At 42.3% G+C, this 72,089-nt stretch overlaps 2 protein-coding genes across 2 annotated transcripts; both read left to right on the forward strand.

Moving 5' to 3' along the window:
- The first annotated feature begins 21,256 nt into the window (after window positions 1–21,256).
- LOC142496426 (nicotinamide N-methyltransferase-like) lies at window positions 21,257–28,094 on the forward strand. The gene is made up of 5 exons (XM_075603122.1): window positions 21,257–21,430; window positions 23,274–23,348; window positions 23,515–23,734; window positions 24,619–24,826; window positions 25,863–28,094. The coding sequence occupies exons 3-5, from the start codon at window positions 23,716–23,718 to the stop codon at window positions 26,290–26,292; spliced, it is 657 nt and encodes a 218-aa protein (XP_075459237.1). The 5' UTR covers window positions 21,257–21,430; window positions 23,274–23,348; window positions 23,515–23,715; the 3' UTR covers window positions 26,293–28,094.
- A 4,817-nt stretch (window positions 28,095–32,911) lies between these two features.
- On the forward strand, window positions 32,912–36,794 carry LOC142496427 (indolethylamine N-methyltransferase-like). The gene is made up of 3 exons (XM_075603123.1): window positions 32,912–33,072; window positions 35,294–35,501; window positions 36,096–36,794. The coding sequence occupies exons 1-3, from the start codon at window positions 32,925–32,927 to the stop codon at window positions 36,523–36,525; spliced, it is 786 nt and encodes a 261-aa protein (XP_075459238.1). The 5' UTR covers window positions 32,912–32,924; the 3' UTR covers window positions 36,526–36,794.
- The last annotated feature ends 35,295 nt before the right edge of the window (window positions 36,795–72,089 follow it).

Below are 72,089 nucleotides of genomic sequence, written 5' to 3' on the forward strand. Positions count from 1 at the left end.
GAGTCCCAAGTGTCCCAAGAATTATGCAACCTTAGGCGTGATCAGTGCCTGTGTGGTACCGGTAATGGTGGTGCACTTGGTGACTGTACCTGTTGAGTGTGTCCTCACTCGATATGATGAATCGTCACAAAGGATCCGCTGATCCTGCAATGAATCCTGCCTCCGCGTGGGGTGATGTCCCGCCAGACGCTCCCACCGTGAAGACTGTCTCATTCCTGAAGAGGCAAAAGCAGACAAAAAATGGGGGAGCATAGGTTGAGAGACTATACAGACGTTTGAGTAACCACAATATTGTGAAACTTGGATGTGAAATAAGATGTGAAATAACATAAACACTTACACGGCCTTGTGTAAATGCTTTCACATCAAGGTATCTTTGCTTTAGGTGTTTTCTCTTCTGTCTTCTTTCTTCTTATGTCTTTCTTCTCCTCTGGTGTGCTGTGAAGCGTCTCTTGTCTTTTCCACAGGGATGGGTTGTGATGTTGTCCTCAGAGTTAAAATGAAATAAAAACATATGGATAAGGAACGAGACAGAAGAATGAAAATATACGTCTGGGGTAGATAACCAGGTCTAAATTCAACAAGCAGAGGAATACTGCATCCACTCACACGGGCAAGCGTGAGTTGTCTCTGGAGGGAGGTATCTTTGATGGCACCTCACTGCAGGGATCCCACGTGCCCCACCGGTTCTTTGCACCAAACAATACTGGTTATAGGGCCAAATTGGGTAAAAATGTCACCCCGTAAGGTTATCAATAAACTCACACGGCCAAGTGTGAGTATGAACTCAAATTGGTATCTCTTCTCCCCTCTCTGGAGCATCAAATTCGAACCTTCAATTTGTATTGTGAGAATCACTCAGATAGTTCCTGGTTCACACGATAGTGCACACGGGTACTTGGGTGAAAAACATGATATTTATTAACACTAACAGGACATAGTCCCAACAAAACATTTAAAAAGCACTAGGTCAAAAAAATGACTGAAGAGCTGATGTTTAGGCAGCCAGTCTATCAGAAAATGTTCGTGCAGGATACTCAAGTGCGCAGCTAACTCTCCGCGTCCGGGTGGTAAGCTTTGCTCCTTCTTCCTGCTTCTGACGGTGGCCGGTATGGTAAAAAAGTACTCAGGGATAGTAGCTACTATCCCTGAGTACTTTTTTACCATACCGGCCACCGTCAGAAGAGATACCAATTTGAGTTCATACTCACACTTGGCCGTGTGAGTTTATTGATAACCTTACGGGGTGACATTTTTACCCAATTTGGCCCTATAACCAGTATTGTTTGGTGCAAAGAACCGGTGGGGCACGTGGGATCCCTGCAGTGAGGTGCCATCAAAGATACCTCCCTCCAGAGACAACTCACGCTTGCCCGTGTGAGTGGATGCAGTATTCCTCTGCTTGTTGAATTTAGACCTGGTTATCTACCCCAGACGTATATTTTCATTCTTCTGTCTCGTTCCTTATCCATATGTTTTTATTTCATTTTAACTCTGAGGACAACATCACAACCCATCCCTGTGGAAAAGACAAGAGACGCTTCACAGCACACCAGAGGAGAAGAAAGACATAAGAAGAAAGAAGACAGAAGAGAAAACACCTAAAGCAAAGATACCTTGATGTGAAAGCATTTACACAAGGCCGTGTAAGTGTTTATGTTATTTCACATCTTATTTCACATCCAAGTTTCACAATATTGTGGTTACTCAAACGTCTGTATAGTCTCTCAACCTATGCTCCCCCATTTTTTGTCTGCTTTTTCCTTGTACCAAGGATCCTGGATAGGTCCTTTTTGGGGTTTTGAGCAGCAGGAAGAGTTTCGGAAGTAAAGGGGACCTTTAAGCACTATTTAAGGTTGTATTGTTTAATTACAACGATTACCTTACCCCATTAATATTCACTCTAAGGTAGCGCCCGGGCATTTTTGCATAGCATCATTCCTGAAGAGGTCTGTTCCCAGACCAAACTTGCCAGGCAACGTGCACACAGCTGTGTCCCTGACTATTTTATAACACACCTGACTGCTGAGGGGATCCGTTCCCTATCTAGGACATGTCCCTGTAGCAGCGCCAACCTTTCAATGACTCAGGGGCTAACTGGGCCTGGGGTATTGGGCCTAGTGTAGGGGCTACTTGCCTCCCCTCACGCAGAGCTCCTTCTCCTTCTCTAATGTGACCACCCACCCTCAATAGTGGGGAGTCGAGCCTCCGCTCTAGCCTGGGGATTTCTGGCCTAGGGCAGAAGCTCACAGCTCTCTGCCCCCCTTCTTTCCCCCTCTGTATCCTCAGTCTGACTGACTCATGTGCTTCACAACATTGTATCAAATCCCCTGCTGCAGAGAATCTGCAAGTCTCAGTGGCTGGCTGGCTGGAGGTGACAGGGATCATAGGGCATTCCCCAGAGGCTGCTGGGAGATATAGTCCACTCAGGACCCCTTTCCTATGGGAACCACGTGCGCGATCTCTCCTACGCCTGTGCGAAGCTGTAATGGCCGCCGCTATGCTTAACTGTGCCTGCATAACTTCCCAGAGCTCCTGCACACTTGTATTGGCCACTGATACCCTTGCCAACCTCTGCGCATTGGGCGAACCTTGCGCCACAACCAAGATTACGGCTCCCACCGGGAGAAGTCGCCGTCCCTTTCCCCACTGCCACAGGGGTAGGACAGGGAGCAAAGGGACATCAGGGAAACCAGGAGTGATCTCCTTACACTCTTCCCCTTGTGAAAATACCAACATCCCCACTTGGAGGACAGCGTCACCCAGCACAAAGTTATATAATAAAAATTCAGGGCATGATAAATACAACTTATCACATATGCTTTGTATGAATTGGTACACCACATAACAACCACAGTAATACCCGAGGCCAGCTGAGTGTTAGCGGCTTGCTGAGACCAATTGTGGGGTGCCCCTAACTGATAATGTGGGGGTACCTCACTTTGACTTTTGTGAGCCTCCGCCTGGGTAATCTCTTGGAAATCATGCTCTGGGGTAACAGTCACTGGTTCCGTACTACTTCCTCCCCCTGGTGGAAGGAATAGCACAGTGTCTCTTGGCCAGACCTTTACCTGGCCATCTGCGGCATGGATGCGGTAGGCCAGGAGGTCTTGACCTTTTCCTCTGTCCAACACATGGCGAATGAAACGCTCCATGTCGCACTTAGAGGAGGCAAATTTCAATGGATCACTAACAACACAGTCCTTGTCCCTAAGCACTTGGTAGGCTTCCACTGGGATGCGAGCGCTTAGCAAGGTCTCTGTACTCAAAGTCTCAGTCATATTCTGCAGTGGGTAGGGTTGATAAATTACCACCGCGGTGATTCACGGTGGCCAACAGGTCCTCGGGGACACTGACGGTTACCACCTCTGCTGTCTTGGAACCTGTCCCCGGCACATCTGGGGCAGTCCACTCACTTTCTGGAAACTCGGGAGCGTTGGATCCCAGTCCTGGGACCATTTGGGTTGGAGCGCACGGACTCACACTCAGTTATGGTAATACTTATGGCAGCATTGGACATCATGATGGGGCTGTCTTTCCTCTTCACCTGGACGATAGGCGGTGGGTACTGGTCCACTCGCACCACTGGACAGCAGTCTTCTAAGGGGGACACCTCCACCAGGACGCGATGCCAAGTGGAGCCAATCGCCCTGGTAGCCAGACTTAAGGAGCTACCGTGCTCCGCGGTCACCTGGAAGCTCACACCCGACACCCCTTGGGCAGTCAACTCACCCTTGTCGTCATTAGGTACTGATCCCAAGCCTAGGACCGACGGTTCAATCATCTTAGGCTGGACTGGCCGTAGTAGGGCACATGGGCCCACAGCAGGTGAGGCAAACGGCTTTTTGTCCTCAGCTTCTCTTGTCATCTCTGGTTCCATCTGTGGTTCCGGCACGAATCTGGAACCGCGGATAGGGCGCACGGGCCCTCCGTAGTTGGGATAGGTTGGTTAGCCACATCTTCCTCTGTGGGTTCCGTAGCACACAGCAGCACTGGTTTTAGGAACTGTGCCTCACAGCAGGCACACGGGTCCCCAGCTCAATTCGCCATCTGGAAAATCACACTTGGGGCATTGGAACCTGACGTACCTTTTTCCTTCGACTTTCACTACCTGAACCCCTCGTGGTCACTGATAGGGATCAAAGTTCATACCACGGAGAGTTTAAGGTCTTTCTGTAAGCACGGGCACAAAAGAAATGTAACATACAGTCCCTCTGCTGGCCAAACACCATACAACTGCGGATGTGGCTTGCTGCATCCTGTACTGTCCTTAGTGGAGACAGCAATTACTGATTGAGAATCACTGTGCTGGCTCCCCCTGGTGGACTCCAGAGGGAGAGCACCCTCTTTCAAGGAGTGATTCTGACTCTGCGCTGAGCCACTCACAGCGCAGGGGCGGCTATGTTTTTCGCGCCAGACCCGGACAAAATTCTGCAACAATTTCTTGCACAGTCCTGGTGCTCGCCCCACTTGGTGGGAGCCGCCATCTTAGGTGTGATTCACTGCTTGAGGGAGCCTCCATTTTAATCACAGTCTCATCAATTACACTATGACTCTGCATAGATAGGGGGGTAGCCTTCTGGTGGGGCCTCTGATTTTCCCGGCATTTCAGGGTAGATAACAGGACACCATACTTTAGTGAGGGTTCCATGGAGCAATATTTTGGATGGGCCTCCTTCTCTTATTAAATCTTGTTCAGCCCTCACCAATACTCAGCACCACACTCTGTCTGCATCTACGCAGCGGTCTAAGACTTTTGCACCCCATAAGCCTGGGTACTGACCCAATATTAAGCAAATATCACAGGAGGGAGTGTCAGCAGGAACTCTTCCTACAGCAAGGGTTTGTGATGGCGGGACTTGTCCCTTTAATGCCCATTCGTACACTTCTTGGCAGGATGGCAATGATAATGAGAAAAACATAATTCATACTGAATTCGGGCACCCCAGGTCTGGATCTCAGCAGCGCCTCCAAATGTAGCCCTCCAACCCCCACCATAAGTGAGATTGAGGTGGGTAGGTGTATCTGACTACTTATCAGTGTGGTGCTGTACCTGTCTGGCAACCAGGAGGGCTGAGCTTCTGCCACGGGGAACCTGGGGGGAATTACTCTGACAACTACTATATGGTGCAGCGCCTCCACCTGCGATGGCTCCCAGCAGAGCGGGAGTTGTTCCTCGCAGGACACATGCAAATGAACACATACACTGGATGTGAAATAGCAAAGGGCTTTACTGAACATAACATATCTCTTAACGCTCTAATGTACTGACATAACTCTATGATAATATCTTAGCACTCAACCCACTGAAGACACAACTAGCCACACACCTCGCAGGGCCTTGTACCCCCCACCTTATTCCCTGAGTCCCAAGTGTCCAAAGAGTTATGCAACCTTAGGCGTGATCAGTGCCTGTGTGGTACCGGTAATGGTGGTGCACTTGGTGACTACCTGCCAAGTGTGTCCACACTCGGTATGATGAATCTTCACAAAGGATCCGCTGATCCTGCGATGAAACCTGCCTCCGCGTGGGGTGATGTCCCGCCAGACGCTCCCACCGTGAAAACTGTCTCTTTCTTGAAGATGTCTGTTCCCAGACCAAACTTGCCAGGCCACGTGCACACAGCTGTGTCCCTGACTATTATATAACACACCTGACTGCTGAGGGGATCCGTTCCCTATCTAGGGCATGTCCCTGTAGCAGCTCCAACCTTTCAATGACTATGGGGTTAATTGGGCCTGGGGTATAGGGCCTAGTGTAGGGGCTACTTGCCTCCCCACACGCAGAGCTCTTTCTCTAATGTGACAGGTCCCTATCCTAGGGCCTGTCCCTGTGACAACCCACCCTCACTAGTGGGGAGTCAGAGCCTCAGCTCTAGCCTGGGGATTTCTGGCCTAGGGCAGAAGCTCACAGCTCTCTGCCCCCCTTCTTTCCCCCTCTGTATCCTCAGTCTGACTGACTCATGTGCTTCACATCATTGTATGAAATCCCCTGCTGCAGAGAATCTGCAAGTCTCAGTGGTTGGCTAGCTGCAGGTGACAGGGATCATAGGGCATTCCCCAGAGGCTGCTGGGAGATGTAGTCCACTCAGGACCTCTTTCCTATGGGAACCGCGTGCGCGATCTCTCCTGCACCTGTGCGAAGCGGTAATGGCCGCCGCTATGCTTAACTGCGCCTGCGCAACTTCCCAGAGCTCCTGCACACTTGTAATGGCCACCGCTACCCTTGCCAACTTCTGCGCATTGCTCGAACCTCGCGCCACAACCAAGATGGTGGCGCCCACCAGGAGAAGTTGCCGTCCCCTTTCCCCACTGCCACAGGGGTAAGACAGGGGGCAAAGGGACATCAGAGAAACCGGGAGTGACCCCCTTACAGATATAAGAATCCTTGTGACAAAATGTAGCTCAATATGATCCAATGTTAATATTTGTACATATGATTCGGGAGGCATCATATTTGATTGTTAAATGGACTTAAAACTGTGTACAAGACTTATCCAACATCACATCAGAAAGATTGCACCAAAGACTTGCAATGGATTCCAGTCTCCAGAAGGATTCTCATGATGAAGAATTTGATCCAAAAGGACTTGTAGATTCCTACTTCTGTGATGAAAATTTCCTCTTGATAGATGAAGGTGTGGGATTCCCTTTGAAAAAATTGCATGAAACGTTCTCTTCAGGTTTGTATTTTTATTGTTGTAATAGAATGAATTTGTGGAGACAGACAGATATTTTATATACAGAAAAGGAATGCATATTTATTACACTACAACAACAAAAAATTACTCCCTTTTTTATATGTGCTACACTGTATGGTGGAGGGTTTTTGTCACTTTATTATCCACCATAACTTGTTTGTGTCTGGTTATACCCAGTACCAATATAGCTAGTAACAATATCACACTATTATTAGAAAGACCACACCTTGAATATGGAGAACAATTTCGGGCACCACTCCTTAAAAAAGACATTATGGAACTAGAGAGTGTGCAGAGAAGAGCCACCAAATAAATAAAGGGGATGGACAATCTAATTTATGAGGAGAGGCTAGCTACATTAGATTTATTTACATTAGAAAAGAGGCGTCTAAGAGGGGATATTATAACTATATACAAATATATTTTCGGGTCAGTACAAGGAGCTTTCAAAATAACTATTTATCCCAAGGATCATACAAAGGACTCAGGGTCATCCCTTAAGGTTGGAGGGAAGGAAATTTCACCAGCAACAAAGGAAAGGGTTCTTTACAGTAAGGGCAGTTAAAATGTACAATTCATTACACATGGAGACTGTGATGGCAGATACAATAGATATGTTCCAAAAAAGGTTGGACATCTTTTTAGAAATCAAAGGTATATAGGGATATACCAAATAAGTAAACATTGGAAGGATGTTGATCCAGGGAGTAATCTGATTGCCAATTCTTAGAGTCTTTAAAACAATGCAATGTGCGCTGTCCTTTAACTCCTATCTCTTCATAGTCAATGGACTTCTCCCTGCAGCTCCCAGTCTCCCGTGATCAGCGGGGCAATTTCCAAACACAAAAACATGTGAAGGGGCGCATAGGAGAAAGCACAAAGACAAAATTATTCAAATAAATTACAATTTAGATGTACACTTGGAACATGTACAACTTACATAAAATAGAGGTGGATCACAGTGATCCCAATCGTCTACGATACCATGAGGATCGGGCCTGAAGTCACTGAAGCCCATCGCCAAAGTCACAGTTGTTGAAAAGAAACAGAAGGTTTCCAGCTTCCGTGATTAAATTTAAAAGCCGGATCAGCACTTCTAACAGCGTCCTCGTGGGTATATGCAACTGCATCTTCCATAGGTCGTCGTCATGAACCTTAAGTCACTGCATATGACCTCATCGTGACGCGTTTCATGTCAGAGCGACACTTCTTCAGGGGGTTGGTATTAGGATTCCCAGGCACTGTTTAAGTACCAAAGCTGAATAATCCATCAGCCTATGGGAATCAACCTTGCTTATAGTCGTCCAATCAGTGTTAACACAATTCAATAGCGCAATACGCATGCTTACTAAAAGCATACAGTAAAACATTGACAGTACATTGTACAAACTAACACTAAACAATACAAGTCAAATATTAAGGAACATTAATGACACATTGCACAAACTATCATTGAACAATACACAAAAATAAACCATCTACTGGCTACATAATAACAAATTACTATCAATTTTAATAAAATGTCTTTATAGACTAATACCTATAAAAAAACTGTGGTAAACAGTAGAACCAATTAATAAACTAACTTTATCCCAGGCCTCATAGAACCAACAGAAGATAAAAAAGCATACACGTATGATTCTATATCTAAGTGTCAACTCTTGTCCTACATTTTAACTGTTGAAATATCAACAATATTGTGAATTAATAAGTTGAAATTAGTAAGAATAACAACTACAAATATCTTCATGGATAAGAATATCTTCACTTATAATTAGAGAATATTCTCATTTGCAACAGAGAATGTCTTAATACCATAAAAATCATCTTGGAATCCAAAACCAGAGAATATCTTCATATAAAATCTAATATATCTTATTAACCATCAAAGGTACATGGGAAGAGATATAAATGCACCAATGAAAATGATCATACTACGCATAATGGAGAATGTCTCAACATATATTTTGAATATCTTAATATAGAAAGAGAAATAGTTTGTTACCACAATACATCCATGAATAATCTAAAATTAGAAAAATATGTCTCATTCTACAAAGATCTAAATGGGAAAACGAAATGCTCTAAAGACCCAAATTCAGCACTTGTACTCTTTATATTGCTAAAGACCCAAAATAACAACTAGGACATATCCCAAAGAGGATCCATACAGTAAGGGGTCATATTAAATTGTGAAAAGAAGGAAGGGGGGGGGAATGTATATCAGAGATGAGGGGAAAAGACTGTCAGAAACAGGAGAGGAGGATACTTCATTTTTAAAAGGGAACCAGTTCATTTAGTTTGTTCAAACCACTAGATACTTTTGTTCCAAGGGTATAAATCCAGAAATGTTCCCTTTGGAGAAGAATGTTATCTCTATACCCTCTCCTGGGATCCCTAGGTATCATCTCTATTCCCCTAAAATTGAAGCCATACAATTTACCCCCATGGTGAGTTAAGAAGTGGTATGCCAGGTTATGAATCTTTTTACCTCGATCTAAATTCTGTTGAGCATTGCGAATTCCACTCATGTGCTCACAAATCCTGACCTTTACGGTTCTGATAGTCTTCCCTATATACAAAAGGTTGCACGTGTAATTGATAATGTATATACTGTAACAAATGTGGTAAGACAATTTATAAACTGACCAATCTTGTATTGTTTGTCAGTATTGGCATCATGGATAATTTTATCTCGCTTCATATATTTACATACAATACAGCTACCACTGGTCTTGAAAGAAAATTGCCATTAGTTGTTTTTTTGCTTAGATCCTTTTTCAAAGCACTAGGAGCCAGCCTATTTTTAATATTACTGGCCTACCTAAATGCTATTTTAGGATGGGCTTTTACGGTATCCTTAATTACGCATCCATTTGCAAGATATTCCAATACTTTTTAAGGATCTATCTTATCCTATATTCTTGCTTACAGAATCCTGTAATAAACATTGTAGTTCCATTAGGCTTTTTCTCCTTACTCTTAAATCCACTGTTTTTGAGTATTAAAAGTTGTTCTCTAGGTATATTCTTACTTTTTAAGATAGATTTATCAACAAGTTGTTGATCATAACCCTTGTTTGTAAATCGCTTAGCTAGATTGTCTGTTTGTGCCTCAAAATCTGTCATTTTGGAACAGTTTTGTCAAACGCGTATCATCTGACCATATGGAATATTATCTAACCAGCGCCCCAAATGGTTGCTCTTAAGATCTAAATAAGAGTTGACTACTACCGGCTTGAAAAAAGTTTCTAAGAAACTTTTCTAAGTAATTGATCTCTTTTTGGTTATTTTCACCCTTCAATACGAGATTCCGGTCATTGTTATTAAGATAACCAATAAATCCATCAAGATCTTCCTGCGTTTCTGCCCAAATCATCAGGATATCATCAAAGTAGCGTCGATAGTATTTAAGATATTGACTAAATTTATTGGACTTCCAAATGAAGTCCAACTTCCATTTCCCCATGAAAAACCTTGCATAATTGGGGGCAAAGCATGTAACCATAGCTGTCCCAGTGGTCTGGAGATAGAAGTGATCTTCAAACAAAAAATAATTGTGGTGAAGAATAAAATCAATACTATCAATGACAAAGTGTTGTTGAATAAGGGACAATGAATTATCAACGTGCAAAAAATTTGCAGTGGCTTCTATCCCTTTGTGATGATTCGTCATCCTGATAGCCAGAACTCACCTCTCCAGCCTTCTACAACTGGCACTCAGGAGCTGCGGTCCCGCGGCGTTTCCACTGCGCGTGTGCGGGCAGTGCGCAATTAACCTGCCCATCTGGATCCATTCCCAATCTCCGCCCCGCTCCGAAGACGGACATGTGCGGTGCGCAAATGGAATGTGATCAAGTCGCCACCCCTTGACGTCAGTGATGCGCGGAAGACAGGTTTTCCCTGGACCCGCCTCCAGGCTCCGTTCCCATTCAGATGATGGGCATGCACGGTGCACAGTGGCACGCGATCGGGTCGCCACCTCCTGACGTCGGTGACGCGCGCGGGACGTAGCTCCGCCCCTAGACCTAATCGAGCTGCACAATAGGGCGTACCTGCGCGACCCAGCAGCCCATCCGCCCATTCCCTCTTGGTCCGCCCCTCTTCCCATTGGAGGGAGGTTCCTTATATACCTGCTCTGCCCAGACTCTCATTGCTGAGCATAAACTAGTGTGTGACGCCATGCTTTGCTGCATTCGGACCTTGTTCCTGCCTTGTGCCTGATCTTCCTGCTGCCTGACCCTGCTTCGTTCACTGGGCTCCGCAACTCTCCAACTCTCACCCAGCTTCGTACGACCATCCTTATCTCTACTACCCTAACCTTGGCAAAGTACCCCAACGATCCGCTACTCTCCAATCCTGACCTTGGCAAAGTATTCCAACGATCCGCTACTCTCCAATCCAGACGACTAGTCTACCTTCCGTACTCCTGACCAAGCTTGTAAGACCAATCTACATCGTAGGTGTGCCTGCGTGGCTGTAGGTTGGCGTTTCTCAATTCCCTACCTCAGCACCGCGGTCATGCTTCATTTGTGGTGAGCTGCGTGTAACACCCTTGTGAGTGATTAATACAAGTATAAAGTTATGTGACGTCTAAAGTAACCCAAATAAAGTGCTCTTCCCAAGTGATATCTTTCAGTGAATTGAGTACATCAGTGCTATCTTTAAGAAAAGATGGAAGTGCAGCAGTGAGGAGTGCTAGAAATGTGTTGACGTAAGGTTTGTGACGACAAGCTATTGAGCTGCAGTTGTGCATAACCATGAGGACGCTATTAGAAGTGCTGATCCGGCTTTTACATTTCATCACAGAAGCTGGAAACCTTCTGTTCCTTTTCAACAACTGGGACTTTGGCGAGGGGCTTCAGTGGCTTGAGGCACGATCCTCAGGGGTATCGCAGACGATTGGGATCACTGTGATCCAATTCTTAGAGTCAGAAATGAATTAATTTTTTCTCCTTATGAGATATCATTGGTTGATATGTCACTGGGGTTTTTCTTTGCCTTCCTCTGGATCAATAAGTAAGTATAGATATACAGTAGGATCTAGGGGTTATGCACTAAGAAGTGATACTGCTGCGACACACTTTATTCGAGCAAATGACCAGTTTGTACCTGGCAGATACCTGGAATGCGCCGCTCCTCACCTCTGACAAGCCGCGTTGCATTTGCCTTCCCAGCCACGGTTCATGCCTGGCTGACGGGCGGCTGATCTGTTAAATGATAATGATCAGGATTTAATAGGCTGCAATGCTTCGCGTGTCCACCAGATGGCATAAATTCATGAATTGTAATGCAGTATATATATACAGTACTGTATATACACAGTATATATATATATATATATATATATATATATATATATATATAAAAAAAAAATATATATATATATATATATACTGTATATATATATATATATATATATACTGTATAACAACAACCCCTATAACCCCTAACATACAGTACTGTACACATACAGTACTGTATATGCACATACATAAATGATACTATGGGCCGACGGGGGCGAGATGTGTTTGCAGCAGAGAGAGATCCGCTGCTCTCTCTCTGCGCAAACATCGGCACATTAAAAATTATTTTAAATACATTTTTATTTATAGTGTAAATGTGCAGGGGGTCTCGGGAGCTGAACCGCACTGGTTTCAGGTCCGGGGACCCCCTGCTCCCCGAGATACAGACCCCTTTATGAGGTGCCGGTATCCCTCTGCGTTTAAAGGTCCCGATCACGTGATCGCGGCCTGTAAACCAAGCAGAGCAGAGGGATACCGGCACCCCCTAAAGGGGCCTGTATCTCGGGGAGCAGGGGGTCCCCGGACCTAAAACCACAGCGGTTCTGCTCCGGAGACCCTCTGCACATGTACAGTATAAATAAAACACATATATAAATAAACACTCGTTCTTTACCTTAGCGGCTATGCGCTATGGTAATGAAGCAGCATTTCTGTATTTTTAATAATATTGTACAGTGAGCAGGGGGTTCCCTGAGCCAGAAATCTAAACTCAGGGGGCCCCTGCTCCTGCTCAATACTATTAAAAATACAGAAATGCTGCTTCATTACCATAGCGTATAGCCGCTAAGGCAATGAAGGGGTTAACTTTAGGCCATTAGACATTCTCTGTGGACATATGGTCCTTTTATGGATTGCATTTATTTTCTTTCAGACATTAGTCTTTCAGTGAATATTGAATCCTCTAGCATTTATTTAATTGCATCTGGAACTTTAAGTCCGTACTGAGGATATTTATATCTTTTAGTTATGTCATTTATTTCTGAGGCTGCACCGTAATTTTTCCACGGTTTTTCTCCTTATTTTTTTAAGTCGAGCCGAGCTACAGTATCCAACTCAGGGTCCTTTACTAGGTTAAAGTCCCCTCCTAATATTATGAACCCACGGGCAACCCTGTCCAGTGTATTAAAGAGGGACCTGAAGAATTTGGGATCGTGTTCACAGGGGGCATATACGTTTGCCAAAATCAAATATTGTCCTTGCAGCTTACCCACCAAGATGAGATACCTCCCTTCTCTATCTTTTTTAACTTGTTCCACTGCAAATGGAAAACTATTGCTGAGCAATATTGCTACCCTCTTTTCTTTACACTAGCGGAAGAGAGGAACCACTGCCTATATTTCTTATCTAAGAATTTCGGATGGCTTGTCACACTAAAGTGGGTCTCTTGCAGAAGAATAATGTCTGCCTTTTTCCTCTTATATTCCTCTTGACATTGTGTGAGACAAGCACTAACCCCATGATAGTGTGGTAGTGGGACTGCTTATCCTACCTTTCCTCCTAAGCGAACCGCACAGGAGTCTCATCTTCCACTGGTCACTTCCAAGTTCTTGCTTGCCCAATCCGCTGGACCTGAAGGAGAAAAGGGAAGGGTGAAAGACACGGGGAAGGAGGGGACACAGGGGGAAGGGGACCAACCAACTTAAGGAACATAAACCTAACACCAAAGTAAAAAACACCCTAGCCGTGTCTTCAGCGAACACCTTAGACCCAGACCCGTACGCCCCTGGGACGGAGTACGTCTCCAGACACCTCCTTGTCGGGGGCTTAGGCTCCAGACACAAAGAGTGTCCATCACCCCAAGGGACTTTGTTGGTGCAGAGGGGATACCCCCCCTCTACCAACTGAACGGAGCATGACAACACTCAGAGCAGGGCCGCTCCCTTGCCCTACCCAGCATTACATTGCCTAACACAACTTAAATCCAAACTGACTAACCTTATTACCCTTTCTCAGGGCCCGTAATCAACCACCTCCAAACTATGGCCATTGCATAAGTTAACAGACAGATCCCCATTGCCTCCCTTCCCTGCTAGTATCTACTTATTTTCCAGCTGGGGTCTTCTCCTAAACTTCTTAACCCCAACACCACTTTCCTATTTACACTTATTAAACTGATTCTCATCCTTTCTCCCAGCCCAGCTTCAACATCTACCTCATTTCCTCCAGTGTGCCCAGTCTGTGTGTACCTGTTTGTAAACTGCCTGTTTTAATGCAACTTTTACTATACTTTGCCTATTCATATCCTTATTTCCTTCCTATATAGCACCTTTGGCATGGCTGCTTAGGCTGTTTTTGCTATCTTTCCTGACAAGGTTCTCACTTGAACAATTTCTTTGGACCCATTAGCCCGTTGACGAAGTTGAGACATTAGGGGGTCTGACATAACAACATAACAGCATTTAGGATGAAGCCATTTTGTTTGAATATTTCAATCCGCCATCTTGTCTCTGTGAGTCTTAATTTCTGTGTTTCATTTCTGTATAAACAAACGTGTGAAACAGAGAATGGAATGTTTTCGCTCTTAGCTGACTTTATTGATCTTTCCTCTTCCAATCAGCTTCAAATTGAAAGTGTAAACAGGCTAGAAGCTGTGAGAAACCTTGAGATAAGCTCAGATTCTTACAGAGAAACTGATTCTCATACGATGTGCCAAGTGGCAGAATAGGCACATCCCATTTAACCCCATAATTTTTTTCTAGCTGACAGACAGTTATCCAGTATTATTATGTATTACAAAATTACATCAGCTTTAGTATTGTTATGTGTTACAAAATGAGGTAATATTAGTGACGTGCAAGCCCCCCCATAAAGGGGTGGAGCTTTAGGATTTAGGGTATAAATATATGGCATACCGTGTTATTGTTAGAGAGTTTTTTTCAAAAGCTGTCTCCTTTGTGCACATGACTTGAATAAATTCATGTGTTATTCTGTTTCAAAATAACCTCAGACTGTGTTTTTTATTTACGCTTTTCTCAGATGGTGCAATCCGAATAGGGACTCAATATCATTAGAATCGAGCACCCGGATGAATCACTCCTCCATCACTCAAACCTGAGCGCTCATATGAATCAAGGTAAGGCTACCTGCATTTTTTAGACAAATAGCCTGATTAAATTGTTTTGAGTGATGCTTAGAGCTGATTTTTGAACGGTGTCTTATCTGATGTGACGAGTAAGAATCCATTGCAGTTTCACGTGAATTTATTATTCTCTGTTCCTGTATTCATTTTAAAGTGTAAGAATTGTTAAGAATTGTTAGGGGCTAAGGAAAGAGTCCCATTAAAAGTTTTGGTGTTTTGGTGATGAAGGTGAGTGTTTGTATGCTTAAAGGGATTGTTTTCAGACCGTCCTGGGTTGTGATAAATATTTTTGTTGTCTGAGCAGGATGGGTCCCTGATTGTACATTTGCTCTGTTTTGTCATTTACATACCAAGTGAGTTCATGGATATCTGGTTAGAAGGTCTTATCTGTATCCATGTTATAAAAGTATAAGGTTTATCAGGACTGGTTTGGACCCGCTGAAGTGATTCAAGTTTTTCTTTGGTATAGTTATGGTGAGAATATATGATTGGGGAACAGTCTCGTGACAGGTCCTTATTTGCATATTTACACTATTCAGAACAATAACATGCCAAAAGAGTTGTACGTAATCAGCTTGCGCTAATTATTGTAACGCTAAATTGTACAGGTCAATTAACAGTTGATTGCTGTAGCCGAAGTATTGTACATTGTCAATTAACATTGATTATTGTAGCCAAATAAATATTGTACAGGTCAATTAAATTTGATTTCTGTAACAGGGGAATAATGGGAAACCAAAAATTCTCAAAGGATTGTGTGTCTGCAGACGAAAATAATAAAGAATGAATACAGAGAACGAAAAGAGACAATATAAATATATTTCGTTGGCCAGTGAATGGCACTGTTTGTACTATTATCAACAAATTGCGCAGATGTTTAAATAAAAGAGGAGTCTTTTTCTGTGGGATTGATAAACTCAGGGAACGCCGTCTCATGTGTTTTTGAATCCCACAGGAAAACATACCTTATGGTAATATGGGTCAAAAGAATTCTGTTGAGGGACAGGAGGGTCCCGTTGCAATTAATTTTACCATTGCCAGGACAGAAGTTAATATAATAACAAGTGAAAAAGAAAGTGAATAGGAAAGAAATAGCAAGTGAATTTGCCGATAGATAATCAAGGCATACGATGGTGTTGAGGAAGTAAATATTGAGGGTTATTTTTATGAAAGATTTATATGCAGAAATTGGGATACAATTAGAGACTGTGTGTATAGTGTTTGAAAGGGACAGAAAGTGTTATACAGTAAGTGTTAAAAGGTAGGACATGTTGCCAGTAATTGCAGAGCAGCCCTAAGAGAGAGAGTAGAAGAATAAGAATGGAATTTAAAAGGTTTGTTCGTACTGGCCACAAATAGGTCTTTTAAACCAGAAAATATTCTTTTTCCTTCTGGTCTAATGGCAACTAGAAAGAGAATCAGAATAACAGCAGCACAGGCCGCACCAAAACCCCCCCTTTTTCTCCAAAGGAATGTGTAAAAGATACGAAAAGAGAACTCAAAAGCTCCAGAGCATTAAAAAAAAATTAGTTTTAAAATCAGGTTTTTTATGACAAGTTGATTCGCTGTGTAGGAGAGAAGTTTGTGTCTATGTTCTTTGTGTGTCTGTATTGTGGTTTCTGTATTGTGTGTAAACCAGTAAAAACACGTCAATTGCATTTCTATAGGGTTATGATATGTTGCAAAGAGATTTTAAGCTCGCACGTATTGTTTAAATTATATATGGTGTGTTCATAAGTTGATCTAACCTCAGTTTAGTTAAGTGGCCACATTTTTATTTTTGAGAGGCCTTTTTTTTATTTTTAGAGAGGCCATAATTTTTTTCGTTTTTATTGCTGTGGAGAGAGCTCCATTTTTAACTTTGAGCTGAAGTTTCAATTCAGTAATTAATATTTAGAAGACGGAGAAAACGTTTTGTTATCTGCTAGGCACTCTCAAAGTCTTTTTTGGCGAAACGCCCGGGCTGGCTAATTGCCAAGATAAACAAGCCCTGAAATTTTTCTTTGATTGTCTTTAAAAAAATAACGCTGTCAGTGTGTTCGGCACTGTGCAAAGAGATTATATTACAAGAAATTTAGTGTGAAGTCCTATACAAAAGCATTTGACTATTATATGAATATTTGATGTATTTTATAACTTTTAACAATTTATTTTTTCCATAGGTGTCCTATTTTATTATAAGCAGTAGTTACTGTTAAAAATCACTGTATAATATATCATTCTAATTCTGCTGATTAAGAAAACAACATCCTAGTTGCTAATTTATTATTTATTTGTAGAATGTTTTGCCAGGAAGTGGTGCATTGTGATTCACCTCTCGTTTTTGGGTGTGTACTGGGTATAGAGTTAAAGGACAGGTGATACATACTGTAGTTGCAAATGCAGTTACATAAGTGAGCAAGGTATACATTATATGCAAGGCATTTCACATTTTTAGCAGAATAGTTACAATGGCGTGTTTGGGGTGGAGCCCAGACTGGAATTGGCTAGGGGCATTTGTCTTAGTATAGTAATTGTTTAATTGGGAGTGAACACATTTTTGTCCATGACTTTGGATATTATTGTAGTGTATGACTTTATTTATATATATAGCGTCAAAAATGTACTCAGCACTTCACAAAGAATACAGTAGAGGGAATTATAATAGAATAGTAAGTGCAGCAAAATCAGACAATATGAAAGGAAATCCCTGCCCTTAAGAGCTTACAATCTAAGGTTTGAGGGGAATTTACAGAGATAGCAGGTGAGGGAATAAGTGCTGTAGATAGCAGTGCTTGGCCACAATGGGTGGTAGGAGTGACTGTGTGTGGAATAATAGCCATGAGTGCAGGCTATTGGGATGTTTAATTTGTGGGGCAAGTTTTAATGTTAGTTAGTATTTAATGAAAAGGTTGATACCATTTGCATCGGAGGAGATTACAGTGAGGCATGAATGAGAGCAAGTGTGTATTGGGAGAAGAGATATTGTTCTGTAGTTTGAGACAATGTTTTTGTCCCCACTTTTGAAGATTGGGACAGCTCTGGCAGTTTTCCAGGTCTTAGGGATAAGGCCTGCAGACAGGATAGAGTTGATTATGGAAGCAATTGGCTTGACAATGGCTGAGGCCCAAAGTCTTAGGAATTTAGATTGTAGAACAGTCAAGTCCACATTAGCTGCTTAGTTTTAAATATGAGGAGCATTAATAGGAGATACATCTGTCTATATGCGGATGTTAAGACAGTAGTAAACACATTGATACAAGAATTTGTTCCTAGGTATAAATTATCTCCCTATGAGACACTTATGGGATGACTTATGACTATCAGTAGTTCAAAGGAACAAATTAAGGACCATCTATTGGTAAAAAAAACAATTAATAAGTATTGTATGCCACTAATACATTTTTTGAGTCTCTCTAGGCAAAGTTGAAAGTGCACCTACTCGAGAAGGGGTTAATAGTTAAATATTTCCTACGCAAGCATGCTCTTCATTCCAGATGAAAAGGCCCATACTAACCACCAATACAGCAATTAAAGTGTCAGAGATTCCTGGATCCACGTGACTCACATAAACCTCATTCCAGCTCCACCAAAGACCAAAGTCATCTAAAGCACAGCCGCATCAAGTTAACATTTTGACGAGACATAAACTTTGACCGTTAACCAACGAGGAAAATAAGATACCAGGCAGAGGCCTGATCTTATCAGGAACATTTCATTTTTTCAAAGACTCAATATTTTTATTCTTTTATAGTGTGTATAAGTTAGAATTTTAAGATGTATGCACCATTGGGTCTACGAAGGTATAACCCACAGAGAGATGACAGGATTGTCATGATGATGCTCTGCAGACCCTTGTCAGCAATACTCATCTGCTTGTGTTCCTTATACATCGCAGATATCTATCACCATGGTTAAGGTAACACTACACTAATTCACCATCTCACCCACAAACATCACAAAGTCTCAGTAATAGAATGTTGTGCTAATTCTGAAAATATATGATGATAGAGATAGATGCCATTTTCTTTAGCTAGGAGCAGAAAGGTCTAGCATTTTTTGTATCCATTTTTACACACTAGCAACACCAATCATTTATGGGTCAAGTGCCTCCAACAACCAGAAACAAGAGAAAAACACCAAATATTGCAGGACTGAAAAGTAGTTTATGGAAAGAACAATGTTGGGTTAGTTTAGTTCTAAATGTAGGAGGTGGGTTACTATATGACAGGCTTAATACATTAACAGATGTGTTAGATGATGTCCTCAATCTCACCACTAAAGCTATTGCATCACTAAACCAAGAACAGGTTCAGATCAGGCTTATGGCCTTACAAAACAGAATTAGAACATTTTAGCATCAAAAGGAGGTGTATGTGCCCTAATTAAAGAACAACGTTGTGTTTTCATCCAAGATCAGAGTGGCAAGGTATAACATGAGTTAGACAAGATAGAAGAAATTGAAGAAAGACTTAGGAAGGAAAGTGACACAGACTGGGACCCTTTGGGGCCGGGTGGATTGGTAGGATCACAAGGAGCGAAATTTTTGAATGCGGTAATGTGTGTGATTGTGATACTCGTTGTCATCTATGTTTGTGTTATGTTTGTCAAAGGCATGATCCACAAATATGCAACAACCCCCTCTGCAGACATAATGCCATTGTTTGCAGAACCAATTTACAGCAGTCCCTTGAAGAAAGAAGATTCCAAGTACAATGTTCTAACTCTGGAATTTTTTTTGGCTGTAACGCCATACGAGACTATGACTACATTTGGCAGGCACCCTCGTGCACTGTCCTATACCCTCAAGCAGCATTATGAGATGATGGAGCACCCCCGTGCACCTCAACGTGTTTCTGGACTAAAATCATACCAATAATTCTCAAAAAACAATGTTTTAAAGAATTAGAGGAGGGACTGACGAAGTTGAGACATTTGGGGGTCTGACATAACAACATAACAGCATTTAGGATGAAGCCATTTTGTTTGAATATTTCAATCCGCCATCTTGTCTCTGTGAGTCTTAATTTCTGTGTTTCATTTCTGTATAAACAAACGTGTGAAACAGAGAATGGAATGTTTTCGCTCTTAGCTGACTTTATTGATCTTTCCTCATCCAATCAGCTTCAAATTGAAAGTGTAAACAGGCTAGAAGCTGTGAGAAACCTTGAGATAAGCTCAGATTCTCACAGAGAAACTGATTCTCATACGATGTGCCAAGTGGCAGAATAGGCACATCCCATTTAACCCCATAATTTTTTTTAGCTGATAGACAGTTATCAAGTATTATTATGTATTACAAAATGACATCAGCTTTAGTATTGTTATGTATTACAAAATGAGGTAATATTAGTGACGTGCAAGCCCCCCCATAAAGGGGGGGAGATTTAGGTTTTAGGGTATTAATATATGGCATACCGTGTTATTGATAGAGAGCTTTTTTTTAAAAGCTGTCTCCTTTGTGCACTTGACTTGAATAAATTCACGTGTTATTCTGTTTCAAAATAACCTCAGACTGTGTTTTTTATTTACGCTTTTCTCACCGTTATCTAGGAAATAGTCTCTACTACCCCTTTTCCACTACCGTTGGCCCCTCACCTGTCTATCTTCCTGCCCCCTTTAACACCCCTCCCCCTTCTCAAGGGAACCCGCTCTCTGTAATCTACTATGTTTATGGCTCCCCAGGACTAAACCTCCAGCCCCCTTCCTTCTAAACTTGGCCTGCTGCATTGCTGCAGTGACATGTATAGATCCTCCATTTTATGTAGCGGCCTCTCCCCTTCCCTTCCTAACCCTCTACCCCGCATGTCCAAGTCCCCAGGGCCAAATCCAGTCTGGCCTCTGCTGCTGCCACATTGGGTCCCCTCTTCGGGAGGGTGGAATTCGCGCAACCCCCTCCCCAGCCAAGGAAACCCCTGTTTTCCGCCCACCTCTGATATGCGGCTACTTCGTGTACCGCCACAATGATGGGTTGCCACATGTGTTTATAGTAGAGGGAACCTTTGTGCTGCATACCCTGCCCACCACCGCTTCTGCAGGGCTTCCTTACGGTCAAATCTTCTGGTCGGCATAACTTAGCTCCATATCCTCGATCCCGGGTGGGTCCTCCGAATCCACCCCAGACTCAGCATAAAGAATAAGTCAGTATTCCTCCTCAGCCCTGTCCCATCAGCGCTTCCAGGCTGGCTCTGCACTCCCAAGGCACACAACAGAAAGATGGGCGATGTTGCTTTAAATGTTAAATGGCTGAGGAAACAAGCAATCTCAGCACTCTAGGACCTCAGCCGGCGGACTTCTTTTCTCTCCCTCGTGCTGATCGCCTCTCTTCGTGCCAGGATGCATCCGGGGAAATTACTGTACTAAGAGGTCTGTTATTGAAGTTAAAACGTATAATCATAATGGTGTTATGTATTCAGTAAAACCAATGATACCTATTACTGTAAATTTCACATTGACATATTACCAGAAGTATATACATTCAGTGATATTGGGATATGGGGAAGAATTCTATGATGAATTAAGAAATCATACAAAATTACAACAGATAATCACAGAATTATCAAAATTATCTCATACTTTACTTATGCAGTTAGAGATTGTTAATGGGAAATTAACTACGATAAAAATGGACTATAGTGAAGAGAATACATCCTGGTGACAGAGATGGTTTGGGAAAAAGCCTTCTCTTGCCCAAGGAATAATACACTGGATGACCCATCCTCTGTTGGTAATTGCTATTTTAATTTTCATACTTATTATATGTTGTGTGATTCTGTTTAGAAGAATGGGGAAATTGAATGCAGATAAAACCCATGCTGAATTTAAGTTTAATTTTTTAATTACAAGATCAGCTTATAAAAAAATGATACTTACAGTATAAAAGAGGGGCTTGATGAAATTAGTTTAGTTATCTATTTTCTATATTAAAGTAGAATAGCAAAATACACAGTATATACACATGTATTATATATATATTCAGCACCCAACAGGTTAACATGTTATCAGTTCAACATGCTGCTTTCATGAAAGGCTCATGGTGAGCATGGACATTGGGTTCACAGATGGTTCTAATTGTGTAAACATTCTTTAGCTATCAATGTCTGTGTTTTGGTTTCCTGTCTGTTCTGTGATATATTATATCCCTGCCAGCATTGAGATCCTTAGGGGTTTCTCTTCCTGGGGAAATCAGTGTGTTTAATCAGGAGAGAAGGAGACATTGATTGATGAGTTCTTTGTTCAGAAAAGTATAAGAACCATGGGTAACATAGTTTAAATTACTACCCTTCTTAATTTTGAACTGACAAATAAGAGTATGTATGTATCTTTGCTATATAAAAGCTTATTGAAGAATGAAAGCTGATTGAAGAATAAACTGCTGATATATTTGAACTGAAACTGATTCCTGATTTTCTGAAGAAGAAACTTTTGTAACACTCCATGCACAGGTGTTACAGGCGATCATACAGTAAAATTATTAATTTTAATAATAATAATGTAGATGAGCAGGGGGTCTCCTGAGCTGAACCTCATTGGTTTGAGGTCCGGGGACCCCCTACTTCCTGAGACACAGGCCCCATTATGGTATGCCGTTATCCCCCTGCAGAATTTAAATCCCCCGGTCACGTGATCGGGACATCTCAAAGTACAGGGATACGGCATCCCATAACGAGGCCGGTATCTCAGGAAATAGGGGGTCGCCGGACCTCAAACTAATGCGGTTCAGCTAAGGAGACCCCCTGCTCATCAACACTAGTCTCAAAACACACATATCAATAAACAATAATTCATTACCGTAGCAGATAGCCGCTATGGTAATGAATCTGCATTAATGTCATTTTTATTAATAGTGAGGGTGTGTTTTGAATATTGCTATGTTTATTGGGGGCAATTGTCCCTGAGGGTATATAAAAACTTGAGATTCATATTGTAAAAAGTACACTAATAAGGTTTTAAGGTAACACAAACTTGTATTCCTAAAAGTGTTAGATCAATAAAATATGTAATAAAAATAAAATACAAAGCCTTTAACAATCAAGGAGAGTCTGGAGCTTGTTAGAATGGACAGCCCAATCATCACACACAGCACATGTCGGTAATGGGTGAGGGTGGGTTAACCCCTTATTTACTATAGCGGTTAATAACTGCTAAGGTAATTAAGGGGTTAGGGGACATTAGATTTGCTCTTTTAATTCTTGTGTATGTTTTTCAGCACCCGACGGCAGTGACGGTGATGAGGATGAGGACGGCCTTCTTTGTGGGTGCCTGGCAGAGCTGAGTGCAAGATGTATTTATTTTATTTATTGTGATGAATGTATTTTAAATGGGCAAATGCACTATTATACATATGTGGATAATAGTAATTTTGCCCATTACAGTAGTATGTGTTAGGGAGCGAGGGGGAGGGGGCTGTATTTTTTTACAAGTATTTTTTTATTTTTTGGGACTGCGAGAACCCCCGGACACCCGCGGGGAATCTCAGACACCCGCAGACACCCCGGGACATCCCCCGGACACCTGCGGGGACACCCGCGGACATCCCTGGACACCAGCAGGGATCACCTGGGGACTCCCGCAGGAACCCCCGGACACCCACGGGGACCTCCAGAGTCCTGCGGGGATCACCCGGGGACACCCGCCAGCCTGTTGTATGGATGGTGTGCCTGCAAAAAGGTAAACAAGAACATTTTTTTAAGTCCAGCTCCTTTTGCGACTGCCGTTGCCTGGCGTGTTTTTTCTTTCGTGTTTTTAAAGCACAATCACTTATCACAGCATTGAGATACGTGAAGACTGGCAGAAATCGGCGCGATTAGCTGGTCGACAAGCTTTTTGGGACTTAGAAAATTTTCTTGAAAAAAGACAGTTTAAGAACGTCAACTCCCTGTTATTACAGCTTAGTGAATGGCGCTGAGCGCAATATCACGTTCTTTAAGCACTTATCGATCTTAAAACCACTTATCACAGCTTAGTGCATACCCCCCACTGTGTGCTCATTCTAATGTAATTACCCAGAATCCCTGGTTGCAGTAGAAGCACTGTATGCTAAGAAATAATGGGGAGGGGCAGGATTGTAGACCTATCTGAGAGATGTGACTGTGCTCACAAGTGATATTTTTATTTGATGAACACTGTACGGTGGAGGGTTTTTGGCATTTTTTTACCCACCATACTGTAACTTGTTTTGTGTTTATTTAACTAATAATTAATAGTCAAGCCAATGATCTCTCTATGTCGGGTTTGCCTCCTGTCCCATCTTCACATATCATAGCTAAATACCAAGAGGGCTACGTACAAAATTGTGTGTTATCAAAATTAAATAATTAGCAACATATTGTACAGTAAGTTGCTTTCAGTGAGATAAAATGTAACACAGGCAATCCATCATTTAGATATACGGTACATACTCATATTCTTATACACTGCTGCATTTAAATTTATTCTTTTTTATTGTATTGGGTTAATGGCCTTGGAAGTTTTAATCATTATTTTATTCAATAACTAAAATGCTTGTTGAATATAACGAAAATATATTTTATTTTGTCTTACTTTTGGTGCAGGTCGTGTGAGAGGAGACACATTGATTGATATCTCCTTGGGCTCAACAGTTTTTCATCTCTTCTCAGCCAGTGATATCTTCAAAGAGATTATTGTGATAGAATTTACTGAGCCCAATATCCAGGAATTTGAGAAATGGCTTAAAAAGGACCCAGGAGCTGCTGATTGGTCATATGCAGCAAAGGCTCTTTGTGAACTAGAAGGCAACAGGTAACATATCTCCCAGTACTTTATTACAAGACAAATAACACCTGTATGTGCCAATAAATTAAAGTGTAAAATGCTGGGGTCTCTCTGAGGTTTAGATTGGTCTTTGAGGTTTTGCCTCTGAAAATATATTAGAAAACACCCAAAAATGTAATGTGTTAGAAAAAAGTACATTACAGTGTCTGTCAATTTCCACCGGGGCTAATGGTTGTAGTTATTGATTGTTACTTTGTGGGTATTTTTTGGTGAGCATTCTATCACCAGAGTAAAAATGGGTCATTTATCAAAGTCCCTAGACAGCGGGAGGTGGAGAAGAAACTGCACTACAGTTATCAATGTGATTTCTTCTTGATAAATCTGGTGCAGTTTTTGCACTGGTTTTGTCCTAATTTTGCTGACCTTGGGTATGGTAATTAGGCATTTTCCACTGTGGATAATTGTAGTTATTTATTGTTACTTGTGTGAGTATTGTATAGTAATAAATATAGCACCAGAGTCAAGAATTGTTGTTTATCAAAGTCTCTAAACTGCGAGAGGTGAACAAGAAATTGCACTACAGTTTTCAATGGGATTTCTTCTATGATAAATCTGGTGCAGTTTTTGCACAGGTTTTGTCCCTATTTTGCAGACTTTGGAATAGACCCTGTAATGCTAAATTTGCTGCAGCACCAGCAGTCTGTGAGTGACTCCAATAATTTACACTTTCATTCTTGGTCTAAAGTAACACAGGTTATTCCTACAGAAAGCTGCAATGTCCATGTCATGGGAGTTATGGGAGCTAAGGTGATCCATATAAAGGAATAATGGGGGACATGTATTGCTGAGATCTGCAGATACAAATAGCACATGCTTCAGCTAGTAGTGAGATAAAGGTCCAAACTTCCTTACACTGAATTTTCTCCCATTGCGAAAGGGCTTTCATGTGCATTTAATAACTTTGTGTGACATATTTAGCTCATCTCTATAGTAATCATTTTACTTTCACATACAGTATATATGTATTCAGACACTAATAATAGTATTTTGTGTTTAAATTCAGAGAGGAATGGCAGGGAAAGGAAGACAAAGTAAGAAGAGTCGTCAAACAGGTTGTTAAATGGGACGTTTTTAAAGACAATCCTCTAGACCCTGTTGTCTTGCCACAAGTGGACTGTGTGATTAGCTTTTGGTGCCTACATGTTATTAGCAGAGACAAGGAAGCTTACCGGAGCAACCTGAGAACATTTGCATCACTACTGAATATTGGGGGTCACCTGATACTCTTTGGGGCATTTACTATGACATATTATAAGATTGGTGAGCACAGGTTCTTCTTCCTGTCATGTGACGAGAAGTTTTTAAGAGAGGCTCTCGGGGATGCAGGGTACGTCATTGAGAATATGGATGGGCTACCCAGCAGAAAGGGCAGTGATTTGGTAGATTGTGATCATCTTGTGTATATTATAGCGCGCAAGGTGAAGGAGGTTTAATGACCAAATCCTGACTGATTAATACTTACATAGGAGAGAAAACTAAAAATATGTATTTATTATTACCTGATTCCTCAACTTACAGTGTCTAACGGGACCTTTCCAAATATTCAAAAATTGTATAATCAATACATATAATTTCTTCTGTTAGTGCACAATACCTATTAAATGAAAAAAATCAATGTATGAGGGCACTTATGTGTTTGCTTATAACATAAAAAATTGAAATATTAATTGGAATAGCAAATGTTTGCAAAAGTGAATTCAGGGGCTGGGGAATTGTTGAGGAAATGTTGCTTTATTTTTTCTGTCTCCTGTTCAGTTGGATTCCTGCTAAGAATATAAAGTTTTATTGCAAATAGCTTATTAGAAAAATATATGATTTCGAAGTACAATATCTAATGTCCTTGCCTTTTTCACATTCTTAAGGATCAAAATATCATCATACAGCCGCAGCCCCTTTTATCCTCCTACATAACCGTAAAAATTTTGGGATGTTCTCCGTTTGTCACGGAGTTTCCCGTGCGTCAGCCGCATTGACCAGACAGCGCTAATGGCTCTTAACATTGAAAGCGCCCGAGGCGCCCAAAACGTCCGAAAACATGCCGCATCTGCCCGCGATTAAAAAAATCGCTGGGAAACGGCCGCAGGAGGTTAAAGGCGGCCGCCCTGTAATCGTTTTGTTTGCAAAGACATATGTCCTCAGAGTTCAACCATTCTTGCAACTCACCCCTAGGAAGTCCTGCTTCAGCACTGACAAGAACAGGTAAAATGAGGCACAGGGAGGAAAAGGGTAACTGAAACAGTCAAGGGGTCCCTAATATAAACAGAAGGGGCTGTCCAGTTCTTACCCAGGTCACCCTCACTCAGGGATAAAGGGTTTACTCCAGCCCAAAAATAAATCTGAGAGGGTTTTATTAAAATAAGAAGTTTATCTATTGAGGGTCAGAGATATGACTAGTGGGAGAAAAAACACTGTTACAGGTTTCACTCTAACACCCCAAATAAACTTAGCACATTTTAATAATGAAGAATATTAAAGTATAGGTTATTAAAGCTGGTATGTTTTAAAATTTTATATAGTGTGTCCATAAAACAAAGCAGGGTCTTCCCTCTCCTAGTCACCTGGGCGTTGGTGCTGGTGGGTCTAACCCTTGGTCCCAGATGAAAGGGACACCAGATGGCTAGAGGTGTGAATCATTTAGCAAGGAAGGGCTAAGTGGAGCACTAACATCCTCAGCTCAAAGGGTCCATGTGGTCCACACAGAGCGGAGCCTCACACCATGGGGGGCAAAGGGGCAGAGAAGAATATTTTACCTGCCCCTGGGAAAACTCACGTGTTTGGGAAACCCCATCTAGTGGCCTCAGATTGGTTGCTAGGGAAATTGCTAGGGTTTTTTGATTGGGCTGCAGGGTTTCTGGGAATGAATACCAGAAGTTTTAAAAACTCTGACAGCTCAGATTTGGCAGATTCCCCAGAAATTTATAAGAGAGTTTTTTTCCCCAGTGATTCGATGTGATTCAATGTTTTGTGCCAAGTGATTTCAGAAGTCCAATTTGCCATAAGGGCAAAATGGGTCAGACCGGACCCAAAGACACCTTGCTGAGATTACAAGGAAACAGCTGCAGGGCTTTAATCTGAAAAGCTTCTAAGTCACACTTTCAGTACCATTTGGATTGGAAAGTGTGGGAGCTGCTGCAGCTTCATGCCGATTCTGACTCCAGAACATTTTGGTCTAAATCCCAGTCAACCAACACACTATTAAGACTTTATTTTAACCAGGAAAGTCAGTTTGTGAACCCCAGACTTCCAGTAAGTGTATCTTTTTCAGTCTATTGTAATTCAATGTGTGTTTGCCTTTTTCTATGGAATAAATTACAATTTATTTTACTTATTGGCTTTGCTCAATGATAAGATCCCAGTTTTAAATGTGTAAATACCTGCCCTGTGAAAGGCTTACAGTACATACACTTTTCACATTCATAGTCTAAGATTGGTTACCAGGCAGATTATAATGACTACTCTCTATTCTAAGTCTATCATCTTAAAGGTCACTAAAAGCTAGTTAACTGGCTCCAAACAGCTCTGTACAAGAACCATGTAGCGGGTATAGATAACATATTGTACTGTATGTTGCATATTATTAATATGCTTGTCTGTCCTCTAATATTGGTCATGATGGAACCTTTGAGCTATATTTAGTGTTGCAATTTAAAGATCTATCAACTGTTATAATTTCTGTATATCGGAGGAATATCTACTATATACTGGTGGTATAGAGATTATCTTCTACCCATTGATGAGGGATTGATTTTAACTAAAAGTGGATTTGTTTGACATATATTTGTATATTGAATACCCTGTGACATCATCTGTGGGAGCCATAAAAGGGAGGAGATGCCTGCGTGCCAGTATACCCCTGAGGAAGTGGACAGTCATCTGAGAAACGCGTAGGATTAAATGTGCATACCCGATTGTGAGCTGGGCAGAGGAACTGAGCGTATAATATTGCGCTCTGCACTGGCCATGAATGAGGAGGCGAGAAGAGAGCCCGACAGAGTCTGTCTGCTGTCACCCACCCAAGCAGTCAGCCACCCAGAGAAAAACAGAAAAAAACGCGCACAACGCTCATACTGCATTAAATAAAATATTATTGGAGTAACACAATACACGGTAGGTAGTCTGCGTACATCAAAGAGGCGTTAAAACAGCAATTCAAGGGATATTGTTACCAAAGTACAAACCAGCAGGGCCAGGTCTCTCCAGCAAGGTGTCATCTGGTGTGCCCACAGGTATGGCAGGTCCAAAATCATCACACTGTTGCCTAAGGATAGTACCAAGGGTAGGTCCGTGGAATGGCTGCTAGTTAGGGTATCCCAAAAAGTACAATTGTGCTGCTGGTTGATCGAAAAGAACCAGTTCGTGGAGGTAGTGTAATGGCTGCAGTACTCTGTGGATCAATCTCCCGCCATTACACAGTCCGGCCGTCAATGACGTCACAACGCTGCGACTTAGTGTATAGTATGCCACGCGTCCCAGTTCTCACAGGTCTCGGGTTCCGGCAGCAACAGGGAGGAACGGAATGTCTTATGATCACTGAGATCCAAAGTGTCCTTCCAACGCATTTCGAAACCTGGAGTGGTTTCTTCATCAGGGAAATAATTGTCAATAAAGTTAGTGGCATTGAAATACCCCTCACTCACTCCGGATTGGACCGTGACTTGGGTCATCCGGCCACTCATAGGAGGAGCGGGGAGGAGTCAGCACCACTGACAACATTTATAACATTCCGCCGTAAAAACTGCATTAAACTTTAATCAAAAGATAATACATATTAGTTAAATTAGCACATTACATTTATGCGATGCCCGATAAGGCACACATAGTGCTGGATGTGCTAAAATGGAAAAGAAATAGAAGTTAAAAACACAAACACAATTTGAGTTGAAACTCACAATGATAACAAATTGCAGAGCACAGAAACATGAAAACAAAGCACAAGAGGAATAGGAGATGTGTGTGAATCTGTTCACAAGTCCCCTTGATATAAATTATCTTTACAGTATTAAATCAAGGGGAATTTATAACCCCAAGGTGATGGAGGAAATATTATTATCATATCACAATTTAATAAAGAGACCAAATATCAATGTCTTCATTGAGACCCCCTGGATGCAAAGTATTGAGTTTATATATCCAGAAGGTCTCTTGCATTGAAAGTTCTTTCACTCTGTCACCCTACCTTCTATTTCTCAGGACATATTTAATGCCCTTGACAGTAAGTGTGGAGTGATCTCTATTATGGTATACTTCAAAATGCCTAGAGAGTCTATGTTTGGCAAAACCATTCCTAATATTGCATACATGCTCTTGAACCCGCACTTTGAAACTACTTTTAGTGTGGCCTAATAAATAGACTATATGGTCAGAATTACTGTAAATAAAATCGGTAACATCAAACACTTCCCCATTAGAAAATGACCTAAAAGTTTTTCTATCAGGATGTAAATATTTACATACAGAACACTTTCCACATTGGAAGTTTCCCACAGGTTTAGTTTTTAACCACATGTTACCACCATCATATTTTTCATTGATATTAATATCACTGGGGGATAGAAGACTTTTTAAATTCCTCGCTCTTCTATAAATGAATTTGGGAATTCTTGAGATATGCGCCCCCAAAATCGGGTCATTGTAGAGTATGGCCCAATGTTTTTTTAATAATTCCTTCTATTTTATTTGTCATTGAGTTAAAGTTTGTAATTAAGGATATATTACATTTGTCATTATTAGTATCCAGTTTTGATATTTATAGCCGGTTCAAAAAAGAAAAATAATAAAAGAAGATTAGTAACTTGAAAGAATAGACGACTTGTATTTTTCTATTATTCTTTTTTATTTGATTATTTCGTGAAAATAAACATTTGATTCTTTATAAATACCTTTTGGTCTGTTCACGTTTTACTCTTTACCAGTAAATTAAATAAACTTACAGTAGTACTGTACATAAAGTACGACGTCATTTGTGTTGAAACAGTATAAATATGCATTACATTAAAGTGCGTTAGGATAAACAGTAAGGCTATAAAAACATTGAGTGTCAATGTGGTAACCTACTGTACTGCACCCTGTGAACATCTGTCATTTAATGTACAGTACTGTGTACACACTGGCATCATGCCACATTCTGTACACACCCTCCTCCAGCTGCTGGCATCATGTCACATACAGTACATAGTAAGGGTCACACACCCCTAGCTGCTGGCTGGCATCATGTCACATAGAGTACACATACTGTACACATAGATTTCAACCAGTTTCCACAGTGACACACGTGTGTTTCAATTATACGATATAGTAAAAAAAAATCTGTGTGATATCGGATTGTGCACACATGATCCGGAATAAGGGACAGGACAGGTTGCGTCACCTGTACTGAAGCAGGGATAACCCTGGGGGGCTCTTGCAGACTGCAATTGAGAACCCGTGCTTTTATGTTCTTCAAGCTTTCTCTTCCTATCTTTGCTGATCAGCTGCAAAAGCATCTCTTAAATGAGGACTTATGGGTCAGGTCATTAAAGCCATTAAAAGCCAACAGGTCTGTGTGGACTTTAAAATTCGATTTTTTTTTTGTTTCAACTTTATGTTTTATTCAGTTTTCAGACATACAGCAGTTATAAAGCATAGTATAACATGTGTCAACATCTTTGCTGTATTTACTTCCACTTCAATTTACACATGAACACACTTACACAAAGACTCAGTGGGGGGGGGGGAAACATTAGGGGAGAGAGGGGAGGAGGGGGGATGCAGAAGGGGGGGCCCCCCGCAGCCACAGCTACTGCCGCTGCCACTGCTTTTCCAGACCTCTCGAACTCCTAGTGCGCCCTTGTTAACCACTTGATCTGAGGATGCAATTGTCCCTATCAGTCATGTCCATCCTGTGTTGCGATTACTGCCATTCGTTGAAAGAACTCACCTTTCACTATCACAGCCAAATGGTGGCATTGCTCACCCCCGTGATGTCGGTTTGCGCCAGTCACGGAAACCAGACTTTTTGGAAATTTGAGCCAGTGTCATTGACCAAACTTGTCAATTTCTCCATTTGGCAGACGGACCAAATTCTGTTTTGAATCTTGTCTATCGATGGAATCGTGTTTTGTTTCCACAAAATTCGATTTTTAAGACACAAACTCGGATCGCAGACTTAAGTTCCTGGCAGGAATTGCAGACAACGACAAATTTCTGGCCGCCTTCTGGTCACTGTTAACCCAGGTTAAATCACGGATAACTCGCGTAAACAATTGTCGAAATCTCAGGACAGGGACCGGCTCAGGATGTCATGCAGCAAAACGGAGAAACTAGTATATCAGCTCTGTACACTACCTCACAGTAACACTCTGTAGGAGCTGGACAAGGAGGGGTTACATACATACATAGTAGTCTTCCTGGTTACAGGGGTTTATTTTCAAGGACTTGAGCCAGTTTTAATAAATGGGCTGTGGATCCCTTCAATGGAAAATGTTTAGTTACCAAAATCAGAGAATTTGTGTGTAGGTTTTTGCATGAACAATGTGTAATGTATAATGTTAGACCTGAATGATGAATCAGATGGGTAAGAAATGCACAGAGTATGATGGTGGGATTGTGTAACTTGTGACAGACTTTTAATGTACTTCTGTGTGTTCCCAATATTTACAGCGCTCAGAAGATTCATCCCATGATGTGCCATCTGCATGATGTAATTACACTCCTGGGGTTATTATGTATTCAGGATGTAGTGTATTTAACACACTTCAGCTCAACAAAGTCTTAATTAACATTTGTCGTACTCACACTGAGAAATGCTGTTTCTTTTTCTTTTAAGTAAACTATACAACATTATAAGAATCATGAGATGACGTGTTTTCTCAACTAGCAGAAAGCCAACAAATTAATAAGAAATAGAATATTGTACAATATTAGAAGGGTCAATATATGCAATAAGAATCCTTGTGCTCAGTATGATCCAATGTTAATATTTGTTCATATGATTTGGGAGGCGTTGTATTTGATTGTTAAAAGGACTTAAAACTATGTACAAGACGTACCCAACATCACATCAGAAAGATTGCACCAAACATTTGCAATGGATTCCAGTCTCCACAAACATTATCATGATGAAGAATTTGATCCAAAAGGAGTTGTAGATACCTACTTCTGTGATGAAAATTTTCCCTTAATCGATGAATGCGTGGTATTCCCTTTGAAAAAATTGCATGAAATGTTCTCTTCAGGTTTGTATATGTATTGCTTTAATAGAATGAATTTGTGGAGACAACTGATATTTTAGATACAGAAAAAGAACGCATATTAATTACACTAATATAAAAATGTATTTACTCAGTTATTTAATTAACAGGTGATTTTATATGTGCTGTGCACTGTATGGTGAATGGTTTTTGTCACTTTATTACCCACCATAACATGTTTTGTGTCTTGTTATACCAAGTACCAGTATAGCCAGTAACAACATCACACTATTATTTGTAAGACCACACCTTGGATATGGAGTACAATTTTTGGCACCACTTCTTAGAAAATACATTATAGAACTAGAGAGAGTGCAGTGAAGAGCCACCAAATTAATAAATGGGGTGAACAATCTAACTTATGAGGAGAGGCTAGCTAAATTAGATTTATTTACAATTGAAAAGAGGCGTCTAAGAGGTGATATGATAACTATATACAAATATATTCGGGGACAATACAAGGAGCTTTGAAAATAACTATTCATCCCACGTGCACTACAAAGGACTCGAGGCCATCACTTAAGTGTGGAGGAAAGGCGATTTCACCAGCAACAAAGGAAAGGGTTCTTCACAGTAAGGGCAGTTAAAATGTGGAATTAATTACCCATGGAGACCCATGCAGATACAATAGCTTTGTTTAAAAAACAGTTGGACATCTTTTTAGAAAGGAAAGGTATACAGGGATATACCAAATAAGTATACATGGGAAGGATGTTGATCCAGGGATTAATCCGATTGCCAATTTTTGCAGTCAGGAAGGAATTTATTTTCCCCTTATGAGATATCATTGGATATCTGTTTTTTTTTGTTTATCCCAAGGACCATACAAAAGACTCAGAATCATCCCTTAAATTTGGAGGGGATTTCACCAGCAAACAAAGGAAATGGTTCTTTACAGTAAGGGCAGTTAAAATGTGGAATTCATTACCCACGGGGACTGTGATGGCAGATACAATAGATATAAGATAAGATAACAGATACAATAGATATGTTCAAAAAAAGGTTGGACATATTTTTAGAAATCAAAGGTATAAAGGGATATACCAAATAAGGAAACATGGGAAGGATGTTGATCCAGGGAGTAATCTGATTGCCAATTCTTTCTTAGAGTCGGAAAGGAATTTATTTTTTGTCCTTATAAGATATCATTGGATGATATGTCACTGGGGTTTTTTGTTTGCCTTCCTCTGGATCAATAAGTAAGTACAGATATAGGATATAGGGGGTCATGCACTAAGCAGTGATAAGTGCTTCTAAGTGAGATAAAAAGCCATTATAGCGTGATATTCCCTGCTGTGAGATTCACAAAACAGTGATAAGTCTTTTAAGTGAGATAAATGCCTTTATAGTGAGATACTGTCTGCTATGATATTCACAAAGCAGTGATAAGTGCTTTTAAGTGGGAAGAAATGCCATTATAGCACGATACTGCAGTGTTATCACTGCTTTGTGAATCTCACAACAGGCAGTATCACGCTATAAAGGCATGTATCTCACTTAAAAGCACTTATCACTGCTTAGTGCATGACCCCAATAGTATCTATTGTCTAAATTTAGCATACAGTAGATTGAACTTGATGTCTTTTTTAAACCTCATCTAAAAGATGTCGATGTTACAATGGACAAGAAGCAGAAAGTGACACACTGTGTGCTCATTTTCATGTAATTACCCAGAATCCCTGGCTGTAGTAGAAGCACTGTATGCTAAGAGCTAATGGGAAAGGGCAGGATTGCAGACCTGTCTGAGAGATGTGACTGTGCTCACAAGTGATATTTTTATTTGCTGAACACTGTACTGTGGAGGGTTTTTGGCATTTTTTTACCCACCATAACTTGTTTTGTGTTTAATTAACTAATAATTAATAGTCAAGCCAATGATCTCTCCATGTGGGGTTTGCCTCATGTCCCGTCTTCACATTACATAGCTACATACCAAGTGGGCTACGTATAAAGACGTGTGTTTTCCAAATGAAATAATTAGCAACACAGTACAGGAAGATGCTTTCAGAGAGATAAAATGTAAAACAGATAATGCGTACTTTAGATATACTGTATATCCTCATATTCTTATACCCTGCTGCATTTAAATGTATTATTTTTTATATTATTGGGTGGATGGCCTGGGAAGTTTATTTTTTCCCCAATACCATAAAAGCTTGTTAAATATGATGAAAGTGTATTTTATTCTTTCTATCTGCTGGTGCAGGGCGTGTGAGAGGCGACACATTGATTGATATCTCCACTGGCCCAACAGTTTATCATCTCTTCTCAGCCGGTGATTTCTTCAAAGAGATTATTGTGATAGAATTTACTGAGCCCAATATCCAGGAATTTGAGAAATGGCTTAAAAAGGATCCAGGAGCTGCTGATTGGTCATTTGCAGCAAAGGCTCTTTGTGAACTAGAAGGCAACAGGTAACATATTTCCAAGTAATTTATTACAAGACAATTAACACCTGTATGTGCCAAGGAATTAAAGTGTAAAACAAAAGAAAATGCCAGTGTCTCTCTCAGGTTTAGATTGTTCTTTGAGGTTTTGCCTCAGAAAATAAATTAGAAAACACCCAAAAATGTAATGTGTTAGAAAAAAGTATAATTAGTGTCTGTCAATTTCCACCGGGGTTAATTGTTGTAGTTATTGATTGTTACTTTGTGGGTATTTTTTGGTGAGCATTCTATCACCAGAGTAAAAATGGGTCATTTATCAAAGTCTCTAGACTGCGAGAAGTGGACTAGAAACTGCACTACAGTTACTGTATCAATGTGATTTCTTCTTGATAAATCTGGTGCAGTTTTTGCACCCGATTTTGCAGACCTTGAAAAAGGGAATAATGGGGGACATGTATTGCTGAGATCTGCTGATACACATAGCACATGCTTCAGCTAGTAATTAGATAAAGATCCACATTTCCTTACACTGAATATTCTTCCATTGTAAAAGGGCTTCCATGTGCATTTTATAACTTTGTGCAAAATATATTCATGTTAGAATTTTGTGTTTAATTTCAGAGAGGGGTGGCAGGTAAAGGAAGACAAAGTAAGAAGAGCCGTCAAACAGGTTGTAAAATGGGATGTTTCTAAAGACAATCCTCTAGAGCCTGTCATTTTGCCACAAGTGGACTGTGTGATAAGCTTTTGGTGCCTACATGTTATTAGCAGAGACAAGGAAGCTTACCGGAGCAACCTGAGGAAATTTGCATCACTACTGAATATTGGGGGTCACCTGATACTCTTTGGGGCATTTAATATGACATATTATATGATTGGAGAGCACAAGTTCTTTTTCCTGTCATGTGACGAGAAGTTTTTAAGAGAGGTTCTCAGGGATGCAGGGTTCGTCATTGAGAATATGGATGGGCTACCCAGCAAAAAGGGCAGTGATTTGGTAGATTGTGATCATCTTGTGTATATTATAGCGCGCAAGGTGAGGGAGATTTAATGACCTAATTCTGACTGATTAATACTTACATAGGAGAGAAAACTAAAAATATGTTTTTATTATTACTTGATTCCTCAACTTACAGTGTCCAAATATAAAAAAATTGTATAATCAATACATTTATTATCTTCTGTTCGTGCTCAATACCTACAGTATTGAATGAAAAAATCAATATATGAGGGCACTTATGTGTTTGCTTATAACATAAAAAATTGAAATATTAATTGGAATAGCAAATGTTTGCAAAATAGCATTCAGGGGCTGGGGAATTGTTGAAGAAATGTTGCTTTTTTTTTTCTGTCTCCTGTTCAGTTGGATTCCTGATAAGAATATAACGTTTTATTGCTAATAGCTTATTATAAAATAAATGATTTCCAAGTACAATATCTAATGTTTTTGCCTTTTTCACATACTTAAGGATCAAAATATAAGCACAATAGTTTTGTTTACAAAGACATATGTCCACAGAGTTTATCCTCAGCATTGTGTACATACATAGGATGACGTCTGCAGTACATATTAAGCTCATACAGTACGTAGGGAGAATGTACATGAAATTAATGAAATGTCCATTCTAGGAACAAGTGTTTATTCTAAACTGTGGTTTTCTGCTCGCTCACAAAGATAGGAGCAAACACAGGTCTGTCATATTAAGTAATTTATTGCTTACAGCATACAGAATGATCATTCATGAAAGTCACAATAGACTGAGCCAGAGGGCATTCCCAAGCAGGCTTATATAAACTTTTTACATTCAAAGTCTAACATTGGTTACTAGGCAGATTATAATGATTACTCTCTATTCATCTTAAAGGTCACTAAAAGTTAGTTAACTGGTTCAAAACAGTTTTGTACAAGAACCAGGTCGCGGATATAGATAACATACTGTGTGTTGCATATTATTAATATGCTTGTCTGTCCTCTAATATTGGCCATGATGGAACCTTTAAGCTATATTTAGTATTGCAATTTGAAGATCTATCAACTGTTATAATTTCTGTACATCGGAGGAATATCTATTATATATTGGTGGTATAGAGATTATCATACCCATTGAGGGGGGATTGATTTTATTTAATAGTGGGTTTGTTGGACATATAAATGTTAATTGAATATTCTGTGACCTCATCTGTGGGAGCCATAAAAGGGAGGAGATGCCTTTGTGCCAGTATACCCTTGAGGAAGTGGACAGTAGTTTGAGAAATTCGTAGGGTTAAATGCGCTTGCGTGAATGTTAGATGGGATGAGAAACTGAGTGAATCATATTGTGCTCTGTACTGGGCATGTGTGACGGTTCAGGGGATTCCTGCTTCCCAATGTGTCCCCGTCACCCCTGTTCTCCCTGCCCTTAACCTTCCTCATTCCCCTCCTCGTTCATCTCTCCCTTCCTCCTCCCGCACCCGTTCCTCTGTGCCCTGTTCTGATGCACTTCCAGCCGGCATGTGTGTCCCCTGCAAGGTGCTCGCTTACCCCCAAACACCGTTCCCCCCGCGGCACCCTTTGCTCGCGGCGCCTCTCTATTCCCGTTCCTGCCACCTTACCTCCTTCGGCTGCTCCCCCTGCCACGTTACCTCCTTCGGCTGCTCCCCCTGCCCTGTTGCCATCCTCGCGCTCCCTGGCGCACTTTGTGCGCACGCATCCAGCACTTACAGAAGGTGCGCGCACACGCTCCTCTTGTAGGTCTTCTCTGAGCCCTTGTTCCGCCCCTCATACTGTGCTAGCCATTTCACTGTCTGATTTGCCTGTCTCTCCCTCTCTCCTCCTGACCTATCTCTGCAACCTCTCACTCTACCACTGTCTGATTTGCCTGTCTCCTCCCTCTCTCCTTCTGACCTATCTCTGCAACCTCTCACTCTACCCCCTGCTCCTCCTCTCTCTCCTATTGGTGTTCCCTCCTTTATAATCCCTGTCTGTCCTCTAGCTCATTGCTCTGCATAGCTTCTTGTGACCCCTGTGACCACGTAATACCACACTCCGGGCACGCCCTCACCGCTGTGGGTGCGTGTTAAAACCTTACCCACCTCAGTACTGGGGACTGGCCAGGTCTGCGGGCATACAGGCATTACAGCATGAAGGAGGAGGCAAGAGGAGAGCCCGACGGAGTCTGACTACATTGTGGGAGTGTCGGAGGACGCAAATCCTGGCAGACCTACGTGGACACGTAACTACACTCTGACGTCAGTTTGGGCAGACGTGGAAGTAAACACGGATACCAAGCATATATGGGATGCTGCAAGAAGGAAAGCACAGGCAGATCAGAGGATATACCAGGTCTCTGACTCAGCTCATCCCGGATTCACTCCAACCAGAGTATAAAGGCTGCTGACGGCCATAAAGTTCACACAGCGCATTTTTATGTGGAAATTCATGAGTGCAATTCCAAATGTCCTTGTTATATGTTTTATAGTAAACATTTTATACGTTATTGTTCTATGGAAATTTTCTCTCTTCTTTACATATGACTTATACTGTAATGCCGGCGACAGTGACGCGTCGTCGCATCAAAACAAATGCATTGCCGCTGTCGCGTGCACTTATAGTAAGCACAACACGACGGAGCGATGGCTTGATCACGATCGCTGGAAGTCATCACAATTTGATTTTTCCTGCGACCGCAGCCTGACGTCACTGTCGCCGGCAGTATGTGTAGCCTTATGAGGCATTTATTTCTACAATAACACAATCCCAAATCAAGGGGCCATAATTAAAGTATTTCTTTGAATTGCGACACAGTTTTCTACCACTTTGAGAGCATAAGTTTAAATCTAATGTAATAAAATCAATATCATCGTACTGTAAAAAGCTGATCGTGCCTACCGGAAGTGACGCGATGGAGCTGATCGTGCCTACCGGAAGTGATGTGTCGCGCCGGAGATACTGCTGGAGGTGATCCCCACACTGCATGGTGGAGAGGGAACCACGGAAAGTCTGTGACACAGCAACTTCGGGACGTCGGCGGTGCGTTGAGCTGCAGCAACCATCTTTAACACTCCTATTCACTTGTTAAGTGATAATTGTTAAGCTATTATTGTATTTTAACCTTGTAAGTGCACATTTTTTAGTATTCCATAAAATTACCTTTATACCATTGATCTGCACCATGGAGGTTTTTCTTTATCTCTCCATGTACATTTGCACCTAATATCCAAGTCCTAGCTGCTTCCTGTCTGTGTCCAGAAAGACTCATCAGATTCCACTTATCCTGTCACTGCTTTTACCCTACTGACATCTTGTGAGTAGGCAGCACATAAGAGCCAAGCTTTAAATACAAGTTTCACCATTGTACTTTATTGTCTGCACTTAGTGTGTTTTTCTTGTTGTTTTTTTCCCACATGCTCCCCCTGGGTTCAGAGAAAGAGAAGATGCAGAGATGTTGAAATAAAAAATAGCTTTAATATACATAAAATACAAATCTGCACTTACAAAAAGGTAAAACCTCATATAATCCTGTGTCTGTTTTATGCCCCCCCACATAAATATTCATACACAAATATTGTCAGTGCTTATAATTCAAAGCCCGACATGGCTCCCAGGCTAAAATTAGTACTCAGCATGCAACATTATCAAGCCTACATATACTTAACCCCTCATTGATATGTTTTTGAACGTGGGTTCCCTGAGTTTGCAGTCCATGCTATAAATAAATAAATAATCAGAACCCTAAGCTTGCTTATACAAAAATAGCGTTTCCAGTGCTCACACAATCCAAATTACTCTGCAATAAAGCACATTCATTAGTATATCTGTGTGATGCTCCAGGCAAAAATCATTACTGTGTAATACATTACTTGTAGTAGCTGTATATTATCATTAATTAAAACTTGTTATACTTTTAAGGGATATATATAATGATTAAACTCATTTGAGGGGTTTGACCAAAGCTTCCTTTTTAAGAAGTAATTTCTAATACAGTATACTACTGTACAATTTTTAAATCATGATACTTTTAACTGGTAATGTGTGGTTCCGTACATATATTCCCCAAAGTTTTTGAGACATTCAGGTATTTTAATGCTCATACTTGTGATCCTGGTTTATAATGTAAACTACCCACTGGGGTTTTACTGTTATTTAATTCTGTCATTATAAAATAATAAAACTGATAAAAACACGTAGCAGATCAAAAAACATTCAACATTAAGCATTAAAAAGATGTGCATCACTGTGGTTTAGCTGGTTCACAGGACAGATAAGAATATATATAAAAAAAAGACTATTGAAAAAGGACTATTAAAAGAGGAAAAAATTAAAAAAGGAAAAAATGGAAGGAGATAAACTACAAAAGCCAACAGTATAAAAGGGAAACTAGCTCCAAGCATTTTCAGAAAGGAAGCAATAAAACACAACCAACACTGGGTCCCTCAACCCAAGGTTTTTTTCATTGCTTTACCTGCAAGGCTTGTAAGCAGGCTGGGCGATAGGGGGTTAATCAGGCCACTAATAAAGGCATTATACCTGGCTGATTAACCCTAAATTGTGTTGAGACGGAAGGGTTAACTGTATGTTCACTACACTGACATGTTTTCCTCTACACTGTTTTTTTTGTCCCCATTTTGCAGCTCAGTCCATAGCTGCAGTGATAGAAATGTATGTAAACGGTGTCAATTGTATTTGCGACACAAGGGGGAGCTGATAGTACTAAACCAAGTGCTGATTGAAGAAGCGTGCTTATGAAAGGGTGGCCACTTTGAAGTACAGGAATCAATTTCTAAGCCGTAGACCTCTAAATCACAAGGTCAATTGGATAAATGGTTTGCGATTTAGTTGAAGTGCTTTTCTGTCAAAGTGTATCTACCGGTCTTGTTAGCCATTTAACTTGAAAGGGGAAAGTATATTGGCTTGGGAACTGGGTTAAACCACAGACCACATTACAGCCTGTCCAATTGTGGCTAACTCGCGCTAGGAGTGAGCAAGCAATATAATTCTTGGAGAGAAGCTAGGAACAAAGAAACCATACACATACATATAAGTGTAACCAGGTCCCATCTGCGTTACCGCTGCCCCGCGACCCCCCCCCCTTCGTTTCCTCTGCTGCCGGGGGTCACTCGATAGACCCGCCAGCACTTCTGGAGGGTGGGGGCCAGTGCAGGGAGTGCTTCAGCGTTTCAGAGGTCCCCGGCGGCTTCCGAGCAGGGCGCCACTATCTTTGCTTTGCTCGCGCATGCGCAGTGAGTCCCCACATGCGGCGGCCAGCCAGAGACATTGCGCATGCGCAGTGAGAGCGCGCAAACTCTAGCCTACAAGGGACAGGCTCTTGGAAGGGACTACAAGTTCCATGAGCCTCGGGAGCACCCCACGTGACGCCAGAGAGCCAATAGGGCTGGAGGATTGCCCTGCAGGAGATATAGATACATTTTGCGGGGGTTTTCGGCAGTCAGAACCAGGAAGCTAGGGGGAAGGAGGTGAGTGCAGGGGTCTGCGACCCTCTGCATTAGGCCAGCAGCCCCCTAGGCCCCAGTTATGTCCTGAGCCCCTCACAGCTTATAGTGCTACAGGGACAGGCCCTAGGTTAGGGACACTGCCACCTTAGTACCAGTGTTGGTTAGTGACACAGCGGATGCTGCGCTAATCGAGGGGAGGCTTGGGCTCAAGCCTACGCCCAAAGAGAAAAGGACTATCTCCAGGGTGGGATCACCCCTGGCGGACCCTCAGGCAAGAAAGGACCGGATCGCAGACGGGATCACCAAGCGGCGTGTCAGGATCGCCTAGACCTCCTGCCTAGCCATAGCTTCCTTGTCCACTGGGTGTGCTGCTGCCTTCTGTTGGCTCTGGATTCCTCTGTCTGTCTGTCTTCTTGTTGCTCCTGTCTCTGTCCTTTATAGTTTTCTTCCTGTCTGTTGTGTTTGCCTTTGCTTCAAGTCAGACTCCCATGCACATGCCTGTCTTTGATCCTGATCTGTTTATGTACCTGTACCTGTATTATAGTCTGTTCACAGTAAAGGTCCTTGCTAGTAATCTGGCTTGTCCCTGTTTGTTCCTGCTCCCCGGTCTCAGTCCCTGCTCCCTGTTCTCAGTCCCTATCCCGCCTGCCTGTCCTGTTCCAGTCTCCTCGTTGCCGACCTCTGCTTGTTACCTGACTTCGCTACCTGCCACCTGCCTCGGACCCCTGCTTGTTACCTGACTTCGCTACCTGCCGCCTGCCTCGGACCCCTGCTTATTAACTGACTTCGCTACCTGCCGCCTGCCTCGGACCCCTGCTTGTGACCCCTACTACGCTCATGCTGTTCTGGCCACCGAGATCCTACCCGCCACAGGAGTCTCCCGTGACATGGCGGAACCTTTTCGAAGTTGATTGCAGGCCCGAGTGCAGGAGCACTCGGCAGGTACCTTTATAAGTGCACAAACAAACCATACATATTCTCACATAGTGGCAGCGCTGACCACGGGACAAAGGGGTTAACTGTGGACACGGTGTGGGAGTACACGTGGTGGGTGCAAGGTACACTCCTAGTGGAGTGAATGACATTTGGTACATGGTGTGGAGTTATCCCCTAGGGGGAGTAGTATTATAAGGATCATAGTGGTATTGTTGATACTGATATCAAGAATTACAGTTATTCTGCATTTACAGTAAAGTGGTTATATACATCTCCGTGTATGTGCTTATTGTATATGTGGGTCCTGTGTAGGCAACCTTCTACAATCCTAGAGCCCTACACAGGTGGAAGCGCTGAAAACCAGAACGTTCCAGAGATTCACCCCAGGCTCTCACTAGCGGAGGCTCAGGCCTCCCGTGAGCCTGACAGGTATAACGCACCACACCTGGTAAAATAAGGTTCCCCGCACACACACTCTGTATGCGTTTGGGTGGAATACCCATTACATAAGGTTTATAATAGTTGCATAAGCAGAACATACTTTTATAAATAAATTGCATTTTACTGGTGTTTTTAAATGTACAGGCAGGAAACTTTTTCTGTCAGCCTGGGAATAAATCTTTTAACATGCAAATATGTTACGGGTGAATGAGCTGAGGGAATTTTCATCTCCGTACTTCAGGGGCACCCTGCAGAGTTGGTGCCTCAATGTCTATGAGAACTTTGGAGTTGAAAAGCCTCAGTGGTCCCAGGTGTTAAGATGGCTGGTATATTGTAAGTATCAGATACCGGTGTAAAGTATGGGTACTTCACACTTGGTGGCCAAACCCCAGACTTAGTGTCGCCAGGTAAGGGGGTTGGACCTGGCATGCTAAGGAGTTCAGTTGTGAGGTTAATGTCTGCTCCGTGCTAACCAGAAAGCAACTTCTGTCCTTTTTGCAAAGTACTGGCAAGCTGGGGATGTGGGAGAAATGTTCCCACGGGCGGGATTGGTTGTGCCAGGTAGGTATAGGACCTTTAACCCTATAAAAATGCCTGCTGGCCAGTCCCTAGCAGATTCATCTAAGATTTTACCAAGTTCCAGCTCAGCGGTTCTGCAGTGTGAGGGGTTAATTACATTGTTACCAAGGCTTGTGCCCCACTTATGGAATTCGTTAGACCTAAAGGTTCCCGAATAAACCCTGTAAGGACTGAACAAACTTTTCCTTTTGGCAACTAGTGCCCCTAGCCAGGAACTGTTACATGGATCCATTTGCGCACCCACTTGATTGGATCTCTTATTCAGTTGTCCTTGAACCATGAGGGGTGGGGGGAGACACTGGAACTGATAAGGCATTCTGGACCACCGATTTGAGAAGAGAAACGTGAAATACCAAGAGAACCTTCATGGAAGGCTGGAGAGCGAGACGGTACGCCACTGGATTGATCCTTTCGGAAATCACAACGGGTCCAAGAAATCTGGGTGCGAACTTCATAGAGGGTACCGTAAGCCTGATGTTCCTGGATGACAACCAGACCTTGTCACCAGGTTTAAGGTCCAGAGCTTGTCTGCGGTGGCGATCTGCCTGATTCTTTTGCCTATTGTCTGCTTGCCTGATGTTGACCTAAATCTTTTTCAGTAAGGTCCAGTAAGGTCTTTATCCTGTCATCTGCCGCTGAGACCCCTGAGGAAGGTAAAGCAAGAGGAAGAGTGGAATGGTTGAAATCGTAATTAACGAAGAACAGCGACTCCAGGGTAGAGCTGCTTCGTGCGTTATTGTGGGCGAATTCTGCCCAGGGTAAGAGTTCCGCCCAGTTATCTTGGGAATTCGACGGAATGCAACGTAGATACTGTTCAAGGGACTGGTTGGTTCTTTCCGTTTGGCCATTGGTCTGTGGGTGGGATCCCGTCGAGAAATGGAGGGCGATACCTGGCTGGAGACAAAACGAGCGCCAGAAATGAGAAATTAATTGCGATCCTCTATCTAAAACTATTTCCAAGGGTACTCCATGTAATCGAAAGATCTCCCTGATTAAGATGTCAGCTAATCTGGGAGAGTTGGGCAGGCCCTTGAGTGGTATGAAATGGGCCTGCTTCGAATAACGGTCTACTATTACAAGAATCGTGTCCATACACTTGGAACTAGGCAAGTCCACAATGAAATCCATAGACAAATGTGTCCATGGCCGATCCGGAATAGGTAAAGGTTGAAGGAGACCTGTAGGAGGTATCCTGGGAGTTTTAGTCCTAGCACATGTAGGACACGCAGCTACAAAATTCTTTATGTCCTTTTGCATTCCTGGCCACTAAAAGATGCGAGAGATGAGGTCCAAGGTCATTTTGGTGCCGGGATGGCCTGCAGATTTGGATGAATGACTCCATTCTAGGACATTCTTATGGTGTAGGTGTGACGTGAAGAGACGGTCCTCTGGAGGAGAGATGCCAGGAGGGGTGGCTTTGTTGGCGGACAATGTCCTTGAGTGTTCCAAATGATGTGGCGGAGAGAATACATTTGGGCGGTAAAATAGGTTTTTGCTAATCCTCAGTCTTGTCATCCAGGGAGAATTGTCGAGAAAGAGCGTCAGCTTTAATATTCATGGATCCGAGAAGGTAGGAAATTATGAAATTAAACCTAGAGAAAAACAGTGACAATCTGGCTTGACGGGCTCCCAGGCGGTGTGCACCTTAAGGTAAAGCAAGTTCTTATTATCCGTGAGGATGGTTATCGGATCTACAGTGCCCTCAAGCAGGTGTCTCCATTCTTCAAGAGCTAGCTTCATGACCAAGAGTTCCCGGTTCCCGACATCATAGTTGCATTGGGCCGGAGAATTATTTTTTTTAAATGCACGAGGATGCAACCTGGACAGGGAATTCTTCCTTTGGGACAGAACGGCGTCTTTGCTCACATCTGAGGCGTTGACCTCAAGGGTAAAAGGAAGTTTAGGATCAGGATGAATGAGAATGGGGGCAGATACAAAGGCTTTTTTTAGACGGGCGAAAAACTGGAGAGCAGCAACAGACCATGAAACAGGGTCCGCTCTATTCTTGGTTAATTCCTCAAGTGGAGCCTCTAGAGAATATTTTTTTGGGATAAACCTAAGGTAATAGTTTGAGAATCCAAGGAAGTGTTGTACTGCCTTCAGGGTGGTAGGTTGTAGCCAGTGTAGGACAGCTTTGACCTTGACGGGACCTATAGTGATGCTGGTATCATAAATTATGTAGCCTAGAAAAGTGGTTGATGTTTGATTTAAATGACATTTCCCCAGCTTAGCAAAAAGTTTGTTTTGGCGTAAGCGAAGGAGCACCTGTTTCACATGAGAGATGTGTTCCTGTCTGGATTTGGAGAAAATTAAAATGTCATCAAGATAAACGATTACAAAAGAGTTGAGGAGATCTCTGAAAACTTCATTTACAAAATCCTGAAACACGGTTGGGGCATTGCACAGACCAAAAGGAATGACCAAATACTCATAATGTCCATCTCTGGTATTGAAAGCCATCTTCTATTGATAACCCTGACGGATCCTGACCTGATTATAGGCACCTCGTAAATCAAACTTTGAAAAGATACTAGCTCCTTGTAATCGGTCAAACAGTTCATTGATAAGGTGCAAGGGATAGCGTTTTTTTATGGTGATCTTGTTAAGGGACCAGTAGTTCCTGTCCTTCTTCTTCACAAAGAAAAACCCTGTGCCCGGAGGAGAGGTAGATTTACGAATAAACCCCTCCTGTAAGTTTTCCGCAATGTACTCTTTCATTGCCTTGGTGTCGGGCATAGACATTGGATAGGAAGTCCCTCTATGAGGTGTGGTCCCTGGAAGCAGATCGATGGGACAATGGAACGGGCGGTGAGGGGGAAGAATCTCCGATCTGACCTTATCGAAGACATCCCGAAACTCAGCGTACTCTTCTGGTAATTGTACCTTTTCCTTCTCCTGGACACGGTGGTACCCCCGATGCTACTTGCTTCCAGGATGCAGTTCTTGTGGCAAAAGATGCTGCATTGAATGGGTTCCTTATTGAGCCAATCTTCCCGAGGGTTGTGTATCTGTAGCCAGGGTAGCCGAGGATCAAATGTGGACAATGCAAAATTTGTCCAGATATGATTAAATCAACCCATTTTTCGGATAGAGACGGAACACGAAGGTTCAAAATTAAATCCTTTATCTCATGTCAAACAGATTTTGTTGTATATCTTTTAATATGTAAATGCAACAAACAGTACGTAGGCCTTACAAGTAGAATTCTCAAGATACGTATTCTTGAACACTTAAGGCTTATACGTAACAAAGACATGTTGCACCCAGTATCCTATCATTTCAGTACTTGTCCATTGGGTTCAGTGGGATCACTACAGTGTGTGGGGTTAGAACATATTTCTTTGCCCCGCAGAGGTGGTGACCGCATTAAAATATTACAACAGCGTGAAGCACATTGGATCTTCACGCTGAAAACACTGCAACCCAATGGTCTAAATACTGAATGGGACCTGCGTTGTTTCCTTTGACATTTTTTGATTTTGCTTTGTAATTCTTTATGATTTTTTTCTCTTAATCATTGGTATTAGTGTTTAATATTTATTTTAATTATGTCTGTGTTGCCTCTATCTTATTGTTCATCCCTTGATCTCCCTTCCCCCCCTTCCACCCCCATCCCTCCCTTCCCCCCTTCCCCCCTCCCCCAACCCCCCCTTTCCCTCACCACCTCCCCCTTCCCCCACCTCTTCCTTCTTTCTGTCATTCAAGACTCACATACCCATTTATTATTTGTATTATTCTCTAATATGTTATTATTAACAATAGAGCTAAACGGATAAAGTCTAATTACCAGACCTTGTCTTCAATAAGGGGTTAATTGTTTATGTTGTCCTCAATGCTCTTTACTTCTAGATATATTGCATACAGTGTTTTTATTTTATATTTGTTAGATTACCAGTACTGTGCAATATCCTTTTGTAATTCAGAGTGAGACAGTAGGGGAACCCCTGCTACAGCCTAAATGAAGTGGTATTATGAACGGTGCTTTGGGTATAAACTGTAGTGGATATAGGAGAGAAAGGACCCAATTTAGCACTCGAGTTCACACTCTGTGGTGTTTAGTGATTGAATTAAAAACATGATCTTTATTAAACAACATATAAAAAAAAAAGTCCAACGACGTACTGAAGGTGAGTTGATCCTAAATATAGAAAGCCATATTGGCTCTGGATCAAAAAAGTTAATATGTGCCAGATGGTTTTAATAAACCACTGGTACTGTTGCAACACAGTGATCCTAATGCGAACCTGTGTAGTAGGTGATTAAAACAGGGGTGTCCGGGTAAGTACTGGGATTGCAGGTCACAGTATCATAGTAATTCTGTATAAGATGTGACCCAACTGATAAACATAAAAACAAATATACCATGTATATCAGTAGTGGTATTGCTTGATCAGCTATGCTTCTCTATGATAGTTAGTATGCCCCTATCAGTGACACATGACCTGAGGTAACCCTCTGGATATTGTACTCCTGGGTGTATATACCTATGTTAACCAGCGTGGTTCTAGTCAGAGAGTGATGTCCTGGCTATGGTTGTAACAGTAGGTCAGTATCCCAGTGTGGGAGACACTGATAGTAGGGGCAGGTAGGTAGCTCTTTTAATAAGGGTTTTTAAACAGAGAGATGCGTGATTGTAGAAGCTGAAGTGAACCTCACGGATATGCAGCAGCACACCAACGCGTCAGAGCAGCTATGGTGTACTGCAGGTGAGGCTGCTCAGTGCTAAGATACCGGAGCACTATCCCTAAAACCACTTTGAAGAGGCTAACAGTGACCGTCGGGGCACTTATAGCCTATGTGAAACTGCACTCGCAGACTACCGCATTAACTCGCGGTCACACAGATACATGCGGAGGCAGTCCTGATCTGCGCGTGCATGTATGTACAGAGAGCCGACGCGCGCGTTTTGCGAGGGGCTTTTTCAAGGCAAAGGGTTAGTATCATTGAGGATACCCTGCAGGTAGGCAGGTATATATAGGGCCCCCAGTGATGACGTCATAAGTTAACCCCTGGTGTGCCAAGGTATGTTTGGTCCTGAGATGAAGCACAGTAAGTATACCAATGTTTTTAACTACATATCCAGCACACTATTAATGAATAATAAAGATCTGACTCAATTTTGTGTTATTCTTGCCTTATTGTCAGAAACTGGCAGAGTGAAGTGATAATTCACTTCAGATCTGCTGCAGGGGTAGTGGAAGTGATGTCCAAAATGATCATGTACATATAAGCACTATGTTCTACTGTCAGGGTCCAGAGGAAGCCCTGTGATATAAAATGATGTCACCGCTCTAAGGTGGTGATAATCTGTGTACAGGATTGGGGAACTGCCTGTTTTTACAATCATGGCTATAATGGTTGGTATATATTCATGTGCAGATGGTGATGTCACGGAGCTGTGTATACGGTGAGTATGACAGAATTTCAAATAGTGTCTGAATAGAGAGGTATACCCTGCCTATAGGAATGGGGTGTAAAGGAACCCTTCATTCAGGCCTCTAGGTGCCAATGTCCCCAAAGTGTATATCCATTTGGCTTCTATTTGGAGGAGAACTTTGTCCCAATCTCCTTTCCGCATACCCTTTGTTGGATGGTCAATCCCACAGAAGGTGACGGCCTTGAGATCTCCACCATGACATAGATTGACGTGTCTTGACAGGGGTTTATCGGTCTTATTCCTCACGGTGCCTATGTGTTCAAGTACCCTCTGTTTAAGACACTATCGGTCTGCCCGGGGGGGGGGGATCTTGTTTTTATGTAGTTTGGGCAGGCTATAGAAGGTAGCTATTTTCGGTGTTTTGACCCATATATAGCTTAGTTCATTTTTGTCAATGACCTTATCCTCAAGGGAAAAACAGTCAAAAATAATGATGCAACGCTTTGTGGATAGAGGGTATAGCCGGAAGACCATAAAAAAGGCTTATAAAAGAGCAAAATTCACCTCACGCCAATCCCTGATCAAGGATAAACCACCTAGCCTATCTGACAAAGTGATCCGCTTTATAGGCACATTCAACCATGAGTGGCCTCAGGCAAGGGCCATTCTGGAGAGACACTGGCACATCCTAAGAGCAGATGATCTTCTTAAAGGTGTCACCAAAGATCGTCCATCCATGACAAGCAGACGAGCTAAGAACTTGCGGGACCTGTTGGTCCACAGCCACTATGAGGAGGAGAAACCAAGAACATGGATACCACCAAAACCCACTGGATTGTATACATGCCAGCGATGCAAGGCATGCCAGTACATGAACACCACAAAACAATTTGGAAACTGGAATGACACCAAAACGTACCCTATACGCAGTTTCATTAACTGCCTCAGTACAGGTGTCATATACCAAGGCAAATGTGTCTGTGGCAAAGTCTATGTGGGCAAAACAAGCAGATGTCTTAAACAGATGGTACTTGAACACATAGGCACCGTGAGGAATAAGACCGATAAACCCCTGTCAAGACACGTCAATCTATGTCATGGTGGAGATCTCAAGGCCGTCACCTTCTGTGGGATTGACCATCCAACAAAGGGTATGCGGAAAGGAGATTGGGACAAAGTTCTCCTCCAAATAGAAGCCAAATGGATATACACTTTGGGGACATTGGCACCTAGAGGCCTGAATGAAGGGTTCCTTTACACCCCATTCCTATAGGCAGGGTATACCTCTCTATTCAGACACTATTTGAAATTCTGTCATACTCACCGTATACACAGCTCCGTGACATCACCATCTGCACATGAATATATACCAACCATTATAGCCATGATTGTAAAAACAGGCAGTTCCCCAATCCTGTACACAGATTATCACCACCTTAGAGCGGTGACATAATTTTATATCACAGGGCTTCCTCTGGACCCTGACAGTAGAACATAGTGCTTATATGTACATGATCATTTTGGACATCACTTCCACTACCCCTGCAGCAGATCTGAAGTGAATTATCACTTCACTCTGCCAGTTTCTGACAATAAGGCAAGAATAACACAAAATTGAGTCAGATCTTTATTATTCATTAATAGTGTGCTGGATATGTAGTTAAAAACATTGGTATACTTACTGTGCTTCATCTCAGGACCAAACATACCTTGGCACACCAGGGGTTAACTTATGACGTCATCACTGGGGGCCCTATATATACCTGCCTACCTGCAGGGTATCCTCAATGATACTAACCCTTTGCCTTGAAAAAGCCCCTCGCGAAACGCGCGCGTCGGCTCTCTGTACATACATGCACGCGCAGATCAGGACTGCCTCCGCATGTATCTGTGTGACCGCGAGTTAATGCGGTAGTCTGCGAGTGCAGTTTCACATAGGCTATAAGTGCCCCGACGGTCACTGTTAGCCTCTTCAAAGTGGTTTTAGGGATAGTGCTCCGGTATCTTAGCACTGAGCAGCCTCACCTGCAGTACACCATAGCTGCTCTGACGCGTTGGTGTGCTGCTGCATATCCGTGAGGTTCACTTCAGCTTCTACAATCACGCATCTCTCTGTTTAAAAACCCTTATTAAAAGAGCTACCTACCTGCCCCTACTATCAGTGTCTCCCACACTGGGATACTGACCTACTGTTACAACCATAGCCAGGACATCACTCTCTGACTAGAACCACGCTGGTTAACATAGGTATATACACCCAGGAGTACAATATCCAGAGGGTTACCTCAGGTCATGTGTCACTGATAGGGGCATACTAACTATCATAGAGAAGCATAGCTGATCAAGCAATACCACTACTGATATACATGGTATATTTGTTTTTATGTTTATCAGTTGGGTCACATCTTATACAGAATTACTATGATACTGTGACCTGCAATCCCAGTACTTACCCGGACACCCCTGTTTTAATCACCTACTACACAGGTTCGCATTAGGATCACTGTGTTGCAACAGTACCAGTGGTTTATTAAAACCATCTGGCACATATTAACTTTTTTGATCCAGAGCCAATATGGCTTTCTATATTTAGGATCAACTCACCTTCAGTACGTCGTTGGACTTTTTTTTTTATATGTTGTTTAATAAAGATCATGTTTTTAATTCAATCACTAAACAACACAGAGTGTGAACTCGAGTGCTAAATTGGGTCCTTTCTCTCCTATATCCACTGTAATTCAGAGTGAGACAAGTGTTTATGTGTACTAAGTTCAAAGATAGCAATGATATATAATTGTATTAGGATAGTTGTGTACGCGTTACAAGTTATCATGGTACTGGTACCTCAGAGGTTAATATTTAAAACCCGTTTTTCGCGGGCTTTTTTAGCATAAATATGCAGGCTCAGACCACAGCTCCCCACTCCAAGACGAAGCGCTGATTCGAGCATGAACGTGTTGAGGGGGAGACTGTGGTGTAGCCTGTTGTTCGTTTGTGAGCTGAATAAAGTTTTTTCAAATCAACCGGAAGTGCCTTGGATTCTGTCACGGGTTGTGGCGCTGGATTCCCTTCTCTCCTATGCAATACACACAGAAGGCTGCACGCCAGGATTCGGAACACAGAGGAGAATAGGACCGAGGTCTGCAAGGTAGCTTCCATAGGTAAGGTTTCCTTCCCAAGCTTTGACCTCACTTTTGGTCCATTATAACTCCCTGCTCCTTCCTATGTGACTTTTGTTGACACTAAAGGAAAAAAGATGGTGTGAACAGCGCTAAAAATAGTGAATTGGGTAAATGACCCTTATAATACTGACCCTTGATTCTGGGCTAGGCTGCCCATTATTACATTCAGAAGTGTGGTACTGCTATGGGCACCAGATTTGCCCCAAGTTATGCCAATCTATTTATGGACAGTTGGGAAGAGGATTTCATCTGGAACAACTGTCCCCTTGGGGCAAACCTGGTGCTCTGGCGGCGCCACATCAATGATGTGGTGTTCGTCTTGTCAGGCAGTCAGTCATCATTTGATGCATTTTGCACTTATCTGAATTGTAATGATAGAAATTTGAGATTCACTTGTAATTTCAGCACAGAGCATATAGATTTTTTAGACCTTCACATTTATGTTAAAAATAGTGCACTTCACACTAAAACATTCTTCAAGCCGGTACATGCCAACAATTATCTAAGGGCAGATAGCCAGCATAACCCTCAGTGGCTAAAGAACATTCCGAAGGGTCAGATGGTACGTCTTAAACGTAACTGTTCAGAGAATGAGACATTTGATATTCAGGCGAAAGAATTAAAAGATAAATTCATTGAAAGAAAATACTATGAGAGTCTCCTAGATGAGGCTCTAAGACAAGTTAATGGTATTGAAAGAGAGACATTATTAGAATATAAGGACAAATAGGTGACCAAGCATAAGCAGCAGGTATCGTTCATCACTCAGTATAATGAGATGGCGCCTAAGATAAGACAATTTTTTTGTAAGTATTGGCCAATATTACTTAAAGATGACACTTTGGTGGAAATCCTTCCACAAAAACCGAGTATTATATTTACTAGGGCCAATAATCTAAAGTCCAAATTGCCCCCCAGCTGTCCATTAAACCATTCTAGACACAAACAGACAGTGAGTACTAAAGGTTTTTTCACATGTGCTAAATGTATAGCTTGCTCATAAAGTCATAATGTTAAATCATTTAAATCTTCTGTAACCTCTAGGATATATCCTATCAATACATTCATCAGTTGTCAATCCGTGTTCGTAATATACTTACTGCAATGCCCTTGTGGCTTGCAGTATGTAGGCAGAACAGGGAGAACTTTTCAGAGGAGAGTGTACGAGCACATCTATAACATTAAGAAGGGACTGGTCACCCATAGTGTTTCACATCACTTTCTCATGTGTCATGATAAAAACCCCAGAGGATTTTTCTGTTGTGCTATTGAGGTAGTTCAGGCCAACTGGAGAGGTGGTAATAGATTGAAACAAGCCAGTATGCGTGAAGCATACTGGATCTATGAACTTAAAACACTTTCTCCATTTGGCCTGAACATAGACTTTGAACTGAAGGCATTTTTATAAATAAGCATTTTTATAAATAAGCATTTTTAAAATGAGTATCTTTTCATATGGGTTTTATTTAAATCCAATGCTTTATCTTTTATTGTTTTATGTTTTATGTATTGTGTGATGTTGTTTTATATGTTAGCAAGGCTATTTGTGGTGGTATTACAACTATGTCAATTATGGTGGCAATCAGTTTTAGGTATAACAAGCCAATCAATTTCCAGGCTTGTGTATTTATACCATGACTTCTGTTGCACCACCCCTACCCCTGAGGAAGTGCGCAAGCGCACGAAACGCGTTGGGAAGTTTCATTTTAAATCTGTTGTTGTTGAGGAGAGACTTGAGTGACGCGGCCGGATTACAACTGTGAACGGAGGATATTGTTAAAGCACGCATCCACAGGACCCGCCCCCAAGTGACGGTGAATTCATCCGAAGCAAGCAGGGAGCTGCAGGAGGTCGCTTAAGTGGCGTGGTGCAGAGGAATAGCAGGAGTTATCGTGCCGTTTCCTAACAATCAATGCGTATTTACAATCTGAGTTTTGTAAGTAGGGCTTCGATTTTACACCTTCTGGACCTGGTTCTCTCATAGTCCCCTTGTACTCTTACTATTTGTTGTCTCATATTTTATTAAATAGCTTTTACTTAATTTTTAGCCTTGCCATTGTTTGTCTAGTTGGTCTTGTGTGTCTGTACTGTCATGTCATGCTGTGTTCATGTGTGTGTGTAATTCACTGACGTATTGCACTATAATTCTCTTAGTGTTTATTCCCACATGTTCACCTGTCCACGGAGGATAATCACCAGTTGATATCATTTGAATCATTATTTGGACATCACTCCCCTTATTTGGACTCTGGTAGTCATCTCTTTGGACTTGTAACGCGCCGGTTTATCTTTTTTTCTTTCGTTGACACTAATTATGCTGGACGACGGCCTGAGCGCAGGACAGTTTCATCTATTGCTAGCCGAGGATCACACTGATGGAAGGAGTGTGGATAACATTGAATTGGAGCCTTGCAGCCTTTGCTCTTAAGCAGAAATGCTTTTAAGTAGAAATCTTTAAAGTAGTATGGAAGTTTAAAAAGGAAGTTGGAACCATTGATCTGCTTCTCATCTCATCTCATCTCTTGTCTTTTCTCAGGTAAAAACATCTCAAATTGTCTGTGTGTCCTGCAATCCTCATACCCTGCTGTCTATTTAGCTAATTTTAGTTCAATTTAGGTAAAAACATCTCAAATTGTCTGTGTGTCCTGCAATCCTCATACCCTGCTGTCTATTTAGCTAATTTTAGTTCAATTTAGGTAAAAACATCTCAAATTGTCTGTGTGTCCTGCAATCCTCATACCCTGCTGTCTATTTAGCTAATTTCAGTACAATTTAGGTAAAAACATCTCAAATTGTCTGTGTGTCCTGCAATCCTCATACCCTGCTGTCTATTTAGCTAATTTTAGTTCAATTTAGGTAAAAACATCTCAAATTGTCTGTGTGTCCTGCAATCCTCATACCCTGCTGTCTATTTAGCTAATTTTAGTTCAATTTAGGTAAAAACATCTCAAATTGTCTGTGTGGAAATCATCCCCCTATTGCCTTAATTTAATTCATCTTTCACACTTGTGCAAGACAACACCCACCTTTGAAAAACAATTTGGTTTAACTACCCTCACATGTGCTAATTAAGTTTGTTATACCAACCAGGTGACTTTCTAAATGTATATAAGTAAACTTACAACAGCCATTGCTGCTTGCAGCCTTTGCTCTTAAGCAGGAATGCTTTTAAGTAGAAATCTTTAAAGTAGTATGGAAGTTTAAAAAGGAAGTTCAAGAAGAAGTGGAAAAAGTGGACACAATCTACTGCTTCTGATTCCTGCATTTGAACTACGCTGGAAAGGAGGTTATCATCCCACACTGCACATCTCAACACATTGCTATTGCTGTGATGCCACCTTTACTTTTTATATTTACTGTAACCTCACTTATTTTCAAATTATGCACTTCCTTCCACCAGCCTCATCATGTCTCTAACTCTATTCATATTTCGCCATCTCTCCTTACTTCACCACTTCTCAGTTCACATGAACTCCTCTCTTACCTGCGCCCTCTGTCACCACACAGTTATGCCGCCTGCACTTAAACACACCCCTACAAATCATCCTCACACATCCTCTTTCTATCCATGCTTCTCCTCTTTGCTTCTGGGGATATCTCTCCCAATCCTGGTCCCTGCCTTATTTCTACTTGCTCTCGTCCTCACCTTCCACATGCAACTTCTACTCCTTCTGGTGTAAACCCCTCCAACCTCATACCCATCCCCTGCCACCCTCCCTCCTCTCTCCCTCTCTCCTGTGCCCTTTGGAATGCTCGCTCCCTCTCTAACAAGTTCCTCTCTGTGCATGACTTCTTTCTCTCTCACTCCCTGCTTCTCTTTGCTATAACTGAGACCTGGCTCACTCAGTCTGACTCTGCTCTGGAAGCTGCCCTCTCCTATGGTGGCCTTTCCTTCTCCCACACTCCACGCCCTGGTGGCAGGGGTGGAGGCGTGGGGCTCCTGCTCTCCTCTCTCTGCCGTTACAGAACAGTTTCTATTCCCCCCTCTCTTGCTTTTCCCTCCTTCGAGGCTCACACAGTCCAGATCTTCTCTCCTCTCCCGGTCCATGTGGCGGTCATCTATCGCCCATCTTCCTCTACTCATCCCCCTTCTGCCTTTCTCTCTCACTTTGAATCCTGGCTCTCTTTCTTTCTCTCCTCAGACTCCCCTGTTCTTCTCCTTGGGGACTTCAACTGCCACATTGATGACCCCTCTCTCCCTTGGGCTTTCCGCTTTCTTTCTCTAACCTCTTCTTTTGGCCTTCAACAGTGGACTGCAGCCAGCACCCACAAGGATGGCCACTACTTAGACCTGGTTTTCACTAAAAACTTCTCTCTCTCTGATTTCTCCATTTCCCCTTTTCCTCTCTCTGACCATCACCTCATCTCATTTTCTCTCTCTCGCTTCTCTCCATCTCCATCTCCATCTCGCCCTCGTTTTTGCAGAAACCTGCGCTCTATTAACCTCCCAGCTCTTGATTCCACTTTACGCTCCTCCCTCTCCTCTCTCAGTTCTGCTTCAGACCCTGACAACCTGGTCAGGAACTACAACTCTGCATTATCTTCCTCTCTTGATCTTCATGCCCCACTTTCTCTCTGCCGTCCTCGCCCTTCTAACCCCAGACCCTGGCTAAACTCCCACACACGCATGCTGCGTTCCTCCACTCGTTCCTCTGAACGCCTCTGGAGGAAATCTCATACGCTCGCAGACTTCATTCACTACAAATTTATGCTATCCTGTTTCAACTCTGCCCTCTTTCAGGCTAAACAAACCTACTTTTCATCACTAATCAACACACACAAGTCTAACCCACGCCGTCTCTTTTCTGTCTTTGACTCTCTACTCAGACCACCCTCAGCTGCCTCCTCTTCTTCCTCCATCTTACCTCAGGACTTTGCTGACTTTTTTAAGAAAAAGGTGGAGTCTATACGGCAGAACATCCCATCTGTTGCCTCCTCCCATCCCACAATGCTTCCCAACTCTCCTCCTGTCTTTCTTGACTCTTTTTCTGCTATCTCGGAGGAGGATGTATCACTGCTGATCTCCTCTTCTCCCTCTACCACTTGCCCTCTTGATCCCATTCCCTCCCATCTCCTAAATCCTCTTGCTCCTTCTATAATCCCTATGCTCACACAGATCTTTAACTCTTCCCTCTACTCTGGTACCTTTCCTTCATCCTTCAAGCATGCAACCGTTATACCATTACTCAAAAACAGCAAGCTTGACCCTACCTGTCCTTCTAACTATCGACCTGTCTCCCTCCTGCCTTTTGCCTCCAAACTCCTTGAACGTCTTGTATTCTCTCGATTGCTACACTTTCTCAACACCTATTCTGTACTAGACCCTCTACAATCTGGCTTCCGCACTGCTCACTCTACTGAAACAGCCCTCACTAAAATAACTGACGACCTCCACGCTGCCAAAGACAGAGGTCATTACACTCTGCTCATATTACTCGACCTCTCTGCAGCATTCGACACCGTGGACCACCCTCTTCTCCTTCACATTCTCCATACTCTTGGTATTCGGAACAAAGCTTTATCCTGGATCTCCTCTTACCTCTCCCATCGTACCTTCAGTGTCTCGTTTGCTAACACCTCCTCCTCCTCTATTGATCTCTCTGTGGGGGTACCCCAGGGCTCTGTCCTGGGACCCCTTCTCTTTTCTCTCTACACACTCTCTCTAGGTGACCTAATCACATCTTTTGGGTTTAAATATCACCTCTATGCTGACGACACACAAATTTACCTTTCAACCCCTGACCTTACACCTGCTATACAGACCAAAGTTTCTGAATGCCTCTCTGGAATATCATCCTGGATGGCCATCCGCCGACTGAAACTTAACATGGCAAAAACAGAGCTCCTTATACTACCTCCCAAACCTGGCCCTACTACATCCTTCCACTTTGCTATTGGAAATACGATCATTCACCCAGTAGCCCAAGCACGCTGCCTAGGGGTCACACTTGATTCCTCTCTCTCATTCTCCTCTCATATTCAAAACGTTTCTAAAACTTGTCGCTTTTTCCTCCGCAATATCACAAAGATACGCCCTTTCCTCTGTTACTCAACTGCCAAAACTCTGACTCAGGCCCTCATTCTCTCACGTCTCGATTGCTGCAACCTCCTGCTGTCCAGCCTTCCTACCTCTCACCTGTCTCCCCTACAATCTATCCTAAACACTGCTGCCAGAATCACTCTACTCTTTCCTAAATCTGTCTCAGCGTCTCCCCTGCTGAAATCCCTCTCCTGGCTTCCGATTAAATCGCGTATCTCACACTCAATTCTACTGCTCACTTTTAAAGCTTTACATTCTTCTGCCCCTCATTACATCTCAGCCCTAATTTCTCGCTATGCACCATCACGACTCTTGCGTTCTTCTCAAGGATGTCTTCTTTCTACCCCCTTTGTATCTAAAGCTCTCTCCCGCCTTAAACCTTTCTCACTTTCTGCCCCACACCTCTGGAATACCCTTCCCCTCAATACCCGACTAGCCCCCTCGCTATCCACCTTTAAGACCCACCTTAAGACACATCTGCTTAAAGAAGCATATGAGTAGCACTGGATAATCATGGACACATGACACAAAGCTTGGCCCCCTGCAGACGCACTTACTAGTATTCCCTCCTACTGTCTCTGTACGTTCTCCCTACCTACCAATTAGATTGTAAGCTCCTCGGAGCAGGGACTCCTTCCTTAATGTTACTTTTACAGTATGTCTGAAGCACTTATTCCCATGATCTGTTATTTATATTTGTTATTTATATGACATGTATTACTACTGTGAAGCGCTATGTACATTTTATGGCGCTATACAAATAAAGACATACATACAATTGGATCTTTTCCAGTTGTGTGTCTTGCACGTTGAGTTGAAGCATCTCTGTCTCCAAGGAGGTGAATGCTGGCTGCAGAGGTAGTCCGTCAATGGCTTCAAGAGTGATGGGCTTCTTTCTGTGGCTGGTAGGGACCAGATGGCGTTCTGCGAAAGCTTGATCTATGAATTTTCCTCTGGCACCTGAATCGATGAAAGCAAGCGTAGATACTTGAAAGCCCTTCCAAAAGAGTTTAATGGGGACAAGAATGTGAGACGTGTTGTCAGTAGAAATAGGGGAGAGAAAAAGCGTTCACAATGAGACTCCCCCAGGACTCATGGGAACTTTGCGTTTCCCGACTTTTGGGGACAAAAATAGGCAAAATGTCCAGAAACACCGCAGTAAAGACAAAGGCCAGTGTTTTTGCATCGTAATTTCTCAGTTTGGAAAGACTAGTACCTCCTACTTGCATAGGTTTGGACGTATCCAGGGTTCAAATCTCAGTGGAGCTCACCTTACCAGGACTGATCGGGGCAGGGATGGTACGATGGTAAAGCTTCTCTGAACATCTCTCCAGGAGGCGACGATCCACCTTGATACAGACAGCATGAGCTCCTGCCAAATCGGTGGGACGATCGTAGGCTGCCAATTCATCCTTTAAGGTTTCCGATAAACCTTGCTAAAAGGATGTGGCCAGGGCTACGTCATTCCAGTCGGTCTCGGCAGCTATAGTTCTAAACTCAAGAGTGTATTTGGTGACTGAACGACTATGTTGGGAAACAGGAAAAAGTGCAGACCGGTTACGACCGGGTGTATCAAACACTTTCCAGAATTCCTATGTGAGGTCGGATCTTTGCTCCCAGATGGGAGATGCCCAGACAAGAGCGTCATCTACAAGGAGAGAAAAAATGTATGACAATTTGGCGCGCGGTGCAGTAAAGCGTGAAGGATTCATTTCAAATTGTATAAAGCATTGATTCAAAAAAAACCGACATTCATGAGGGTCACCCCCATAACGGTTGGGGGTAGGTAAGCGAGGTTCTTTAGAGCCTAGGATGTAGAGTAGTCGTTAAAGCCAGGTCAAGATTACAGATTTGAGAATAGTTAAAGTACTTGCCAGGATCAGGAGTGAACAGTTGCAGATCGTCAGAGTGCGTAGCCAGGTTCAGGACTGCAGAGTAGCGTATTGTCGGGGTACGTAGCCAGGTTCAGGATAGGAGAGTATCAGATCATTGGAGTACTTAGCCAAGGTCAGCACTGGAGACAGGAGAATGGTCGTACAAGCCAGATCAGGAGTGGGTGAAGCGAAGTCCAAGGTACTAGCAGGGTTCAGGCAACAAGAGGTTAACAGGCAATGCAAGGCAAGGTCTCAGGAACAATAATGATGACTATGCTCAGCAAGGATAGAGAGCAGACTGAATTTATATATAGGAGGAGCCTCCAATAGCCAGCCAGGACAGAACCAGGAAGTGAGTGCCAATAGGCTGCTGGTGCACACAGATGTGCCCTATGATGCAGCCTAATCGGGGATGGGCTGAACTGCTCGCACACCGTCCAGCACACGTCACAGAGGCCATGGGGTAGAGCTTGGGGCGCACATCACTCCCACGCCGATTCTTAGGGCAAGAGGGGGCAGGACAAATCGCTCGCCGACCCGCGCGTGTCACGGAGGTCAGGGGGTGAAGCAGAGAGCGCGCGTCATTCCCACGGCAATCCTGGCTCTCACCAGAGCGGGGGTGGGGCTTGAATGGTGCATCAGCGGGGAGGCTGGCCGAACACACCCAATGTGCATCAGAGAGGGGGGCGTGATCCGAATCCACGGGCGGGGATCAGAACGCACAAGGTCCGCGCAAATGTACTGGGACCATGAATCCACGCATCCTGAGTGTCTGTCACGGACGGCTTCATGGGGTGAGGAGACGGTCTACGACCACCGCGATGGCGAATCCTCACACGTGAATGCCCATGTGGTTTACAGTATGTGGGCTGCACTTCAAACCGCTGTGGGTCCGCGTGCTGGAACACATGGGCAAAATCACAAAACATGTTTTAACACACATCGTGTCTAGGCACTTCAGCTTTCATCTTGAAGGTAATCCCATGAGTCTTGTTTTTAGGGGTGTTGAAAGAGTGGAGGCAAACTGGAGAGGCAGAGATACACTATAGAGACTGTACCAGTGGGAGACCTACTGGATCTACAAAATGAAGAATTTGGCACCCAATGGACTCAATATAGATATAGACCTGGGGGCTTTTATCTAGTATCCAGATAGGTCTCCCTAAGCCGGTTAGATGTAGAACTCTGTTCCTCCCTCCATTTTTTCCTTTTTTTCTTTTGTATTGTTCCTCTATGGGTTTACTAACATCTGTTTTTTAATTTAATTTATATATTTTTAACATTATTAATTTCTATATGATATTTGGTTTTAGGATAATTACAGGAACCTGGTGTTTTAATCCGTATAAATGACTAGTAGCGATGCCCAGCCCTTTTTAATAGTCATTTTTTTTCATATATATTCTTATCTGTCCCTGCGAACAAGCTAAACCACAGTGATGCACATCTTTTTAATGCTTCATGTTTAATGCTTTTTGATCTGCTACATGTTTTTCAGTTTTATTCTTTTATAATGGACTGAAGTAAATAACAGTAAAACCCCGGTGGGTAGTTTACATTATAAACCAGGATCACAAGTATGAGCATTAAAATACCTGAATGTATCTAAAAATTTGGGGAATATACTGTATGTACGGAGCCACACATTACCGGTTAAAAGTATGATTTATAAATTGTAGTATAAGTATTAGATATTACTTCTTAAAAAGGAAGCTTTTGGTCAAATCCTTCAAATTCGTTTTAATCATTGTATAAATCCCTTAAAAGTATAACAAGTTTTAATTAATCATTATACAGTGTACAGCTACTACAAGTAATGTATTATACCAGTAATGATTTATGCCTGCGGCATCACACAGATACACTAATGAATGTGCTTTATTGCAGAGTAATTTGAATTGTGTGAGCACTGAAAATGCTATATTTGTATCAGCAAGCTTAGGGTTCTAATTACAAAGGGTTCTTTACAGTAAGGGCAGTTAAAATGTGGAATTCATTACCCATGGAGACTGTGATGGCAGATACAATAGATTTGTTCAAAAAAAGGTTGGACATCTTTTTAAATGGGAAAGGTATACAGAGATATACCAAATTAGTATACATTTGAAGGATGTTGATCCAGGGATTAATCTGATTGCCAATTCTTGGAGTCAGGAAAGAATTAATTTTTCCCCTTAATGGGTTTTTTTGTTTGCCTTCCTCTGGATCAATAAGTAAGTAAGGATATAGGACAAAGTATCTGTTGTTTAAATTTAGCATAGGTTGAACTTGATGGACCTATATCCTTACTTACTATGTAACTTTGTAACTATGTAATTATTTATTTATTTATAGCATGGACTGCAAACTCAGGGAACCCCGTATTCAAAAACATATCAATGAGGGTTTAAGTATATACAGTATAGGCTTGATAATGTTGCGTGCTGAGTATTAATTTTAGCCTGGGAGCTGTGTAGAGCTTTTAATTATAAGCACTGACAATATTTGTGTATGAATATTTATGTGGGGGCGGGCATAAAACGGACACAGGATTATATGTCAGAACCTACAACCTCCTCACTGCACATACTCAGGCAACACGGACATACAGCTGAGGGAGCTTAGACAAAAGACTCTAGATACGAAATGGCCACAAGTGGGGTGAATCACGAATTGATTAGAGACCCTATAAGGAAGAATCAGCCTGCGGAGGAGCAATATTGAGCCTGACGAAGCCCGGTCACGTGACGAATTGCGTAGCTCATCTTTTTTGACCCCAAGCGGCTACCGTAGGGAGACGAGGAAGTTGACGTCACAGCCCTGAAACCCGGACGCGGGAGCAGGGAATCCATCTGGAACAGACGCGGAAGCAGATCCCTCTGGTGCCACTGAGGTTTTACTTTTTGTAAGTGCAGATTGTTATTTTATGTATATTAAAGCAATTTTTTATTTCAACATCTCTGCATCTACATCAACATCCTTATTGAGGAGAAAGCTCACTCAAAAGCTGGTAGTATTGAGGGAGGGGAGATCCTGACCAAGTACACAGCATCTGGACAAGTCCACAAGAAAACCTCTCAGGAAAAAACTCACACAGGGCCATGTGAGTGAAACTTTACAACCTTATTTATACCCATCCATTTCCCACACTCCATCTTTTGGTGCAAGTGCAGGTACTTGAATTGGGTCACCTAACCCTTCAGGTGCCAGCACATGGTACCATACATTCTTAATCACACTAATACTGGCTGTGTGTGTATATTTAAACCGAGTAGGAGACTGCTCCGAGCCTGACCGAGTATATACCATCAGGAAAGGACTACAAGAAACCTCTGAGCATGAGCACGCATGCCCCTGACTAAGTGACTTGCGTCACGAAATGCGTAGGGTGGTCTTGTGACTATAGCAAGCTTGTGGACATTTGTGAGGAGTGGAGCCGATCCCCTGTTAGCGTTTCCCCTTTTCATATCACTTGGGAAGTGGTTTGGCTTTGTGCTAATCCTGCAGTTTTTGATGAGGACATGCTGTACCGGTGTGCATGCGAGTGACATCACTTGGATGCGACGTGACCAGCGGGTCTGCAAACGGAGCAACAGGCAGACATGACATCGGCATCCCAGCCCTGTGAACAGACTGTGGAGCACCCAGACTAAGGTCCAGCATGGAGGGAGAGACCAAAGTGTCATAACGCTATGTTTTAATGTATGAGACATCTATCAAGAATCATCAGATATTGATTTGACACTAAAGACTGGTCTACCAATTCGTTGGGATCTTTCTGGGTGTTGTATGGTTAATCTAGGCGCCAGTGATTTTGTGTTTCATGTTCTTTTTTGACCTGCATCGGTCATATTTCTAGGCAGCCTAGACCTTTAATATGGAGGTCATTTTTGTAATCACTTTAGCAGTACTATCACTACTATAATAATTTTAAGCATTAGCGCTGAATCACTATTTTTCCTAGTTAGGACTACAAGAAACCTCTAAGCATGAGCACTTACACATGTGAGTTAAATGTAATTTAATTTTGATCACTTACCTCACCTACCCCCTCCACTCCACCATTAGGTGCAGGAACCTTGACCGGGCCATTCTAGACCCCTCTTATTCCAGTTCCGAATACCATATATTTACTCTATCACTCCAAATTTGGCCTGTGTTTGTGTGTGTATCTGTACCGACGGAGAGACTGCTCACAGAAGGACAAAGATACCTTCACATAACAGCACTCGCACGGGGCCGCGTGAAGACCATCATCTCAGACGTGGATTGAAAACTGACTACAAGCATAAGGAACCTAAAGAAATGTTACCCATTCTAGGAATGCTACTCACACATGGCTGTGTGAGTAACTGTATTTTAGATTACATTTACTTTCCCTTTTTCTCCACCTCACCATTTGGCATAGTGTCAGTGCGTGGATTGGGGACTTCAGTCTAAATATATTGGGATTACGCTTTGCTTTTTGGTTTGCAATTTTTGTCTGAATTCACTGTTCATTAAGTGCTCCCCTATTGTTTTGTTTCTTTCTTGGAGGGGGTTCTGTCTGATCTTGATATTTATCTTCTTGGAGGGGCATTGAGGGAATGACTTGAGAGGTCAGTTTTGTGATCAATCCTTTAAAACAAGCGATAACAATTAATATGACAAAAAGACACAATAAGCCACAAAAACTTGCGATCGCCGACTTGAGTTTCTGGGCGGTATTGTAGACAGCGCCAAATTTCAATTTCTGCCCGCCTTCCGGCCACTGTTAACCCAGGTTAAATTGCGGATAACTCGCGTAAACAATTGTCGAAATCTCCGGACATGGACCGGCTTAGGATGTTGCGCAGTGAAACAGAGAAACCAGTATATCAGCTCTATACACTACCTCGCAGTAACACTCTGTAGTTGACGGGCAAGGAGGGGTTACATACTATCTAGTCTTCCTGGTTACAGGGGTTTATTTTCAAGGACTTGAGTCAGTTTAATAAGTGGGCTGTGGATCCATTCAATGGAAAATGTTTAGTCACCAAAATCGGAGAATTTGTGTATAGGTTTTTGACTGAACAATGTGTGATGTATAATGTGAGACCTGAATGATGAATCAGACGCGTAAGAAATGCACAGTACAGTGGCGGCCGCCCTGAGTCTAAATCGGCTAGATCCGCAGCTCTCTGATAATCTCGGTCAGGTGCGGTTTTTTTTTGTCTGGAGTGAATTGTGTTATTTTAGCGCTTGTGATATTAGCATTTTATTCTCGCTGTCTGCAATACTGCAATGCCATGTAAAAACTTAGGGGGGCGTTTGCGAGCTGTTGTCTTAGAAGTCTAATACCTTCGCGGTTCAACCTACGTCAGAACACAGTCTGTGTGCGCGCGCAGTAATTGTAAATTTGCATATTTACAGTATACATGCATTTGCAGTGCTGTACTGTACAGTATGTCTCATTTGAAAATTGTTGAAACGCATAGGCGTGTACAGTACTGTAACAGTGTCACATTTCGGCATATACAGCGCTCTTCCCTCGCTCAGGATAATTAACTGCACTGCAGGGTATTTCAACTTCTTATCTTCTCTACAATGCAGTACATCTCTCCCTACCATTCCTTTGAACGTGTGTCTGGTTTCAATCACATTCCTGCTTAACAGCAGGTGATTACTGCGCATGCGCCTGTAACTTCACCCACCACTGCTTGCTTGAGTGAGTGACCAAAAAAAACAAACATTTTTTTTATTCTAATTTTTTTTCTCCACAAGCCTACAAAAACCAATTTGATACTGTATTACGATATTCAATCTGTGCTGTAGCTTTTGACTGCAGCCCTGTGCGTTTGACTGCACATGGTTGATTTGTGTGCTTTTTATGTACTGTATTTGGGGGTGTAGGGATCATAGTATTATGATGAACTGCCTTTTGAAATTAAAGTATGTCATTATCTTTGAACTTCATGCAGCTGTACCCTGTAGCCCCCTCCCCCACGAACACACACAAGGCTCGCTCAAGGATTTGAAACTCCACAGAGTCATAAATTTTCTGACGCTTGACATTGTGTTCTTAATCCGTCCATAGCCGAGCATCAGTCACCTCACTACGCCTGCATGTAATCCTCTTTGAGATGGGAGCTAGCTGATTACTGCGCATGACTCACCCAACCCCCCCCCCGCCCAAACCCTTTGAGGCTTTGTTTACGGTAACGCTTTGGAAAATCCCTTCTCGAATTTGATATTTAAATCTGATTTGCACAGCATTGTGAGAATTGAGAGTTAAAAAAACCATTAACTGATTCATGTTGTTTTGTCATTCATTCTTTTTCTTTGGTGTACTGTAGGGGTGGGGGGGGGTTGTCAATGATTATGATTAGCAGGAATGTAAATAAATATTTATTTTACCAGGAACAAAAAAAATAAATATAAAACGCTTGCCATTGTGTTTTTAATCAGTCCCTAGCAGAGCATCACCTCTCTATGCGCATGTGTGTAATCCTCTTTGGGATGGGAGCTAGTTGATTACTGCGCATGTGCCTGTAACTTCACCCACCACTGCTTGCTTGAGTGAGTAACCAAAAAAAAAAAAATTTGTATAATTTTTTAACTGTTATTTTCTCCACAAGCCTGCAAAAACAATCTTGATATTACGATATTCAATCTGTGCTGTAGCGTTTGACTGTGACCCTGTGCGTTTGACTGCACATGGTTGATTTGTGTGCTTTTTATGTACTGTATTTGGGGGTGTAAGGATCAAATTATTATGATGAACTGCCTTTTGAAATTACTGTACGGTATGTAATTTCTTTGAACTGCTGCACAGCTAATTCTTCATGCAGCCCCCTCCTCCACGCACACACAAGGCTCGCTCAAGGTTTTGAAACTCTTATCGACAGACACCTCCACAGAGTCATTAATTTTCTGAAGCTAGTCATTGTGTTTTTAATTCGTCCCTAGCCGAGCGTCAATCACCTCACTGTGCCTGCGTGTAATCTTCTTTGAGATCGGAGCTAGCTGATTACTGTGCATGACTCACTCAACCACCCCCCCTCCCCAGAATAATACATTTTCTGAAGCTAGTCATTGTGTTTTTAATCCGTCCCTAGCCGAGCGTCAATCACCTCACTGCGCCTGCGTGTAATCCTCTTTGAGATGGGAGCCAGCTGATTACTGCGCATGAATCACCCGACCCCCCCCCAAACAACCATTTGAGGCTTTGTTTACGGTAACGCTTTGAAAATCCCTTCTCGAATTTGAAATGTAAATCTGATTTGCCCTGCATTGTGAGAATTAAGAGTTAAAAAAAACATTAACTGATTCATGTTGTTTTGTCATTCATTCTTTTTCTTTGGTGTACTGTACTGTAGGTGTGGGTTGTTGTCAATGATTATGATTAGCAGGAATATAAATAAATATTTATTTTATTTTATCAGGAACCAAAAAATACATATAAAAATAATCATGAATAATACATAATGACGTCTTTATTAAGTTCTTCTGCAGATTGAAATTAGATAAACATTTAGAAAACATTTGTAAAACATGGGGAAACATGAATAATGCACATTTATAAGAATATTATTTAATAATATATACTGTAATGTATAATAATATATATATATAGTAATATTATTTTTTCCGTCTTTATCTTGTTCCTCATTCTGTGTACAGAACAGTAGTTCATTGAGAGAGGAGAGGTTTTGTGTACATCATTACTGCTGTTTATATACTGTACATTTAACTGTACAAACAGATTAGACTGGACACAACACCCCACCTCCCCCCAGGCCACCCTTTCTTCCTGAAACGACAAGAAAACAAAAAATTAGTGCAGTTATGTGCGTACTGTATTATGGCATAGTGTGATGTGTAGTACTACTGTACATGGCTGGTGCTGCTTTATCTGGAAAGAAAAAATTGAGCAGGTAATAGGCAGTTACTGTAGTACTGTCAAACTAGTCTATACTGGAACTACTGTATACTCTGACTACTGTTAAATACTATGTACTGTAACCTGATGGCTGGTGCTGCTCTCTCTGTAAAGAAAAAACTGTAACTACTGTATACTCTGACTATTGGGAAAGAAAAAAATCTGTGCCATACTTACCTGTATCATACTGTACTTACAATACTACAGTAGAGTACTACTTTCTTGATGCTTGCCCATTATGCGCGATCACAACGGGCAACACAGTTGCAATATGGTCAATATATTTATTGCAGCGTTCCACGGTGAGTACATCGTTCCAAAAACTCAGTATGCCTTTCGCCAACTCATCCTTTTTGGAGGGTTTCACCACTTTCCGGATATGGTCCTTCAGCTGATGCCAGACCATTTCGATTGGATTGAAGTCTGGCGGTCTGTCATTGGAAAAAAAGGACAATTAGTTTAAGAGATACAGTACACAGTAAAAACAGTGGGAAAAAAATGAGACACGGTTACCGCACTTACTCCGCTGGCGTCTTCACCCAGTTGATACCGCGCTCAAGGATATGAGCTGTTGACGCGGTGTGCTTCGGATCGTTGTCCTGGTAGAAACGGTGACTATCGGGAATTCACATGTGATGTATTCCACTATCTCAGGCACAATTTTGTCTTGGAAGAAAGCTTTATTCATGATTCCTATAACAAGAAAAGAAAAGTGCTCAAAAAACTGCAAAATAGTACAGTGCAGTGCATAAGGCTACACTAGTACAGTACAGTGCATAAGGCTACATTATATTTTATATATTTTACATCAAAGATGACAATGCATCCTGGTCCACGCCTAGAGATGGCACCCCACACATGCATCTTCACGGTGTGTTTTGGCCGCGGCTTTATAGATATGCCACCTTTTTTGTGGAATACAAAGATGGCAAATCTCTCCAGCGATACAGTAGACTCGTCAGTGAAGATCCTGGAAAGTTTCCCCACTGTCGATCCATGCCTGGGCCTGGACCACTCTTTTGATTTTGTTTACATCCCTTATCATGGGGTACGCTCTGTAATGACAAGGAATAAATAATTTTACCGGTACAGTACAGTTTCCTAAACAACACTTTTACCTCCTGTACTGTCCAGTACTAACCTCACACGTCCATATTTCCATCCAATTCTGCGTCTCATTTTCTTTATGCTGGTCTCGGATACAGTGAGATTGTGATTTTCCTGCAGAGTGTATTTGACCCTTAATGCACTCTTCTCATCATTCTCCTCACTTATCTTGTCGACCAGAAGAGTTGTCTCCCTATAATGTAAAGAAAAACAATCCGGTAAGTTACAGTGCAGTAGGCCACAAGCACAGCACATCATTTGGTGTAAAAATAGTATACAATAATATATTGTTCTATAAATATGCAGCAATATAAAAAATATATATACTGTTGTAATATAAATATATCGAAATAACTAAAATATTAGATACAGTAGATCTACAGTACACAATATATTGTTCTATTAATATGCAGCAATATAAAATATATATATACTGTTGTAATATAAATCTACCAAAATAACTATAAAATTAGATACAGTAGATCTACTGTAAGGTACACTATTACAGTACACTAGTAGATCTACAGTACATTATTTTATATAAAAAAAAATTAAGTTATATAAATATACTTACGCGTTAGTTACCCTTGGTGCCCTTTTGCGTTCTCTGGTTTTTCCGTGTGCATGATAGCTCACGGTGGTTGCTGGCACAACGATGCCAGAAGTAGCTAACCAGCGTTAGATAGCAGCAATTCGGTGTTCGCTCATGTACAGCTCCTTAATTCGCATGCTGAGCTCCTTGGAAATCTTTTTAATAGGCATTGCTGCGAGTAGAAAGAAATACAAACACAAGAATGTATATTCGATGTTTAGTCGATGTGTATTCAATGTGCAGTGAATCCACAAAATCGATGGTGTATTTATACGTTAATGACTCACATTAGAGTACGTCCACTTTCAACACCTGTACCTCGTCGCCATGCATTAAAGGTTACACACTTTGCATAGCCCACCACTTGATGATCTTTATCTGAACTTTCCATTGTCCAGATACTGCATTGTGCCATCTGCTTCCTTGGATCAACCCCGATTCTACGGACGCAGGAAGCCACTCACCTCTGCCGTGCCTATCAGACTGAAAAAGCGAAAGGCGGCAGCCGTTTCCACGCCAAGGCCAAAGCGACAGACTAAGGCCAATAAAGAAAACCTTCTGCTGACCCCAAAGGCTAATGGTTTTAATAGATGTCAGCCTTATTATGTCAAGAAGAAATACGGTGATGTACACTCCACGCAAAACAAATGGCAGCCAACCCATCGAACCCGCAGACCACTTCCTCCCATACGCTTCGACGACTCTGCCGCCGCTGTCCCGGAAATCTTCAGCCCGTCTTCTCCACTCCTCGTCCTCGACGCTGCCGCCGCCCTCCCAGAAACCCACAGGCCCTCTTCGCCAGTTCTATTCGACGACGCTGCCGCTTGTGCCTCTGAAATCCAAGGGTCACTTTCTCCTTTGCGCTTAGACTACTCTCCTCTACCCTATATCCACAGGTCACCTCCTCCACCCTTCTTCGATGACACTGCTGCTTTTCTCCATGGAACCCCCATCTCATCCTCCGTAGCACCCAGATGTCCACAGCACGCCATGCACAAGAAGCAGCTCGTTAGACCGGATGCTGAATGGGATAAGTGTGGATATCCCGGGAACTCTATTGTGCTGGCAAAGATAGATCTGCTTCTGGAGACCTTGCTAAATATGGAGCAACGGATGCAAAATATGGATCAACGGATGGATCGACGGATGGAGAAGATAGAGGCTGACATAGCGGGGATACATCATTTGCTCAGTGTTAATGCCCCTGTTTCCCCGACGCCAAAGCAGGAGGGTGGCATGGATGTGATGAATGGGAGCATCGACCCCTTTCCATCACCAAGCGCACCCCCTCCACCAGAAGATTTAGTGTACATGTATGCCATTGTGGACGACATGACAACCCCGTCAAGACCACGACAGGAGACAACACGGCGACCAAGACAGGAGGAAAGCTTCCTCCCAGAAAACCTACCCTCGCCCGCCGCCAAAAGCACACCCGCTCACAGAAGACCTACATTCGCTAGCATCGATACGGTGCCCAACATCATCCTGCACGATATGCTACCGGCACTCAAAGAGAAGTATAGGGTGATGAGTGCTGGTGCACCCCACAAGTATGCCTTGTTATTTTTTATGCACCATGTATCCTACTTGTTGTACTGCGAGTGGGCCTTCAAAGTGAACTACGAAGGAAATCGCGTAAAAATGGCGCTTCCTGACAATTTAAGAAAGACCATTCTGGATGAATTGCGGCGCTTTTTTCAATTACAGATCCTGTAATGAAAGGCGTTCGAGACTGCATTAATGGTGTTTTGCGCCATGCAAGTCATCGGCCATGGAAGTACAATCTGGTGGGGTACGCATTTGAGTGAGTGTTCAACTGTTGAAAATGTTTGGTAAATGTTTTGTTCCAGTCCCTGAGGGCCGCAATCTGGCCCGGTTTTCAAAGGTTACCCTGAAAACCGAGCCTGTTTGCTGCCCTCGAGGACTGTAGTGGTGCAGGCCTGACTGACTGTTTTGCACACCATCCCACTGTAAATGTTTTTACTTGCCGTTCTTTAATAAAGGAGATGTTGCGTTTTGTATATTTTATGAATAAAGAATTTTTTTTAATCACAGGTAAGACCATACTGTTTTGCTGAACTGTACTGTACATGTTTTGACCTGCTGTACTTAAATAAAGGAGATGTTGTGTTTTTTAACTTGTATTAATAAATAAATGTTTGTATTTACTGTA

This window comes from Ascaphus truei, chromosome 6 (assembly GCF_040206685.1).
Source record: "Ascaphus truei isolate aAscTru1 chromosome 6, aAscTru1.hap1, whole genome shotgun sequence".
NCBI lineage: Eukaryota > Metazoa > Chordata > Amphibia > Anura > Ascaphidae > Ascaphus > Ascaphus truei.

Excerpts from the sequence above, each read along its gene's own strand:
- LOC142496426 (XM_075603122.1), top strand. Across the intron at positions 24,827-25,862 it reads TGTGAACTAGAAGGCAACAG|AGAGGAATGGCAGGGAAAGG; the intron begins GTAACATATCTC and ends GTTTAAATTCAG.
- LOC142496427 (XM_075603123.1), top strand. The coding sequence starts at position 32,925 with ATGGATTCCAGTCTCCACAAACATTATCATGATGAAGAATTTGATCCA. Across the intron at positions 33,073-35,293 it reads GCATGAAATGTTCTCTTCAG|GGCGTGTGAGAGGCGACACA; the intron begins GTTTGTATATGT and ends CTGCTGGTGCAG. Across the intron at positions 35,502-36,095 it reads TGTGAACTAGAAGGCAACAG|AGAGGGGTGGCAGGTAAAGG; the intron begins GTAACATATTTC and ends GTTTAATTTCAG.